The 72,089-nt window shown below is 43.9% G+C and overlaps 1 protein-coding gene across 1 annotated transcript; it reads left to right on the top strand.

Annotated features, from left to right (window-relative positions):
- Nucleotides 1-23,299: 23,299 nt before the first annotated feature.
- Nucleotides 23,300-65,850, top strand: LOC115332570 (venom metalloproteinase antarease-like TfasMP_A). Its single transcript, XM_040217993.2, has 9 exons — nt 23,300-23,345; nt 34,038-34,112; nt 36,397-36,518; nt 40,030-40,104; nt 40,170-40,315; nt 52,609-52,697; nt 52,808-52,919; nt 58,900-59,070; nt 65,781-65,850. The coding sequence occupies exons 1-9, from the start codon at nt 23,300-23,302 to the stop codon at nt 65,848-65,850; spliced, it is 906 nt and encodes a 301-aa protein (XP_040073927.2).
- Nucleotides 65,851-72,089: the final 6,239 nt, after the last annotated feature.

The raw sequence follows: 72,089 nt of genomic DNA, 5'->3' as shown, positions 1-72,089 counted from the left end.
GTGAACAAAGAAAAATATTTTTGTCGAACCAGCGTGACAAGTCAACCAGAGTGACCAGTTCAATTACCATGGCTAGTTCAACCATAAGGACTAGTCAACCAGTGTGGCCAGTTCGAACCTTCTTGACCAGTTCAACCATTGAAACTGGTCAAACTGGAACAATAACCAAGTTTGAAACTGCTACCAGTTTGAACTGGTCTTTCCAATTGGGTAGTTCGGCTTGACTTCATAAACGTCTAGCCTGTCTTGCGATAATTCTAACTTGGATATTATACTTGTAGTTATTTCAAACGAATTTCAGAAGTTTGGTTGTACCGCTATGCTTTTAGCGTCTTCATAAGCCACTTAAACCGAACGCCGTTTCCCTGTAATTCATACTTTTCGTATTGCAGCCATTTTGTTGAGTGCGCTTCTTTCCGGGCACCGGTGAACTGCAGAGGGAACACCCATGGAGTTGTAGCGCCTCCGCAATACACCGGTGCTCGGTGATGAGCGCACTCAATGGGGCATAAGCGGAAATTTCCACAGCAACTTACACAGACGCTGTGACGTGGCAGCATGGCATAGGCCCACGTCACAGCGTACGCAGAAGTTATAAAAACTGTGCACAGTGCCTGTTTTCATCGCTCATGTGTCCCCTGTTTGATAGTTCATACCAGACAACTTCTTGACTTGATGAACAAACTGAATTTCGTTTTGAGTTGTCATGTGCTGTTTCAACAGCCCACGACAATGAATATTTTTGAAGGATAAATAAACTTATCTCTTACATTTCACAAATGTTTCATGTGTAGCGTAGCTGGTTTGATCAGTAGGCCTATATAAAGAAAAGCATGAAATATCTTCTATGTATGTGAAGCCATCCATAAGGCGATTCATATTTTTTATCTCGCATCACTATTTAGATAAATTTCTGATAAATCAAGGGAAATGTGTGGCTTCCTGGGGTTTGAATCAGTGAGAGTTTAATGTACTTTGTAATATGGTACAGTAGAGCACAATCACCTTTGTCTTGTTTGCATTGCATGACACCTTTTTAAGATAAATCTTCTACCATTTCAGCAGTGTACCAGCCAAAGTCTGCTATCATTTCCTCTTTCCGAACCTTCAAGACTCGGAAAACGGTTCTTGCGATGTTCAGAAGACTGCGTCGTTCTCCCCTTCTACATGTGGGCTCATAGTCACCATAATTTTAATCTTGAATCTCACAAGAGTAGGTCGCGATCTTACATCATAACATAATAACCATCACTAGATGTGGCGCTGCGGGCGTACCTTGTACGAACTGTTGCCTTTCTGCAGTGCCGTGGCTCTCCTGGTCCAATTATTACTATTATCATTGTTATTTATATTATTTTCACTAAAATCATCGATGAGTGCAGTGGCCTTTCATTGAAATGCCTACCTTAACTTTAACTTCAAGTAGCATGACTCAATGTTTGAGAGTTCTTGGATGTATACGGTTCCATTTTGCCCTGAAGAGAACACACCAAAACGTTTGTTTGAGTGGCCCAGTATTTAGTACTTGGGAACCCCAGACATAATTATAAATACAATTTTAGCGTTTACTAGTAGAACCCCCAATCGTGTGAGCCTTAAAAAGCTCGACATGTCCGCATCAAATGACACACCATGCATTCTAGAATATTCTTAGAGACCGCAGTAACATGACAGCTCACTGGTCGGTGTCGATGCCTCCTTTTATACCCAGAAGATTGGGGCTGGTGGTACTGATGACCGCCAGCACAGCTTCAGCCAGTTGAGTAATTCGGTGGTCGTTGCGCCTTGCGCCTGTGGAAGACAATGTTCCTTTATCTTTTGTTTCGACATTAAGTTTTCTCTGATTGCAGCAGTGTGCATTAGTTGTTTGATTTGATTGTATTAATAGGTTTATATCTTAATTGCTTCTATAATTTAGCCAAGAAAATTAGAAAGTGAACAAAATTCCTTTAGCACACAGAACGTCTGCTTCATATTTTTGTGCAGTAAAGATATATGTATAGTAAACTCACCGGCCGTGGAGCCTTCCTTCTTGAAGAGGGTCAGTTCTGCGTGGCTGCGAGGTTTTAGGTTTTGACACTGCTTTTTAATCTGCGGCACAGAGCGCAGCGTCGATGTATGCCGCGAGTTCAGCACGGATGCGATCTCCTGTCGTGCTTTCTTTTTAGCAGCTTTTGTAATCTTGTTGTTAATTTTTTTCTTAATTACGCGTTTCCGTTTCTGGATTTTGTAAACTAATTAAAATTATCATCTTTGGACGAAATTGCATTCTTTACCTTGGGAGGCATCTGTGATAAACCGGCGACATCCATGTCTGCGTGCAACAAACTCAGACGGTCGTCTGCTATCCTAATGATCGAAAAATAATTATCAACTTTTATCGCAAACGCTTCCGAGAGGAAATAGGTCCAGTGCAATTTTTTTCTTGAAAATGGGACATCTAAGGATGTGCAGTAGTTTCTGTAAAAAACTTTATTCGGCGTACGTACTGGACGTGGACGACGGTGGTGACGGCCGATAGCGATACGAAGTAATATGACAGCCAACTGGTGCGCACTAAACACTACCCAGAAACCGCGGATCGCTGACTCTTTTATTTTCTTTGCATGGAGCAACGGTATGTACGACATGCGCCGCAGTTTTGCGACAGTCGCCGTTTCTCTTTGCCCAAACCCAATGCAGCGTAGCAGAAGTAGACAATTTCGCTCGCCGCCTTGCGTCACCGGTCGCTCCTCCTATTCGCTTTCTTATTGGACAGGAGGTCACAACTCGTCATTTCCACGTCCGGAATCTTCAGCCGTGTTAAAAAATTTACTCGGTCTCACTCTAGGGTAAAGGTTTTGTACCTTTGCATTCAAAAACCTACTCCCGACTAGCATTACTTTATTTGTGTTCTCACGTGACATTATCCGCCAGGGTAACTCGGATCCATTCGAGTAGATTTGAAACGCACCGTTTGTTTTCTCTGGTATTTCTTCAGTTTTCCCTGGATTCCCTCCCTGGGTACTGCTCACTGCGTTCTTGGCGCTGTTGGTGCCAGACTCAAGTCAGGACTTGGCTCAGACCGCGCCGGAAACCATGCTGGATACGTCTCGGTCTCAGTCATGGTCTCAGCCGAAACCGCCAGGCGCCTGAGTGAAGAATTTCTAGCAACCGGCCCCTGGTTTCTTAGCGAAGTTTTTACCTTTCCTGCGCCTTCTTTACCCTTACTTTTTGTTCCGCGTTGTTAGTTCGTGTTGTCCACGATAAGCGGAATTTTTTTTTTTGATCGCTCCAACGCTTCTGCACATGACGCAGCACGCGGCCGCAGGAGCAGACGGAAGGAGCAAGAAAGGGAGGAGGTCACCGGTGGACGATAGCAGGACGGTGAGGTGTGGGACGAGAAAGAAGGGAGAGACTGTGGTCGACGCGCCAAACTACATTTTGAAAATGCTTAGAAGTCGACGCGCCACGCGTCGCTAAAATCTTGACCTAAAGTGCGGTGTCCCCGAAAGTTGGACTTGCGTCATTGCACATGACTGAGAAAATGACAAGATGGGCAGCCGTGAGAAGTTGGTTCTCGACCAACTAAAAGAAGTCGAATTGAAGTCCTTAATTATTCTGACAGATGGGCCCTTATAAGGGTCCAGTGAGCCCGTAGCGCCATCTCTGGATAAGGCAAAGAAACATGGCCGTCGTTCGGTGTCTTCCCGACAGCTGCCGCTCCGCCGTTGAAAAAATCAGTTATCAATTTCATATTTTCTTTGTACTTGAAGTTCCCGCATGAAATTTCTGCACAACAATGTGACCTGTTAAAGACACTTTCAAGAAAAGTTGCTACAAGATCCTTCAAGTTTTTTTATTATTTTCGCGAAATATTTTAGCGTGCAATTTTTTTCTTTGCGAAACCCTGTACTTGTAAGTCCTGCTTTCTATGCCAAAATGACATCATATGCAAACCATGTTCACACATTTTTATACATGTTCAGTAGGATATGAGCTGATCAGTTTTTTTTTTTTTTTTTTTTTCAAATTCACGGAATTGAAGATACTCAGGTTCCTATGCACAGAAGTGTGAAACACTCAAAGGTTTCGTTTAAGTCATAGATTGAAATCGTCAATAATAATTTAGAGAACACATAAATTTCTACTAAATTCTTTTGAAATTAGTGATTTATAGAGACAGAAAAAAAGGAACGCTGTTCCTCCTGCCGTTCGCTCGCAAACGTAACGAGTTCGCGTTCCAGTGACACCGGTGCTACTTGGAACGGCCGCAATCCCCCGTTTCTCATAATAGGAACGTGTCCCAGGAACATCGTTCCTTGGAACAGCGCTTCGGAGAAAACTGAGTCAAGTATAATTCGGTTCTTGCTTCGCTCCGTAAATTCGAAGCATTATTTCTTATCTTTCAAATCACAGATCCCATGTCCATATATCATTTTGATATCATTTTACCCAGAAATCATTTTGATAACGACATCCATGACACCTCGTGCTACGTCCTTTGAGCGCGGCGGAGCTGTGCTACCTAGAAGACAAGAACTTCTTATTACGTCCTTGCTAGTGGGTTCCCGACACGTTCAAAGTAGCAAACACGCTGAAGCTCAATGAGAGTAAGCGGCAGACGCGTTAATCTTGGCGATGAAGCGTAGTAGCGTCGCTCTGGTGACGATGCTGACGCAGGGTAGGGAGGGAGGGGGGTGTGAATGCGTAGGCTTTGTATTTTTGACGGCATTGAACAAAGCCCCTTCTTTCGTAAAGATACGAAATATCTCACATCCTTTCCCGTATATCGGCTTCAGCACCAAACGTTCAATTTCTTGCAAGTTCAGGCTGTCTGGTATGAGTCAGATAGTTCATTACAAAGATGCTCCCGCTCCTTGAGAAAAGAGCACATCTGTTCAATAAAAAACCTGCGCTAAAAAAGAAAAAAAAAATTAACAGGCAGCTACGTTTACCTGTGTTGCAGAGTATACAATAATAATTGCTTAAGCAAGGCCATCTGCTTGTACTACGTGGTTCCACATTTTCAGAATTCATCTTTTGGTTTCGGCGGTCAGTTTTCGGCGTTCAATTTCATTATTTAATCGCACAGTTTTAATTTATTTAATTTTGACAAGGAGAGGATTTGAATATTTTTCGTAATCAGTGTGAATGGTGTTACGTTTATTAAAACAAAACAAAAATTGAAAAGTCGGTTGTTGAGGTTAACTCCATGGAACGAATATGCGGCAAATGACCGAAAAACTTCTCCCGGCGGCATTCGCTCTTGCCGCGGCGTTAAAATGCTGGCCGTTCGCCGCATATCTATAGTACGCGTCTCCAGTTGTGTGCAGTACAACCGAAGCCAACGCCAGGTGAGGTGAGAAAGGGCAAGTGCTAAGAAGGCTTGCCAGGAGGAGAGAAACCTCTCTCTTACGTTCCAAGTGCTTTCCTATTCTTCCCTTGCCCTCCATCGCCCTCCTTCCCCATCCCGCCTTCCTTGTGTTCACTCTTTTTCTCCTCGCCCGGCGTTGCCTTCGCCTGCACTGCACACAGCTGGTTACATGCATAATAGGTATTGTTTGCCCGGTGAACGCCACTCCTGGAAGCGGCCGACGTGCAGCGAAGGACACGGGCGAATCAGGACACAGCACGTGGTTTGGCTTCCGCTGCACTGTACTTCCGCTTGGCAACGATACAGTCTTACAGTCCAAGCGTGCTCTCCGCCTCCGTCTGCGTAATCTCTTTCCCAACAAGCACTTGAAGGCGAATAAAGACTCCAAAGTACATTATTATAGATTATGCTCGTTTCGTTGAACCTCCTTATGAGCCCCGAGAAGTTTGCGCGGCACCCCCTTACGGCGAACCGGGGTGACGTCACGGCGAGGACCGATTCTTTGCCTGACTCACTCCGCTCGCCCGTGGAGGCTGTGACGACGTTAGCTTTCGGCGCGCTCGTTTCTATTTAATAGGGAGTTTTAGAATATCGCACGCTAAAGCTTTGCGTACGCAAAGAATAGCGTCGTCGCCACTGCGCATGCTCCGAACGCAAACCAGGTTTCTCGCTTTGCGTGCGCAATTTTAGTGTGCGCTATTTCTCGGAAATAGCGTGCGTACGCAAAGAGTCTTTGCGCTTCTCCAAGGAGGATTCGTGATGAGAAGTTGGCTAAAGCCAAGAAGAGCACAGTTAAAAAAATGGCGGCTTCCAGGATTATGTCGGCGGCTGCTTTGGCGGCGTCGTGAGTGCGACGTCGGCTGCATCCTCGCGATTGCGATTTTCAATGCGGGACGACATTGTACGTGTTTTGGCAACGACCCCCGGCAACTTGATGCTTGCGACGCGCGAACATTTTTCGGCGAAGGTACGATGTTCGAAGGTCAGTACGCGATACCTGTCTTGCCGAGACGACGCAAGCGAGCGGCGGAAGGGCGAGCGGTAGACGACACGACTCGTCAACCGCTCGCGTCGCATTCTCATGTTTAATTAAACAATTCTAAAATTGTACGCTGAACCAAAAAACTTTTTTTTTCTCTAACGTTACAGCATTTCGTGTGTGAAATAAAAATTGTGAGTGTATCTTGGTGGCGTTCCAAGCGCGATCTGCTTGGGCTTTTGCGTCGCGGCGGAGAAACGCTATTCTAAAACTCTCTTGCGTCGCGTGCGCTAATACAAGCGCTAAATTTAGCGCTAGCGTGCGCTAAAATTGGGTACGTTATTCTAAAACACCCTAATATTTTTTGTGCGCGTTTCCGTAGGAAGTGTAAATTTTTATATTTACACTTCTAGCACTAAGTGCAAGGCCCTTCGTTGCCTTTGAGTGTCTTAGTCACGAAGTATTATTCAAAAGCTTGAAATTTACGGCATTCGTGGATGTGCCCTACAGCTTTTAAAATCGTACCTACGACATCGTCAGCAATATGTTAACATAAACGGTCATTTTTCCACTGTAAGATCTATTACGTCAGGCGTTCCACAGGGAAGCATATCGGGACCATTTTTTAATCTATATATTAATGATATGATCAACGTAAATACTAAGGCGTAATTTCTAATTTATGCCGATCACACAACCATTTTTTTCTGCCAGAACCTGTGGCGAATTAATTTATGTGGCGAACATTACTCTATTAAAAAATATAAGAGGCTGGGGGGAGAGCAACTCACTGAAAATTAATATTAATAAGACCAAAGCCGTCATATTTTGACCAAAAAACAAGTTTCTGGTTATATCGAAGGTTCTCCGCTTTGACTCGTCTTCCATCGAAATCATTAGTTGTTTCAAAACACTTGGAGTGTTTTTTAGTGAGACAATGAGCTGGGATAATCATATAAACTTTATTGTTCCAAAGCTTGCTCGGGTAGTTGGAATCGTAAATCTCTACCGATCTGTTTTACCAACGAACGTTAAATTGCTGCTCTATAAATCACTTTTCTATTCCCATTTAACGTATTGTCTTCTAGTTTGGGGCACATCCATAATGACGAATATAGAAAAACTGTTTTTTCTGCAGAAAAAAAAAATATTGGGAGGAATATGTAATGTGCCATATGACTTTCATTCTGCCGTTTCTTTAAGAGTTGTAAAATAATGAACATTTATATATTATATGAGTACAAACTGGCTACAAGATTTAAAAGTGAAAAGAAAAGGGGATTGTGTTTTCTGGAAAGACTTGCGTCGTTAAGGGGAATTTGCCCACATTATTCCGCCCGCAACGCAGAGAAATGGAGGATGGTCAGTCAAGAAACAAACTATGCTGTCAAATGTTAAATTTCACACTCCCACATTTACTAAATAGTCTTAGCACTGACAATATTGACTTTGATAGTTTAACTTTCAAGGACCTGGGCTTATATATTTGTACGTGATTTTTGTTTTCATTCTATGTTTTGTACTTAGGTGAACCTTTGTTTGTAGAAATGTGAACCGTAGATGGTGCAACGGTTTACTATATACTTTGTTTTTCTTCTGTATTTTTTTCCGCCTGCCTGCTGCTGATTAATGTAAGGGGCCCGAGGACCAGTCAAGCTACCTACTGCAGCTTTTTTTCCTTTGGGCCCCACAGCATTTGATGGAAATAAAGTTATTATTATTATTAATATTATACGGTGCTAATTAAAAACGAGGGTCGTGTCGACCCCGCGAGATTCGACACGATACGGCTATGCTAGGAACCGAACCCAGCCGCCTGGTCGCCGCTGGATGGCCGGCCTTGCCGGCTGGTGGGTCGTCGCGCAGCGAACTGAGTGCTTCCCCGTGAAGGCTCGGACCAGTTCGGCCAAGGCTCTGGTACGGCCATGTGAGGAGCCGAACCCAGCCGTCTGGTCGCCGCTGGTGGACTGGCTGCGCGCTAGCTGCGGTCTGGGTGGCCAATCATAACAGCGGCAACAAGAAGCCTCATAATATTGAGACCTGATATGCATGAAGCAACCAGCCATCGACGCCGCGTCTCATCTTATCTCCTAGTTACACGGGCCGTTTTATCTGTGGTTAGGCAAACGGCAGTTAGCGGACGCTAACCGTGGTTTGGCCAAACTGAACTGAGATGGTGCTACACGGCCATTTCACTTGCAGTTGAAGGGTTCAAGCCAAAACGAAAGGAACTGCAATTTCAAGTGTTCAGATCAAGTACACGGTTTTATATCCATTTTAACTAATTAGATCGAGTATTTAGACCCAAATTTTATTTATGGTGCGTAAGGAACTATTATCGAGACCCCTAAAATAAATACAAACATGGGCGGCATGAGGGAAGCCGTATTGCCATCGACCAAATCAATGGCAGCGACCGAGGAGCGCGGGCTTCGTCCCGTCCCGCGACATGGCGTACTTGCTTTTGCTGCGTATCTGTCTCCGAGACGTGTTTCTTTCCGCGGCATTTGTCTCCACGGTCCTTTCTTGGTGTGTCCACTAGCATTCTGGTGCTTCAATAGCCGGCAATGCTGCGGTCGTCGCCGGGGTGATGCGTGTTTTCGAGGTCGGCTTTGCGGTTATGCGTGTAAGACCGATCCAAAACACGTTTTCACAATCTTGCATGATTTTTGAACGAAATATTTATTACGCAACGTGAAAATTTATGCTGATTTGTGTAAATAACATGTTTTCACCCCCAATATTCACCAAATAATACACGGGACTTGCTAACAGTGTACATCTTAGATATTAGACGCCCATTGGGACGTCTAATTCCTTTAACACAATGATCTCTAATGCTTCGGCGCTGAAAGTAAATTAAAAAATTAACAAATTAAATATTTCTCAAAGATCGAGAGAGTGTCATCGTTGTGTACAATATTGTGTAAACAATAAAGCGCTTGAATCGTCCTTAAAGTTCATCCTGCATGAAATGTAGCATTCCCCAACCAACCATGTGCGTACGGAACAATGAACAGTTCGAGGATAGTGCAGCGTTCCTTGCTTGTCAACCAAGCTCATGTTCAATAACAAACATTTCGACTTTCTTTCAGAGAAACAACAACAAAACAATTGAACAAGGAATAAATGTCAGACGGAAGCGCTTTCCGTTATACAAAAGTGACAAGATGTTGGCGCTGAAAAGAGCAGAAGTTTCGAAGAGGCGCGTTAGTTTGTAACATCTATTTTATACATTCGATACATGAAACATGGCATCCTGACATTTGACAAACGCCTTTTCACAAACAACTTCTGCGCTGTACTATATCCTTTTTCTGCGGCTGCTTTTGTCATTTGAGCTCGAAACATCGCTGCAGTCTGCGCTAAGTGTTGAAAATATTAATTTGTACTTTTGTTCATTTGGACGCTTCCGACATTTTTCATTATGGAATTTTCCAGTGAAAACCGAGTTTTCCGAAACCTATTCAGTGGGCAATGTTCAGCATTATCTGGTCCGTACTGTATAATAAATACACGGATATATAAACAGTGAAACAATCTCGAACAAACAACATCAGTCCGGTCACCAGCCACGTTGAAGATGTATTAAAATTTAGAAGAATAGATACTTGGGCGAGTTGGTGGGAATTCATTGTAGAAAACAGCGTGCAATACAGACGAGAATGAAGAATATACACACGGGTGGAGCACTCGTCCGATGTGTTTCTTTTTCGTCCTCGTCTGTTTTGCGCGCTGTTTCTTCCGCAGAATATGTATTTTTGTGTGGTACGTCACAGCCGTCATGGCCGCCAAACATATCTTGCCATCTCGAAATGTAGATGCCTCTGCAGTTACTGACAATCTATAAAACGCATGGAGTAGCTGCGCTGCGCTTCGCACGAGACTGGGATATTTTGCGATAACGACACACAGTACGATTCGCAAAACAAGACGCGCAAAGATAATAAACCAAGCCCCGCCTTTCCTAAGCTGTCATTTACTAGAGTTTTGGAGCGCAGCCCTTAGACCCCCGTTTACGGCTTGAGTGGCGTCGCCGTCGTCATTGCCGTCGGCGTAACCGCGCGTTTGGGACGTTCACCATAATGACGTAACACGTGACCTCACGTGTGATGTCTTGAGTGACGTCAATCGTAATGTCACCGCGCGTTGCATTATGGGTGAATTGCCCGCTAAATTTAGTTGAAACAATTCACCGCTAAATTTAGCAAAAAAATTTTCCCGCTAAATTTAGCGAAAAAAATCCCCCTCTAGCAAAAAAGTTTCGAGGTAAATTTAACTGGGCATATAGCGAAAACTTCTCGCTAAATTGGAGGGGAGAGTACGGATGGAGGAAGGGGGACATACCCTCCTCTACGTACCTTCCCTTGCTCCTCCTCAAGAGCTGCGCTCTACCTCGGTGTTACAGGGGATTGTACACGCCATTTTAATTTTTTTTTATCATGACAGTAGAATCTATTTTAAGCGACAAGCGGTTTTTTCTTCCTCGTCATTTGCATAGGTGTCTTCCGTCGACTGCGCTGATTGACTCAGCGAATTTTATGCGAAAAAAAAGATTCAGAAAAGGTAGTTGTAGAGGTGGTCGCCTTTATTTATTACTTCGTTTTTTGACCGACAGGACGGCGTACCCCGCTCTGTTTTGTTTAGCGGCCTGACGGCGCTTCGGTAGGGAATGGGAGGCGCTTTGGGAGTCGAGTGTCGCGTTTCAAGCGGTCCCGTGCCCTTACAATTTGGAATTCTGCTTGTTTATGAGCATTTCCCGGTATCTGGAAAATGGCCGCGGGCATGTCGCCTCCTTCGTTGCATTTCATGCGGAACCCCGGTTTTCGAACGCACGTGAAAACACTTAACTTGTCGACGAGAGGCTGCTGTCTCAGCGCCGCGTGCGTCTACCCCTTGACCCTGAGACGCGGGGCCAGACGTAAAGGTTTGCCGGGGAACCCGCGGCCGAGGCGTTAACACGTCACCAGTCGCCAGGTCGTTTGCTGGGAGACAAAGTGCTTCAGAGCTCTCGGAGTCGTGTCTCGGAACTCTTCCGTGACGCCCGGGGACCTGGCGCTCCCAATATATTCTGCATATGCCTGGCGTGTCTTGCATTTTACTTTGTTGCCAACGGCCTTTAGCGAGGGCATTGACGTGCCCCAGCCGACATGTCTCGGTGGTTCTCACCGTTCGCGAATTTCTATCTTCTGTGGCAAATAGGAAAGCCATAAGTCGTATTTTATCCTCGGCTTCTGAGAACCATGCAGGGCTTGGCTTTTAGTTCACTCTCGGAGCAATGACCTCTCACCCGATTGGTCGGAAGTGCGTCCTGTGTAGGCGTCGTAGTTTGGTCCCTCTAGCCAATGGTACCAGGGTCGAACCGTGATTGGCCCGGACGGGCTCGAGCACGCTGTTTTAGACCCTGGCCGGACAGAGAAATCTTTGAGTTTTGGAACGGGCTCGTGAGCGACCTCACTTACGTTCAGCTTCCGCGGTGCGCCGCGTTACCTGTCGTGCGCGACAGCGTCTTCATCATCGCGGCTACAAGGTAGTCGCCGTCCTTACCGTGCGGGGTAGGACCATCTGACGCCGAGGCGTCTCAGTCAGTAATCCGTGCGCGGCAGTTGATTACAGCGCGGAATCTGTTCGTATACTTGTCTTTTACGTAACTGTTTGATTCTTTTTTTTTTTATCGAAGTAAAGTTTCGCCGTTTTCGTTGATCCTCCGAGTTGTCGGTCGCCTCTGCGTCACCACCGACGCATCCAGCCCTCCAGCAACTACCTTCGTCCACGATCCCCCGGTCCTCGACGGCAACTTAAAGGTGGTCCATCGAGGTCGGGGAAAACAACCTTCCTTAACATCTACTGTAGTGGTTTGCGATTATAACCGAGGGGGAGGTTGCGTTGCCTACTAAACGACAACATGCGTATGGGGGGAGGGGTGGGGGAGGAGAATGAAATATCGCAGACTAAATACGGGAGAAAAAAAAAACTAATGAGGAATGGGAATGGAAAATCGAGTTAGTTCTGAAGCACTTATTTACAATTGTTTTCTGCAAGAAACAAAGCCATATCTTGCTTAGGGCCGTCTACGTGCCTGTAACAGTGAATGCAAGGCTTCTTTTTGATTATTAACGCACAATGCATTTTAGGACTCGGTTCTAGTTCTCGAGCATTACGAGAGGCTGTGGCGGAAAACATGGCCAGGTTTCTTTGCGAAAATCACTGTGTCCCTTGGCGGGAATCGAGCCACCAAACTTTCGTCCAGTAGTCTGATGCTCTACCCCTGGGCTGTCTGTGCGGCTAGGAAATGTGTTCTTTTAGCTATTAAACAGGCTCTTGATCCTAAGATGGCAAATAATAATTAAAAAAAGGACACTGGAAATGGCGAACTGATTCTCTTGGGATCTTCTAGAGTGGACTAGAGTTTAAAGTAATACTAAGCAGATTGATGGCCTAAACTCCGATAATCAACGTTTTAAATATTATGCTTCACCTAGCACATGCTGCCTCGGTGGCTCCGAGGCAAAGCTCCGGCCTGCGAATCCCCAAATGACGGATTCACATTCTGGCTTAGGTGCCCGCAATCTGTTGGATGCCTCTTGTGGGGAAGGCAGCGCCCGGATATGGTCCATTTTTTGTATACTTCGTGCTACTCCTTTACCTACCAGTCAAACCACGTGGTTAAGTTTAGTAACCGATCATGATCAGTCCCTTGGAAGATATTCCAGGCGTTGGCAATGCCATACTTAGCTTCGATTTGTCAAAACCAATATTTGGGTAACTGGTTTACGGGGTCAGGTTTAGAGAGTACTACTGTACCTGTTTGAGCCAGTCCATCGGTTACCTGCGTCTTCTGTACAGGGTAGTCCTTTTTTTTTGTTAAAAAGACTTCGACTTTATGATTTTTCGTAATTTTCAACATTTTGTTTCAGACGTGCCCCGCAGTCTTCTCGTCGTAGTGTGTCCCGGGGTATCAACTGAGCGCTGCAGTGCACGCTCTTCGAAAATCAAGCCTATGAAGCAGAAGGCCCTTCACAATCTGTGCCACTTTGTTTCTGCCTGGCATGGGTTTTCGCCCTTCAGTACTTTGCTAAATATCGTCGCACATTTGTTTCGAGAGACTTGCAGGTGTCAAGCACACACAGCTGGGCTGTATGGGTACAGGGCCGCTCATCAACTTGAATTCAAAGAAGTCCAAAAAAGTATTGAAGCTCTTTGTTTTCCAAATGCTGCTAAAATGTGTTTCTCCTGTGCCTCTTTAATTATTGTGTTTTAGGAATACATTAGCATTTCACAGAACATTATTTTAATTTGAGCATTCTTTGAATGTGGAAAACCCATGCCAGGGTTCCTTTTTAATTTATAAATATACTAGCCATTTTACTGCCACATGTTTTATGAATGGAAGCTTTTTAACTAAAGTGTCATTTTTATTGCTCAAGAAAAAACAACATCAAAAAGAGCTGTCTCTTTGTAGGTTTGTCTCAAAGTTTTCTTATTCTTAACTTGATATGCCTACAATAAATTATAGTGCTCTGAAACGTGCCACAGATATCTGGCTCTGCATGTAAAAAGTTCAACGTTCCACCGATTGTGAATTTTTCCTGCAGAAATTTCACGGCGTAGCTCCCTTCACATGACAAGTAGGACCAACATTGTGGCCAGTGTCAATTGCAGTCATGTTTGCAGACGAGAGTTAGCGATGGTTCCAACTCCCGATAGGCACAACAAGCAGATGAAAAAGCGCCTTCTGCTAGCTGTGCTTTGGAGAAATAACATCACAGTTTACAACCATTGCCTACTCTGTTGTCTACAAAAAGATTAACCGCTGGTCCTGGCAAGTTGGTCTCACTTTTTACAGAAAGGAGGCGAAATCCTTACAATGTAAACAGGTAACATGCGCATTCAGTGAAAGCTTAAGATTTTAATGTGCAGGCACAAATTTGTTCGGCTTGTTCAGCAGCACTAAGACCAGCGGTGTCTCAAGGTCAGGTCAAAAAAGTGGTGTCGTTTTTAAAAGAACAATGGCTTTCGCTCCTTCCAGCTGACAAGGAGGGAGGATTCGTAGTTTTAACGGAAGCAGAATTCGGTAGCAAAGCCCTTGAGGTGATCTCATCAGTGTTTAATCGCCGAGATGATCTGTCTCTAAGATAGCTGAGATTAGAGGCAGTGAGACGATGCAAAATGTTGAACCTTCATCAGCTAGCTCAGAGCATCAATAAGAATAAAGATGGAAGCTTGCAAATAATGTTTAGCGCTAAGACCCACAAACATTAATGTCCCCTGAGGGTCATAGGATCAGAGAGGGGCTCATGGCAGAAGCCGGTCGCGCTTTTCCTCCAAGACAAATTGGAAGTTTTAGGCTTTAACAATCCATTTTTGGTAATAAATTCTGACGATATTTTAGATTTTTTAAAAGATAACTCCGACAAAGGACTTCAGCCTGTTCATTTGACATTAAAGATTATACTACTCTTTGCCGCACGACAAGTTACTAACATCCGTGGAACATAGTATCGATCGCTTTGGTACAGTGGCCTTCCAGAATCAAATCGGCATGACGGAAGAGAGTTTTATTGAAACACTCTCGTTTTATCTTAAATCGACGTTTGTGGAATGGATTGACGGGGTCTACATACAAAAACAAGGGATATGCATTGGCTCATGTTTGGCACCCATCCTCAGTAACATATTTTCAGCCCATCAGGACAAAGTTCTTTTTGAGCACTTTAATGAAGGCAACGATTTTAATGAAATCAAAGTTTTTAGATTTGTGGATGATTTTTTAGTTCTGCTAAAGCATGGGCCCGCAGAATTCCAGTCGAGAGTGGATGACCTCTTTACTGTTTTTAAAAACGTCTTACAACCCCTCATACTAACCCAGGAACTACCAGTAGATGGTGTGTTGCAGTTCCTTGATATCAGGCTAATCGTTTCTGAAAGACATGTGTGTTGGATGTACCACCCTAGAGCCCAGAAACCCCTGTTGCCGTACAATTCAGCTCATTTAAAACTAGGGATGTCGCGAACCACCCTAGGTTCGATTTCGAAAGGTTTCGATATTTGCGAAGCGAACTGAGGTTCGATTTCGAAAAATTTCGATATTTTCGTACCGACCGAGGTTCGAATTCGAAAAATTCGCAACTTTTGACCACAGCGGAGTTTCGAATTCGAAAATTTCGAAGCTTTCACGGTTTCTAAAATTTCGAATTCGAATATTTCGAATATTGTTTTCCTTCAGGTTCGATAAATTCGAAGATTTCGAAATTCTTTGGAAACAAAATTCGAAAACTTCGAACGCTTCGAATTTTTATAGACATGAAGTTCGAACAATTCGAAGATTTCGAATTTCTTTCTGCATAAAGTTCGAAAAGTTCGAAAGTTTCGATTCTCTTTTAACGCTAAATTAAAAAAAAAAGAAAAAAAAAACTTTGAAGATTTTGAATTTCTTTCTAATCCAAGTTTTCAAAGTTCGAAGTCCGATTTTCAAGTTTTTCCACAGTTTCAGTTTCAAATAACGTTTTCACGACTCACTGGTTTTCACAAAATCAAGTTTAGACAAGTTAGGGTGTGATATCTAGATTCTGCACAGTTGGTCAGGCAATTAAATGAGACGACGAGTGTCCCGGACGTGCTAGAATATTTGCCAGTGCAGAATTGTGACCGCCAGCCCCCCCCGGGGGGGGGGGGGGGGGGGTCTTTAACCTGCATCACGCAGTAGTGATTGCACGAACACACTGTTTTACGAGACTCATCCAGTTCGAAACGGCCAGGAGTGAGCAGGAGGTTGAGGCTCAGAAAAACCTTGAAGCGACCTGGCACACTAGCTCGCCACCCCTTGCACGCTGGTAGTAATCCGATCCGGTGAAGTTTGTAATTGTCCTAAAGGTCTATTTTCTGGGACGGAGGAATCGCCTCGCAAAAAGCACGAAAGCCGACACAACTCGAGGTCCAGAAGCGTTCTGCAAGTGGCGTCGGAAGAGGAAAAACGGGGGGAAAGAGGGTAGCGGGGGGCTTCAGCCTTTTTCTCCACCTTGCAGGTATTTCGGACTGTTAAAGAAAGCAATACGGGGAAAGAAGGCGTGGTCGACCTTATTTTAATCTGAAATTATTTATGCATCACCCTTCACTGCATAAAAGGTTGCGTAGATGGTCATTGTTAGAAATAGGTTGTCAGAAGGCACCACTCGTCACATGCTTAGTGGTTCGGAAGTTCAAAGCTGTCTTTTCGACTTAAATACCTGTGCCGATAGTAACAAAAAAAAAAAAAAAAAAAGAATAAATGCGGGAGTAAAAAGCAGGAGAAAAAAAAAAAACTATCAAGAATTCGTCGGAAGTGTTCTATTCTTGCATATTAAGAGGTTCAGAACTTCAAAACAAGTTTCTTTTACCAAAATGTGTACAGGCTAAAAGAAACACGACCCAAACACGTGAAGCGAAAAAAAAAAAGTTTTCTTTTAATGACGTGCTGAAGTTGAACACTATTAGAAATCTTCTCCCATGAGTTAATTTATTCCTTAACGTGAAAAAGCAATAAATATATTATTTTGTATTCTGCAGATGGCAATGATATGTACTGTCTGTGGTGTTCATTTAAATGCGATACCTCAAACAACTTAGACGAAAATAAATATCAAGTTTAGGTCAAAATTGCATGCAGATACATGTTTGGACATTTCTTCGAAACTCACGTTGAATAACAATACTCACATCTTAAGACGGCAGTTACCTAAGCTATTCATAGATCATTCTTAAAAAAGTATAACATGTCTACCATAAATAGCTCCGGCTGCAGCGTGCTTCAAATCTGGCACAAACGATAATCGTCAAAAACCCGTCGTCCTTCCTCGCCCCTTCGGGGATTCATTTCTTTAAACCTAAGCATGCCAGAACACTGAAATAAACGACATTGTCTTTCGTAAGGAACGCAGCACCGCGTGTAAAAGTTCGAGAAAAAAAATTACGAATGTACCCCACTACTTGAAATCAAATGAAACCGTCCGCCGGTCTTTCGAAGTTCGACGAACGTCGAACTTTTACCCTAAAAGTTCGAAGTTCGTCGAACTGCTTACTTTTCAGAATTCGAAAGTTCGAAACTTTTCGAATTCTCTTGATAAATAAGTTCGAAAGTTCGAAATTTATCGATTTTTTTGTCAGTCAAGTTCGAAAGTTCGAGAAGCATCGAACCTTGCAGCGCAATAAGTTCGAAAGTTCGAAAAATATCGAATTTTTTAGCGTGATAAGTTCGACGGTTCGAAAAGCGTCGAACTTCTTAGCTTAACAAGTTCGAAAATTCGACCTCCGTCGAATTTCACGATATAGACAATTCGAAAAATCGAAATCTTTCGAACCTTTCGAACTGCTTGATTCGATCATCGAAACTTCGATTCGAAAAAAGTTCGCGGCATCCCTATTTAAAACTGGTAAAAAGGAGTATTGCCAATATGTGCGTATTGAACGCCCTCGAAAAATCATGCCACCATGTGATGTCAGAAGGCCTGGGCACGCAGCATAGGCGGTTGTTGGCAGCTGGCTTCCCGAAGATTGTAGTGGTCTCAGTTGCAGAGATCGTATTAAAAAGATTGCGTAGTGAAGATCGCCCTGGCCCAATGGTTCTCAGAGATAAACAGAAGGTCGCGGTGATACCGCACATTCACAAAACGGCGCATGGCTTGAAAAAGGTGGCCAATAAATCAAACGTGAAAGTGGTGTTTTCCGCACCAAACAAACTTAGTAGATTGTGTAGGATGACAGATCTTTTTTGTAAGGCCCCTTCTTGCTGCGCGGTGAAACACGGGGATCCCTTCGTTGAATGTGCGGAGGGAGTAGTATATCAGATCTCCTTATCATGCGGAAACAAGTATATAGGTAAGACAGGTAGGTGTGTTAATGATAGGCTGAGGGAGCACAAACTTAAAGTAGGAAATTATCGGGACGGTCATCTGTCTGATCATTGTCAAAGTTGCAAGTGTATGCCGTTATTTTCCGAGAGCAAGATTCTGGCACGGCACAAGGAAAAAAGTGTGAGGGAGATAGTCGAGGCAGATAAGATTAAGAAGGGTGGTGCAGCATGCGCCAGCGTGGCCTCAATTGATTTACTGGACAAAGAGCGTGCGTTCCTCAATGACGCAGCCTGGCACCGGGTTGGCTAGTGGTGGAGCAAAATCAGAAACTGGGATGATATTAATGTGTGGTTTCACGTAATAAAATCAGTTGTTAGTAGCGCACTGTGCTGTCTGTTTCTCGCGTCTTTGTCCCTGTTTTTTGAGCGCTAAAATGTATTCCAAACACTAAGACCCATTGAACACACTTATATATGCAAGTCGTGTTAAATTTTGGCAAGCACTTTAGTGCCAGGGGGCCAGTATTTTCTTCTCTATACTTTCTTGTTATGTGAAATTGTTTTTATTTCCTCTGTTATGTGGTTCCACAATAAATATATTTCCATAATTAAAGTGCTAATTTTTGCATACAGATTGCTGGTGCAACTTTTTTCGTAAAAGAGTGATGTTGGCTGTTAAAACCTGCCTCTAAATTCTACGAGTGTTGTCCGAATACTTTCAGTCTCGCGGGCATCATTACCATTTAGATTGGGGTAGGACATGATGCTGCTTGTTTGAAAACACCGGGTTGTTGTTTGCAAATAAAGGCGTGCGACTTTTCAGATGTACTGCGATATTTCCACCTTTTAGCTATGAAGGGGAGTGAAAGGCCTGCGGTGTTGAATAACTTCCCGTTCTGAAAAGACGGTTTGCGCAACTTTTTAGAAGATATACCTTTTCAGACAAGTTGCAAAATCTGCCTTTTCAGAACAGGAAGCCATTCAATGCCGCAAACCTTTCACTTCCTATTCACGCCTTATGGGTCTCACCACTAGAAAATTCGTCTCTAAATGTGTACAATTCGTCCACAAGGGGTGAAAGTTACTGTCTTATTACTGTATTATTCATCTCTAAAAGTGTCAAAATTGATTGTCAAAGGGATAATATTTGCTACCTCAATACTGAAAATTCATCCACAAAGGGACGAAAGTTACTTCCTCGCTACTATAAAAATAGTATCTAAAGGTGTCAAAATTGATCCTTAAAGGGACGAAGGTTACTTCCCTAAATTCTATAAAATTTATCCCTATAAGTGTTAATAATTGGTCCTCAAAGGGACGGGAGTTTCTCCCCCGTCACTATAAATATCATCCCTTTAAGTGGCAAAATAAATCCCCATCATAGCACTGTTTATCCTTAAAGAGATCAAAATTACTCCCCCGATTGTTGACACGACGGCGCTAAGGGAACCGTAATTAATCAACTGAAGAGTCAAACTTAGTCCCTGATATCCTGCTGTAGAGATCAAAAACACTAATTTTAACGGTTCAAAACTTCGACCTAAATGGATCAATGCAAAGGAACTTAAAGAAAAGGGAGGGACTAAACCGGGGTTTTGCCGTTTTAGGGGGATCACTCTCAGCGACATCAATTTAGTCCAACAAAAGGACGAAGTACTACACCTTTTTTTCTAACAGTGAGAGGTTCTTCTTACTAAGCTGTAACGAGTCAAGCTACAAGTTACTGAAAAAAGTAACTACTTACCGCAATAAGATAAGCTGGCGGGCTATTGTATTGTATTGTACTGTATTGCACTTTATTTCACAGTGCCGCCCGGTGTACAGGTATTCAGGGAAAGGCATGGGCCCATACACATTTTGTGCCCCCGACACCGACCGCATGGCTCAGCCGCCCAGTCGGTGTCAGGGGCACAAAGCGTGTATGGGCGCAAAACAACAAGGAAGGAAGAACACGGCAGCACCCTTCCTGTCTACCTCGTCCTTCCTTCCTCGTTGTTTTGCGCTATTTTATTCATAAATAGTTACTGGTACCGCCTTTCTAGTAACTACTGTCCAAGAACGGCTAGCGCAACAGAGGTAGGTACCGCTTGGATCGCGTACTCGTTGCACGAGAACAAGGCATGGACGAGAACGGCCATCACGGCACGTCCGCCTAGCGGCTGATTTCCAGTGTTGATGTCGCCTCGAGTGGCTAGCTTCTGTTTTGTCGACCACGCCCAAACAAAATTTTGAGGCGTCTATACGCCTCGCAAGTGGGCTCATTTTCGTCTTCTGCGCATGACAAAGGAAGTAGTGGTGACGTCAGAACGCCGAGCCCTGATTGGCTGATCGCGACCCCCTATCTGAGCGTCGTCTGCTCCTTTGCAACGTCGTCTGCTCGCAACGTCGTCTGCGTCTGTCTTACCGTTCCTGCGACTTTACAAGCGAGCTCGACTTCACCTTTCAGAGAGGGCAGACGAAATAACTCGAGCGGTACGTTGTTTTTGTCGTCTGCTTTACGTCTGCTAGTCAAAGCGATGGCTGCTTTACCTTTCCTCCGTCTGTCGGAGATTCACCGCTTTTTCACCGGCGAGAGTCACCGTTGCCTTGGGAAACAAGGAGATAAAAAGAGGAAGAAAGTGACCTCTTAATCTAAAATTGAGGTCAGCGATCAAAGTATAATACGGGAAGGGTTCACAACGGTCGCGCGGGCATATTCCATTCAGCACGCCAGCCGGTCGTGGGCAGACGGTCGTCGAGTCGCGGAGTGCCTGCTAGGCCTAACTGCCGAAGCTCGCTTGGTCATGTTCGGTGGAATCGTGGCCATTGGAGCTTTTCCTGGGCGTTTGTGGATCCAGCGTTCTTGTTCGTCGTGGTCTGTTTCAAGTACTTTTTACTTTTTTCTTGCTGCTCGAAGTCGGGACGCGTGAGAAGCGCACGTAGAAAAATAAACGTCCGTGGGTCGTCGCGACCGCGACGCTGTCGGCCATGCGAGCTTCGGAGCTGTCGTAGGATTTCGTCGTAACCTGCGCAAAACTTACGAAAATTTCTTTTCGTGAATACGAATTCGTTCTTAAGTTCTGTCTTACGCACATTTTTGGCGTAAGATCGTTTCGTGAATCTGGCCTCGCGAAAGTCGCAGGAAAGGTAAGACAGACGCGGACGACGTTGCGAACAGACGAATTTGCAAAGGAGCAGACGATGCTCAGATAGGGGGTCGCGATCAGCCAATTAGGGCTCGGCGTTCTGACGTCACCGCTACCCCGTGCGCAAGAAGCAGGCGAACTTGCCCTCCGCATACCTTTAAAGGCGCGTTCACACCGGCGATGCTATGTAGTCGCACGATAACTTTCATCGCAAAAGCGACCATCGCGGGAAAAAAGCGACGCGATTCGAGCAGCCGCCAGTTGACCAGACTTTTTGCGACGCGGCCTAGTCGCGGAGCGGCTAATTCAAATCGAGGCTTTCGGAGCGAGAGTTTTAAAGAAGCAACGATGGACAACTCGCTCATCGCGAGATCCTATGCGACCATATAATTGTTTTGCGATGCGATTTAGTCGCATCGCGTGACTTCTCCATATCGCCGATGTGAACGCGTCCTAAAACTACGTGCAAAACCCAGAAAACAAAATTACACCTTGTAATTCATAGACGCTGACTGCGCTAAAAAGAGTCGTTATGCCAAAATCAAAACTATAAACGAGAAAAGTGCCCTTTAAAAAGTAGTCGCGTTAAAATATACCAAAAATACTCCAAGCTTGAAAAAAATAAAAAAAAATAAAAAACGACATTTCGAAACCTTAACTACACCGCATTCTGTGTGCAAGAGTTCTTTTCTCAGGGGGACAGAATGGGCTGTACAGTTATTTTATACATATCAAGCGCGGATATATAATACACGGGAGTTGCAAATAAGCTTTCAACGAAAACGTTTCTTGGATTTAGGTACGAGGGACGCCCTTCTTTTCAAATAAGTAATACTTGACTTGCACCGAGCTCACACTATCGGCCATTGTCGTGGCGTTGTTTCTGATAGCGTTCTTCCTGCAGCATGCAATTTGCACCGTCAAAATTGTTTTATTGAAAAAAACCAGTGTAAATGATTCCAGCAGGCACGTAGCCAGGATTATGTTTCGGGAGGGGGGGGGGGGGGGGGCAGACGGGAAGGGGTTTGAGTGCGCCCATGACAAAATGCTGTATGAGGGGAGGGGGGGGGGGGGGGGCGGGTGCCATGCCCCCCCGCCCCCCGCCCCCCTCTACGTGCCTGGGGACCAGCATGGGTTCGATGACGTCACTCCCAAGCCATATTAAGCGTGGTACAAGCGGCGCTTGATTCGTGTTTCGTGCAAGTTTGAGCTCTTAAGGCGCATTTGCAAATAAGCAACTGAGATTGCGCAAAATCTGAAACATGCCAAATATTTTCCACGCCATTGTCTTTCGAAGACAGAAGGAAAATATTTCACAAAACCATGAGCTGTATTTTTTTTTTTTCAAATAGTTTTTGCGTTTTTTGCGGGAAAAATGCCCCTCGCTTGATTTGTTTAGCGGCAGGGAACCATTTTTTTTGTGTTCCAAATGTCGCGCCATTTGAGTTTTTTTTTTAACTTAAATTTCAATCTTTACAGTTGACGTACCCTCGTGGCAGTTTTTTTTTTTTTTTTGAAGACTGGACTTTTTATTGCATTTATGTTATATATTTAAATGAAAAATAAACTACTGCACTTCGATAGTGACCTTATCAAGCCTAAACAAGTGAGGACAAAGTTGTCACACGTATAAGACATGCGGCGCCTACGGCTTTCAGATGTCTTGCTTCTATATTTTCTAGATGAAACGCCTGTCCTTTTCATTTTCGACCTTTATCAATATTTTTCTGCCGGATTTCGAAGATATGGCTGTTATTTGTACAACAATCGTGTGAACTTAGAGTCTCATGAAAACCTGCAACCTTATCGGGGAAAGGGCATACCAAACAAAGTGAATAAGAAACCTACGTAACAATGACCTTCAAGTGCGTGAGGCCTGGTCAATAATAAAGGTGACGAGTGAGAAACATTTTGTGTTTTGTTTTCTTTGAAAGATGCCAACTATTAAATACGTATATATACGGCCAGAAGAGTCTCTTGGTTAAAACGTTGAGCGAAAGAGAACAGTGATCATGGTTCCGCTGAAAGTATTCCTCGTGCTTTGCTTCGTGGCTTATGGTAAGTCTTTCGCCTGAGCTGCAATATTAACTTTTTTTTGTTCTATGTGTTTCTTACTCCGGTTTCTCAAGGAGGAAACTGAAACCTTGTGTGTCACTTGATGCGTACGCCGGTTTCACCAGTCAGTATTTAGAACTTATTTTCTCTTAAGGACCATAACCTCTGGTGTTTTCATCTCAATTCATTCAGGGTATTTGTGTCGAATATTTATTTTCACCCCAAAATATATTTTGGGGAGCATTCTTGATATGAAAAAGAGCGCGAACGGCGAGCTTGGCGGATTCATTTTTTTTCGAGTTATTAACTATTGATATGATCGGGCAGAAAACTCGCGTTTTCCCCACCAGTCGTGGATCGCATGTTAGACCACTCGCTATTTTCTCACTTCTCGTTTTCACTTTCATTATTCTTAAGAAATTACAAAAAAAAAACTATTTTCTAGGTTTCAATGACTTTTTAATAACGTTCAACTATGTCCCCTTGACGATTTTCGGGAAATTAATTTAAATATAATATTTTATAGTCAATATTGTATGTTAATATAAAATGTTACACACATTTGAAGTAAGAAATTGATTGAAAATCTAGCAAATTCCGGATCGAATTTGTCGATAAATGAATTTCTTAGTTCCCTTATTTATTATTAGTAGCAAGGTACATTTGTGATTGATGAGCAAATATTAAAAAAAATATGTGGAGTATTTGTATATATTTTCGCAATTAAAACATTATTCCTCTTGGATGTGCGTTATCGCATGGGAAGTTTTTTTATTGCGCAGTAAATAACTTTTCAGTTTGCATTCCACACAATTTCACTTGTTTTTAATGTTACGCGCTCATTAAAGTATTAGTATTAGGTAATAAATATACCACGCCCCAATGCCTGGCCTATGCCAGAACGCTCTCACGTCGACCAGATGTATTTCTTGATTCAAGCTTAACTCTTCTAGGCCTGATTGGGGACAGGGCTCTGCGCCGTTTTCTTTGCGTGATATTTTTCTATCGGGCTAAAAATGTGAGAATTTATCGATTAATATATACATTCTACATTACTTGTTTTCCGCAAATTTTTTCAATTGGTTTTTCATCTAATATAATTGCCGTGAATACTGCAATTGCAACCTGACCAATTTAACTAAGAATTAAAGTTAATGAACGTATCTTAGTTCATTATCCAACTTATCATGGCGATTATTCCATCATCTAATCGCCGCCGAGTTTCTACATGGTGAAAACCGAGGCTCTTCTAACTCTCACCCATATAAAAAGAAATCGGTTCGCATAAAAATCTGGCACCCTGTATAGTTGATTGTAAAACAGAAACCAGACGTTAGCGAATTTGTTCTCCCGCAGGCGACGCTACGGCCCAACCACTGCATTCCATGGCGTTCAGCGGGTTAACGCATGACGACGGGTTGAGGCGGGGCGAAGGGACCGGGGGCGAGACGTGTGATCAGCGGCCCACTGAACAATCGCAGCAGGCGGTGATTTCCCGGTCCCTTCGTCCCGCCTAGTGCCGACGTCTTGCATAGCCCCCCTGGGGTATGGCCTGGTACCAGTATAGGTCACAGGCGACTAAGCGTGCTAAACGTTATATTCATTTTCCCAGTCAGAAACCATATCAGTGCTAAACTTCTTTTTTACTTCGTTAAAAAATGAAACCTTCGTACTTTGGGGGGCAAAAGTGTGCTCCGGAGCGCCGACCGAATTCCACCGCCGCCTGCTGTTTGTGTGTGTAGGCGTTGTGAGGGTAGAAGAAGGGGAGAGGAGATGGCCAATAGTGTCGCCGCCTGCTGTCGAGGCCTGCGCAGTGCACAAGAGCGTTGTTTTTTCATTTGCTGGCCTGCTCGTTTGCTTAGTGTGCCTACATGACTGTCTGTCTCAGGGTGAGCCCATCCATTTTTTGCCCTGAATGTGCCAGCACGTGACGCTCTTGGCGCACTCGGTGCGTGACTTGGGCGGTAAAATGGCGTCTATGCATTAGCCAAAGCTACGCGCTCGAGCTGAGTGACACCGGGTTGCGCGCACTTCGAGATGCATAAAAGAAGAAACGATTAGACGGAAAAATGGCTGAGATATCACCACTCAAACGAAAGCGCGCACGTGTATGAAGCGTTTGCTCTCTTCAAACCGACGAGCTACGGTCTGATTGCAGCGAGGATAGACACTGCTCCGGCAGCCGTGATTCGACAATCTTCACTCACCGATCTGAACAGCGGCCGAGCGGCCGAGCTCGAATCCTCTGCCGCACGGGCAGTTCACACGACTCGTCGACGCGTTAGAAACAAACGTTTTATTTTTTGTGCTATTTTTCAAGGAGTAGGGAAACGAAATGAAGTGACCGCGATAATGGACCTTTTCAAGTAAGGAGTGCCTCATGACGGTTTCGCCGCCTACTACAAATGGAGGGCAACCGGACTCGCCTTCTCCCATAGGAACAGATTAGTGTCGCAAAAAAACAGTGCCCCCCAAGAATGGCGAAAGGGCGGTCAAGGTCAAGGGAAAATGCTGTGCGCGTGCGCAGACCCTTACTGGAAAAATGTCCATTGTACCTCTCACTTCAAAATCAGCCAGCAAGAAGCGCTATGCGTAACGCGCTTGAGAGTTCAAGGGCCTCTTCACGGCCAAAGGTACTGTAGCTGCAAGCATTACTCCTTCGTGGTGTCAGTGCATGACAATCTCGCCTTGTAGAAATAGACCAGTGTCCGCGCCCATTCCAGGGCGCCGCCATGTTTATCCACGTTCGCGCCACCACGCTGAGAGAAGTGGCAGGCAGGAGGGGGGGAGGGCTGCGTTTGCGGCGTTGCTTTGGGGAGCTGGATGCGGCAGGCTGTCCGAATGCACCGGCACATCGTGAAAGATGTCTTCACCAGAAGCCTCCGCGGCCCGTTCTCCAACTGATAAGATGGGGTGAACATTCGAGAACCCATCTCGATCAAGAAAACAAGAGAAAACCTTTCTTGTCTTAAATGTTCTCGGTGTCTGCTGACCCTTGACATCCGCGTTTCAGTCCGGGTTCATTGCGTAGAAAATATTTCGCTACCGCTTTCTTGTAGCTTTCAAATGCTTGATTGTTGGCTTCTTGCATACGACATTACATTCGTGGCACGTTTGAGACCGATTTTCGCGATCTGCTTGCCTTTCTGCGGCAGCGCGGCTCTGACGAGCCGAAATAAGTGGGAGGCGTTCACTTGATCGAACGCCGTTTTAGCGAATGAAAACGATACCGCGACGTTTCATCGAATGACTAGCGAAAGGGTCAAGCTACATAGACAGGATTAGCTTTCTTTTGTAATGTGCCGCCTTGTCTGCCGCCGCGAAGCGGCGTAAACGGGGACTCCGAGTATGTTAGCACGCGTCCCCCCCCCCCCCCCCCCCACATGCACACGAACACACACACGCTGCGAGCGTCTGGGTTCGAAACTAATTATTGCCAGTTCTAAAGGATTGTACTTACTTGAAGTGGGAGCTGGAATTCTACGAGGTACCAGGAGACCCTTAATATCGGACAACGAAGCAGGGTGCCTGTGGGGGCGGAGTCTAGGAACGTTACTGATTAATATTGTGACAGGCGATCAGTTATGATAACAGACGAAACTTAGACTCGTTTGTTCAGAAGTTCGCGGTGATATTTTATTAGCCCTCGTTACAGCACACCAAGGATCTTAGGCAGTGAAATTCACATCACGCAGACTCGTCCGTTGAAGTCAAATGAGCGCAGTCGACGACGAGGTGTAATGAGCTACTAAGCTTCACAAGGAAAATGCGTGTGAGAAAGAGTTTTGAGGCAGTCCAAAACACCGATCCAGCAGACGCACGTACGTACGTTTACTCCGGACTCCATGAACCCGACGTTGCAAGATCAAAGCGATCAAAGAGCACCTCCGCCATCGCCACCCGGTTTTCTCCGCACTTTGCGCGACAACGGCACTGCAACGGAGGGCACTCGCCTCGGCGTTAACAATCCGCGAAATAGAATAATTTCCCACTCTTGGAGCCATTCCAGATGATAAATGAAAATACCTCGGCGTTGTAAAACATCTGACGACACCACTGTGCCGAGCGCCTGCTCGGCATCGCTGTTGCTCGTGAAGGCCAGCTTATTTGTAGTTCAGACGATGATTCCACATCTTCCGTACCACTCATGGTGCTTGCAATAACATCGAAGGGGGAGGGGAATCTTCTTACGAGGACGTTGAAGACACTTAACACCGGAGCCACCAAAGCAATCGCACAAACCGTCGCCATGTTCGCTTCTTCTTCGTCACTCGCGGCGCTATCAACTCGTCGCGAGATGTTTTCTGGCTCGGCTAGATGGAAATCAACAGCGGCAAAGTGGCGTATGGACAAACGGCTCTCACATTACGGGCACTATACTCACATGCCGTGGTAAACAGGACTGATGCCAGCGAAACAGCAGTCAGCACACCAACGAAGAAGCCCTCAGCGGGAAGCGGCGGCGCAGGCCGACGCAGCCCCCCCCCCCCCCCCCCCCCCGCGCCCCCCTTCCCCGTGAGCGTCTGGGTTCGAGATTATTGTTCGCTTTTGCTCCTTGCGATCGAGGCTAAAAAGAGCGCTTCTGGACGGATCCGAGGAGCGTACACCCTGTGGCCTATACCTGGCTTGCATGTAACATCATTCATGGCCATGCCGGTACTATATGTGCCTTGAGCGTTTAGTTCACCGTGTTCGTTTTACACTGCAGAAGTATAAGCTCGAGGGAACCAATAAGCAGAAATAAGCATCAGTACCCAGAAATCGCGATACCTGCAAGTTATAGGCAGTATTCGCTGGCGGCCATAGCTGTGTGCACGACTGCTGAGCGCGTGCTGATAGTGACCTTTCACAGTTCTTTTGCAACGTGTATTCCGCACCATCGAGATTGCTGGTCTTCTTTATGTGGGCTTGTTCTGAGCATGCGCTCTAAATAGTGCCCTCAAATATGGCGTCCAGTGAATACCCCCTAAGTATATTTTGACTGTGGCTAAATTTAGTGGGAAAACTGTGGGAGGAACAGACGGTATGAAGGAGAAAAAGGGGAGGGTAGGGAGGAAGAAGATGGGAGGGTACGTAGGGGGAGGAGAGAAAGACGGGAGGAGGGGAGACGAGGTGGAGGGGAGGCGAGGAAAAGGAGGGGAGAGGAGGACAGGAGAAGGGGCATGCCCTCTCCTCCTCCTCCTGAAGAGCTGCGCTCTAATTTCGCACTACAGAGATTTGTAAACATCTTTAAATTTTCCTGTACTATACCCACTCTCCCTGTTAATGCAGACGGCCCAAGGGTATTTAATATATAAATATATAAATATTAATTATTAATTATTCTTATATAATTGTATTATTAATTATTTAAGTACTGATAAATACATTATTTGCGTAACAAGGAGTCAATTTACTGTACTAACGATAACTGCATTGTTTTATGTATACTTATACATTGTACCCATTGCCTCTCTAATGCCTTTGGCTTTGAGGGTATACGAAATAAATAAATAAATAAATGGGTGCAACAAATGCAAAAAAAAAACTTGCGCACAGGCAACTTTTTCTAAAAAAAAATGAACCACACGCAAAGTGGAGAGCACTTACCTTTAAGATCGCTCATAGAGGCTTACAATTACGCCTACCGTATTTTAGGTTCGCAAACGGCCTGGTGCCCTTACGTTGGCGATACGCGATCACGTGACGCATTCAGAGCTTAAGGTATGTCTAGTTAGTGATTCATCACATATAATAGAAGCGCAAAAAGGATGCACCGACGGACAGGTTAAAGGAACACGAACATCGCGTAGCGTTGGACGCGTTGTTTCCTCTTCCTCGCTTTGGCGACGAGAGCACAGTGGCGCAGTCAAGTGCGAAGAGGAGGAGGATAAAAACGGAGCAATGACGACACAGTAGCGGAGCACCCGTAACCTTTCCAAGCGTCACCAAAGGATGCTTAGAAATACAAACGTCTAGAGGCAATATTTGTGATTTAGGAGCATAAAGCTGACGCATATTTCCGAGATACATGTTGGTGCTGACCCAATCGTGAGTGCTTATTCACAAAGAGAACAAGGCTCACAAGACTGGAGTAGCCGTTTCATTTTCCAAATACTCCGCTCCAGTAGCCGCACTATGAGAGGTAAATTGATATCCAAAATGTGGCATAAAATATCCCAGAAATTTAGTTTTTAGTCTGACAATTTCGAAATATAAGTGAGCAGGTTATGCTTCCTTATGTACAAAAAACAAAAGTCCCTAATATATTGTGTCATACGATCTAGCGGGTGTTGTGGAAAGTTTTGATGAAAAGCGTTTCCAGTGCCCATCGCTTCATTGAAGACATCCGTTCACATTACTGGTGTAGCGCCAATTTGTCTCTGTAAATTGCTACAATCGTATAAATCAGTGTGTCGAACCGAAAAAAATACGGGTTCGGTTACGGTTCAGGTTCAGGTAAATTTATTTTGTTCCGGTTCAGTTCCGGTTCGATTAATTCGATCCGCGAACCGGTTCGCGAACCGGTTCGGGGCGCTGAACCGGTTCGCGAACCGGTTCGGAAATTATAAATGGCAAATTGCAACATCAAAATAAATTACAAATAAAACATCTGAAATCAGCACATACGAAACGGGATACATCGTAGTGTAAGGCTCAGGGATTTCTACCAGGAATGGTTTCTTTATGCGCACTCAAAGGTTACCTCACCGACGTTTACGCATTCGGACTTCATCTAATTGGGTCCGACGCAGTAGCTGTAAAATCCGCGATCTCCTTACAAACCCACTTACAAGTAGAACTCGCTAACTATCTCGCCACCTCGGCGTGTAAGCAATTGAAGGTACAGTGGGGAGAAAATACAGCTTTCTTTATTTGAACTAGCCTGCGGTAACTCTCAAATTAGACCCTTAAAGAAGTTTTCATTAGGACGTAATAGGATACATATTAAAATAGAAGAGTTCGCTGTCTCACAAATATGTTAGCTTCTAAGTGCCTATACGAAACTGGATGCATTATTATCAAACTCCACAGCCTTTTCTTTTCTCATTTCGATGGAAGCAAGCTTTAAGAACTCGCGCGTTCTAGAAACGTGTTATGTAATGAGCACACATCAGGATTTAGGATTTACGAGATTGTAGGAAAATGAAATCCCCTTGACGCGATTTTTTTTTTGGCACAGACTTCCGATTCTGATTTTTCCGTGCAAGCCGCGACCAGCGCAATACTGGTTCCTATGTCAAGATTCATGGATGCAGCGTTTGTCAAGATTCATGGATGCAGCGTTTATATTCCTAAGACTGAGTGGAGAAGAAAAATATGTAAGCGAGGTGTGTGTCAGTTGACGGCACTTAAAAAACAAATGGCATTGATAGCACATTCATTGTCAACAGCGCGTGCCCGAACCGTTTTGACATGAGTCGGTAACCGTTATTTTTTTTTTCCGGTTCAGTTCCGGTTCGGGTTCATCGCGATAACAATATAACGGTTCGGGTTCGGGTTCAGTTCCGGAAAAAATACCGGTTTGGTTCCGGTTTTCGGTTCGGTTCGGTTCCGGTTCGACACCCTGGTATAAATAAAGCTACATTAAGTTTTCTTCAAATCACGATTTAGTTCTACGATGTTGAAGGATGTGCTGGTACTTTATTCCTTTAACGTGAGTTTTACGTGCAAACGGAGAGCTATGCTGAGTGCCGTAGCTCGGAAGCATCCTTCTGGAAGAGCCAGTAGCATCGGCCGACGAAAAGTCCAACGAGCATTAGGATACGGAGGGCAAGAGCAGGTCGCTCGTCGAAGAGGAACCAGACGCTCTTGGCGATCCGTCCGCGTTAGATGTTGGGCTTGCTTTCCTCAGTGGTAGGAATAATGAGTCAATTCTAGAACACTTGCTTCTTTGGCCAGGCGAATCGGCCGGCTGAAAATATACATTGTATAGCTCTTAAATGTAGATTACCACTTAGAATAATCCAAATATAAAAGTGAATAAACTGTACTGATCGAATGAAATGAGGAATAAATAAGTGCAGAATAGCAAATAAAAAAATGCACTCACTTGGAAAGCACGCTGTAGGTATTTTTGGAAAACAAAGAAAATATTACTTACCATTAGTATTCACTGCCACTTCAGATGGAAGAGCCGCCGTCCGCCTGTTTTGTGGTCTTTCTTGAACTACCGTTGTTTTCGAACCGAGCGGGTGTCCCTGCTCCTAAAGGGGCGACTTGGGCCAGGCAAAGGACCGGAATGCGGCAGGCCGTTCGGAGCCAAGGGCCAAGGGCCTCTTTATACTCTCTTCACTTTGGCGAAGTTACATTTTAGGGAGCACACAGGTCCCAGTAAGTCTGCTCTTTTAAACGTTCACATTTCTCTATGTCCCTATGTGAAAACATCGTCAGCCAAAGTCGGCGACCAATGCTTGCAGATTTGCAGTTGCAAAAACATTCAGGCTCCACATCAGTAGCTTTTCACAGCTGCACACACGCACGCACAGAGAGACACAAAACCTCTGAAAGGCACGTCGTCAGCTTCCCCGCTGTAGCGTTGGGCGGTTCGTGGACGGCTTTCAGAGCACGACCATCGCGGGCAGAGTCTCGTGAGGAACTGATTTATTCGGACCGAACACAGAAGAGGAAAATAAAGAAGATGTATTGAAGAATAACGCGATAGATTGGACAACACAAAGAAGAAGAGGTGAAAGATACACACAGTAGGACACAACACCCGCCTATGTCGATTGGAGACGAGGTATTTTAGTAATCCCCGACCGCAAGTACTTACTGTTTTGTGAACCTTCTTTCGACGGTGAAACGAGCCACCGCACTCGAGATCTCATAACTGGACAGCCAGTTGCACTGGTAGACAATATAAGCTCCTGCGCTTGCCCTCCCTTTCTTGCAGCGGTTCATTTCTGGATTATCCCCGCAGACTACCGTTCTCAGGGAAAAGTCGGGACGGTCCGTTGCCTACCCCCGAATTCCTGTCATTTGTGTCGACACGACGCCGCGATACTGAACGAACATAAGTGCCGTGAGATGGCTGCATCTGCAGCACTCCGACTGTCAAGCGGGCTGAGCTTTTTTCTCAGAGCTCCAGGTTTCAGCTAGTTGTCGCCCGAACACAAGACGATAGCCAGCAAGTCCGCACTTTTCCTTCGCTTCCTAACCCCCGAGGCTTGAAGAGAATGGCACTCCGCCAATTATGTTCACATGCTTGTCTATAAATAAGTGGGGTTGTCGCGATATCTAGAGAGCGTGTAGTCAATCAGAATATAATACTGATATATTTTATCCTCTCGAGTGAGCCTACCAAGAATGGCAAATGGTCGTCTTAAAGGAGTACTTCAACAAAAGTTTAAATATACCCGTCGTGTTCAGAAATAGGCTGAATTTGATCCACGATATCTGTAACTGACAATGGCAAGTTTGTATGCTGAGGCTGATGGCTGTATTTTTCGTTATTAACGGCCCAGTCTTTCAAGCGCTGGGAGAACAGCCAGCAGAGAGCACGTCACATATCCGGCACAATAGTGACGTAGTTGTTCTCGGGATGAGCAAACCCGAGACGGGGCTGATGTCGTTAGGATTCCCTAGCCCAGTGGTTCTCAGCCACTGATGCTTCGCGGACCCCTTGCGGATCGGTGGAGATGACGGAGGACCACGTTTGTGGTGAGAGGAAGAGAAAGTATAGGTTAATTATGGTAGTGACTTAATAAATGGATATAACTAAGTGGTAGTGTGAAGTAGACATCTCTTAATGACATATACACGAGAAAACTCACTCGAAAATTGCAACGTTTCTTCTCAATCTAAGAAAAGACAACTTTAATTGCCGGACTTGACTGATGAGGCTGGGCTTCGTGGACCCCTAGAATGCCTTCGCGGACCCCAAAGGGTCCGTGGACCCCCGTTCGAGAACCACTGCCCTAGCTGAAGCGGTCGAAGCACGCCAGCGATCGGGCCACCGCAACTAACCGCAAAGCTGCTGTTAGGTGAATATTGAGTGAAGGGTTAATCTTCTACAATATTGTATAAAGAAAATAGAGACATCTGGTACACACAAGAAAGAGTAACGTTTAGTGGGGAAGTCCTCCCTCCTCTCTTCTCTTCTGCTGGCCGAAGAGATGTCAGGAGGACATCAGGTTCAAAGCATGTATAGTTCTAGACGAGACAGTTTTTCTCACTACCTGTCAAGGTTCCTAGACTGGCATTTCAAACGAGGCTTTAGCGACATCCACCAGGGGCTGTTTGCTAACCGGTTAATTTGTAGTAACATTTCTGTTCGTGCCTTTTTTAACAACATTTAGGTGTGTCCATGGATCCTGCTCCTTTGAACACTCATAAACCAAAAACTAAGCGCCGAAATTTTATTGTAGTATTCGTTTAAGCTGTCACAGTCTACAAACGGTGTACTCTTCCAAAGCACGCCGTCCCCAACATGTTGTGTTGTATATCGCGCATTGTCTTAATAAAAAAGATAGATGCGATATTAAATTAAAATATTTTCTCACGTTTCGCTAAAACTGGCCCATAAAAACTATCTGTTGAATTTACTTTCCCCGTAAATAATGACAAAGAAATAAAAAAAATACACAGCTTTCTCTTGTGCATTAAGATGTTTCGCTGTTCAAGTTTGTGTTTTATATGTAATATTATTTGTTTCTTGCTTATAATGATTGGCACCAAGGGAACGGTTACTGAGATACCCCGATATTTTTTCAGCTACGTCGCTGAATGGACGTTTCGAAGTAGACTCAAAAAAGCCGGATGGAAGCGCAGTTATGGCGCGTGACTCAGGTATGCATTTATTTGAAACCTCAATTGGTCTATTGGTTACTGATGATTAATGACGTGGGTAATAATTGTTTAACTAATGTTAAGGTGACTTTTTACGAAATATATGAACATAGAGGTATGCGGGTAATAAAAAACCTAAGAAGGATGTGTTTCTCAAGTCTTCTTGTCTTACAACATGAATTTGGGCAATAAATTCCGAGGACATTTAAGCACTTCTTATCAGTTGTAAATGCGAATGCATGAATGTCGGTCTTCGCTCCCATAGTTCGTTTGCGGTATGCATACTGGCGTAGACGGCAACGTTTCACTACTGCCGAGGTTGCGGCCGACGACCGATCACGTGCTCTCGTGAAGTGGCCGCTCCGCGCTGAGGTCGGCCGTGCAGCCTCTCCGTAGTCTGCCCGGCTGAGCTCTGCTGGCTCTGCGACCAGCCGCCCCCTCTTACCGGCGGCCGGGCCGCTGCGCCGCCCTGGAGAGGGTTTCTCTGTGGGGTGGCGTTCCTTGGAACGACGCCGCGCGGCCGCATATGGGAGCCTCGTTCCTTGAAACTATGACGCGCGCCAGCCAATGGAGGCCTATCCATCAAATCGCTGCTACAGATGATAGGCTTCGCTGCATTGGGACAGGGCAGTTTAGGCGCCGTTTGGTGCGGCTTGAAAAGCTGATAACGCCGCTTGGCTACATGGGACAGTTAAAGCTTTCGCAATAAAAGCACATAGTGGACGGCAAAACGCTCACCGGGAAAAAGTCAAGGTACGCGATGACCATATTTAATTTTTTTTCTACGAGCGGGGGCAGGAGCGGTGGCATAACCACCCGGAACAACATATCAACAGCATGCGGCTATTCTGCAGTTTCGGTCGTATAGAAGGAGATTGATACGCAGAACAAAAAACGGTATATCTACCTTCTGCAGAAATATGCTCCTTAGTTAGTTCAACCTCACAACCATCATACTTTAAGGTGGTTGACGCCTATTAAACCAGACATGACTTTCCCAATAAAAAAGGGTATTTTCATGGTCGCGTTTTCTACCGTGCACTTCGCATGACTTAAATAATTTCGCACGTTCTCTTCATTTTATGAGCAAATCGGAGCGTTGAACCCTCTACCTACTACTTCGTTGGTCAGATAAAGATAATTATGCGTACATGAGCACTCACTTAGACCTACATAGAGAGTTAGAGGCCAACAGATAGAGATGAACATGTAGAGATTTCTTCCGTTTTGTCTTTAAAACTTTCCGTCTTTATAGTGAGACCATACCGAAGCTTTGAGCGCTTATAAAATTCTAGATAGGACAATCGCAAACTGTGCTTGAGCTCAAAGGGCACAATTAAAAATTATTTTGGACATTTTTTTTTCTTGGCGCTTAAAATTCAAAGCAGATATGAATGGCCTCGATACCCCTTATATTCCATATGCAGCTGGCCGCAGAGGTGTTGGAAACAGTCGCACCGTTTCAACGAAGTTGAGAAAAAAGAAATCGGCTGGGACCTTTAGGAGAGCAGAATAAAAAATGTGCGAATACTGTTTTCATGAGGTTTCCATGTTTGTAAATTACAAGGCGACTGACGTCTTGATTTTAGGGAGCATTGCAGCGAATGAAATTTTCTTACTAACTAAAAAAGTAAATTGGCTTTTTTTTACAACAATAATATACGGCTTTAGATAAGGAATGAAATTATCTTGATTAAACTGTGCTTTCTGATATATTTAAATTTACGGTGGAGGCTTTTTCCACACTGTTTTTAGAGATCAAGCAGGTTGATGAATCAACGTGCCATGTTTAAAGCGGCCTTCAGTAGCGACAAAGCACCATCCTTGGGATGATGTGATGTAAATGCAATACATTTTTATTTAGTCTTTTAAAACATGTGTATATTTTTCTCAACCCTGTGTTAGGGTGTGCAACGGGAGCTTGTATCTTAGGGCTATCTATATAATACAATGGACATAAAAATATTTATTCACGCCGAAGGTATATATAATTGTTTCTATCTCTTCCCTGGACTAGTGGCCGCGAAACTCTTTGAGTGTATTCAAAATACAGAGATATTTTAAAATTTCATTTTAATTAAATGTATGTTATTATTTTCGCGTTTATGTTTGCATATTTATTGTTTAGTCGTGTGTATCTGAAGAGGACATTAGGGACTCTTAGTAATGAAGTTTAAACAAAATTTGGCGCCCTTACCGGTTCTTCACGTATTTATTAAATGTAAACGTGCACGAGCCCTGGTTGCTGCCGTTAAGCCAATTTCAAACTTATATTCGTTTTCAGGTACACTTTCTGCTGGAGGTTCAGCCTATCTGGAACTTTACATATATTATAGTAGACACATAAAAAAACGTCTTGGTGATAAAAAAGTGGTGTTGGAATATTTGAAACAGTTTTTAAAAAGGGTGAGTAAATTTACGCGCCCTTGCACAAGGTTAAAGAGTAACTTTCAAGATATTGTTGTGGGATGGCTAGCTGAACAAGGCCGCACCTAGAGCAGTAATACAAGTTAATTAGTTCTGGGGAATTGTTATATTTTCGGCTGCAGGCATCCAATACCTTGCTACATTCAGTTTTTTTCTGGCATCAGATTTCAGTCGACCTTTCCTGCAAGGTTAAACCAAAAATGTAATTATTGTTACGGTTCATACGTAAAGTATTTCCGTACTTTTTTCAAAGCTTCGCTTCTGAGCTTATTCAGTATTCCACGCTGGCCTTGAGCTATGCTGCACATATTTCTTGTGAGTAACACTCGCTCACCAGAGTAGCTACGTGTGCCAAATACCTATTTCAATGATCAATTAAGCATTGCGAATTTCATAATTAGCGAAGAATCTGGAAAAACTGAACTTGCAAATAAATCAATCATCAATAGACTTTATTCAAGGATAAACCTCGTTACTTTGGGTAAAAACGGAAGTTTAATCGAAATATTGCTGGAAACAGGTCATAAAATTTTAAGTGTACATTTAGGATATGAATTAATAACAAAAACATATCCCAAAACGAACTTTATGGCGAGGTCTTTTTATTTGAGAAACGTTAGCTATCCATCTTTAAGAAGTGAACGAAACTGCTTTTAGTTACATTAATGAAGTCTTACTATTTTCTCCTCTGAAAGCCGAAATTAAAGCAATATTATTGTGTAAGGCCTAGTATTGCAACAATGATAGTGCTCAAGAAATAAGCAACGCGAAAAATAATTATTTAATACTAAGGGCAAAAAAAGAAATTATGTTCGCCACGCGTGAAATGCATAGTTGCATATTTTTTTTGCAGGTTATATGAATTTTGGCGGTGCTTGAACTGACAATATATTTTTGATTTTCGGGTACCGGAATGATTGGCTCTGGAACCGCTTTATTTTTGCTCTCCACTAACCAAACTATTCCCGAAGTTTCTGCAAAAACAAGGCTGTATGCCGATGACTGCATATTCTATTGAATCGCGAAGGAGTTTAGCAATTAGCACCAGTGTAATGTAGATCTGACTTTTTGAATTAATGTAGGCCTTGTGGCAGTGTGGCACACGTGCATTACATATAAAAAAGTGTTTATGTGTCTCTAACTCACAAAATGAAGCTGCTTTATATTAAATATATTCTTAAAACTCAGATCCTTTCAGAAATGTTAGAGTGCGGGTATGTAGAGCTACGTATAACCAACCGCAGGAGCTGGAATAAGCAGTTGACTGCCTGCTAAAAGCTCCTCGTAAGATTGGCGGCATTTATAAATAAACAGGTAATTAACTAAGTAACTTGTGTTTTAAGTGTAATTTGTTGAAGAAAATATAGCCACGAATGCTTCGTTTTGTTTGTCTTTCGTGAGTGTGTTTACTTTCACATTCACTTATATTCAGGGTGTTCGCGCCACCTTCGGCCGCCATGACAAGAGAAGAGAGATACTTCTCGTTTTCCTATGTTTGTCTTGTGCTTGGGTTGGTGCGGGACGACTCTTGGTTCATTAGTTATGGCTCATTAGTTATTTAATTATCTCGAGACAAGGGACGCCGCCGACGCCTCTGAGCCTCGGTGATCGCAGCTAAGCAGACGGTGCTAGTCTACTTCGATGTACTGCCGACAGATGGCTCAACGAGATAAACTCAAGCATGTAGCACCAGGGGCGCGGCGGCGCCTCGACCAACCATCACCGTACAACGATAGGTGCCAACCGGGCAATTACAGCAAGTATAAATAGAAGCCGACACGGCGCTCTGGGAAAGAAACCTTGAACATCGAAGCAAGCTGGACAAAACACGAGACAATCGGGCCTTACAGAGACTCGCGTCGTGCCGAAGGCAGCGTGATGCAAACTTTCGGAAGAATATCTTCTAAAACCAAGACAAAAGTCGGCGACCAGTGCGGGGAAGCTCGGGACGTATCTTCGGCCCCTGGTGGACATAGGCGCCCACGCCGATGCCTTTCCGTTCAAGAATTAGTTGAAAGCGTTTAAGAACTTGTAGGTTTTAAGTCGTTCTCAGATATATAGACCAGATGGCTCGAATATGTAGTCATGAAGACGCGCCTACGAAACCTTTGGCAGGTTTGTAATTTTCTTAAAAAACAAGGGCTATTTCTTTTCACCCAAGAGGTCGGGAAGGCATGTCGGTCCCGTAAAAACAAATTTCAGGAGGTACTGCAGTTAGTGCTCGGAGGCGAGACTTTTGAAGTTTGCTCTACTGAGTGCGGGTCGTCAAAAACAAGCAAACATCATAGCCGACCGGAAGCAACATATTCCTCCCGGAAGGACTGTCAGTTTTGTTTTTGTTTACCTCCGCACGCCCTGTAAAATGTTACAGAAACTTTTTGCAAGGGTTGTCCTTTCCTTGTCTATTCAGAGCTTGTATAAAATATACACCAAATATGTCTTGCCGAGGAAGCAGTGCACATTGTTTGTTTTTTTTCGCTTGTTTTTTAACTTCCAGTTAAGCATTGCCACCGCCACCCTCCACGCCCCCAACAGGGTGGCTAACATTTCGACCTGTTTTATATTTTTTTTCTTATTACCAAATAAGCATGGCCACAGCATCATCCTATTTTGGCGTGCCATTTTATTTACTAAGAACTACGATGAAAACACTTTATGCCTCATATAGGCTGGTTATTGTACTTTTGTCGTAGTTTTAGCTTGTACCGTTCACACCCTCGCAGTGTTACACTGTTCTTAAGCACGAAATTATAGCGGGTGTATTAGGGAATATTTAAAAACAACTTCCTACCAATTGAGTGGTTGAGAAAATAATTTTCGAAAACAAACTGCCTGCCACGGTAGACATCAAGGTTGCAACAAACCAGCTAATTAGTGTAATATTTTTCTGAAATTTATTCATTACCTTTAATTAGCCAAAGTTACAATATGGTTTCAGTTTGAAACTTTCTTAGCGTCATCAAAAACTCCTAAGTCAATCAATTTAGGAAGATTTAAGTACGTATGAAAAGGGGGGGGGGGGTTTGGTGTAAACTACAGTTTTTAATGGTGCAGCAGGCACGAAGCTGGGGTTGCGAAAATCTGGTTGATATTCTTATCATCCTGGTTCTCGCGTCCCTAGCCTTGTGCCTGCAGCATGAATGGAATATTTAGCGCACTCCCACGCTTCAGACGTGGTTTAACCATTTCTAAAATGGACTTATTTAGCCATTTTCAACAACGCTTAACACGTCTTTATTGGAACATATTGCATATTTCCACTAACTAAAAGCAAATTTGTAATGTCTTTTTATAATTTGTTGCCTAATTAGTACGTTTTGTGCAATCCCGGATGTGCGCCGTGGCTGATAGTTTCTTCCCGAAATAAAGATAATACATTAATCAATAAGTGAAGATTCTGAAATTTTTAATTATTCATTCATGTATTCTTTTGACTCGAACAAAATGCTTCAGTCATGTCATCAACGTAGGTTGGATTGTTTGTTTCTAGGTAAACAAGATTCTGAAAACTGCGGAAGCAATTGTAACTGTGCAGTTCAGTCTTCTGGGAGCCAGTCAATGGAATGTAAGTTACATTTTCTCTAATTGTTTTTTAATGCAGAAACTGTTCTTAATATCTTGCTTTTGCAGGAGGATCACAGAGCTCTCACTGAAGACAGAAAAGCCCTAGATGCCGAACTTTTGATTGCGATACTTAAGGTGTACGGGAAGAGGCTTGCGACACGGCTGCACAAGGAAAAGCACAGAAATATAGATGCTGTCTTGTTTCTTACCACGTAAGTTGTGATTTTGTTTCAACTGGCAGCAAAATAAGGCGATGCAGTAATACTACAACACAGTAAAATAATCACTTCTACTTTTACGTTATGCACTGCACTAGATGTTATTCTCTGTAAAAGCCAAAATTCTGCCCAGATTCTTTCTTGCTATCATGGCCAAAACATTTTGGGAGTTAAATGGGCTCCTCAAATTCCTCCATAGGAAGGTGTGGCAAGTTTAACGTGTATTTCTTAAGTCAATGAAAATTAAATCAGTAGTGTATATCAGTCGCGATTATAATGCAATTAAATGCAAAGGTGCAAGCGAACTGGACAAGAATGACGAAAATAATCCCCGGAGAAGGGGAACATGAGGAACAAAAGACAAACACAAACCACCAAACACAGCGTTGACTCCTTTTTGGCAAACCACCCCAGACTATCATCGTCTATTTTGGCTTGAGCAAAATGCTCGACAGTGTGCTCGACCACTCTGTAAATTGCGAGTATATTAGATATGCGTGTCATCACTTTATTGGTTTTACGTTATAAGATTTATTAACAAAGTATATATTAGCAGATGTTCTTTAGGCACTTCTAAACTGATAGTTGCAACAAGAATCTCGTGGGAGAGTTAATAATTTCGATCTACGGCGAATGTTCGACGGATTGCAATTCAGAAAAAAGCGTTTCATATAAAAAATTACTTTTGCTCTGCATGACTAAACCATGTGATACGTCATGCAGTACCACAGAGCAGACTACATTTATTACGACTAAATATATTTTCAGCTCTGGTAATTGACAAGCTCTATTTATATATTGTAGTGATTGGCTCTCTTGAAAGTACAGTGGGAGGGTAGATACAAGCAGAGATGGCAAAATTACTTTCAAGAATAATTAAATTACATTACTAATTACTTTTTGAAAACTGCAAAAATGTAATAAATTACATTATAAATTACCGCGAACTGAAGGTAATGACATTACATTACAATTACTTCCCGAAAGTAATGAAATTACTTTGAAATTACTTTGACACTACTTTTGAATACCTTGAGGCAGTAATTCGCGCTCATTTTATTTACCATATACAGAAACACAGTGTTTACAACACAAGTCCTCGCACCAAAACTCAGATCTTCCTGTTTAGACCGCAACAACTTTATGTGCCTCAAAGTGAACCATACTGAACAATGGTTTTGCTGGCGCACCCGACATAGGTGTTAAACATGATTAATAGCTTCTTTAGATGTTACTCAGAAAGACAGACGACTCACCGGTTCCGGTGTTCATTCAACGGTGTAGGTTCTTACTGAAAGAGTGATATGTTTCTGTCTTCCTGATTTAAAGTTGTAGTCCGTGTCAGTTTGTTAAGTCGGGGGACGACAACTCGTTCTTACAAGAAGCCGTCACGTGAAACGTTTCACTTCCGCCTCGGACGCAATCTGATTCTATTCTCCCGAGAGCACTATATCCGGCGATAAATTTTCTTGGCAATGCAGTGGAGAGAAGGAGAGCTCGCCCACAGCTTTATTCAGCGCTCAAAATGGGAGAGGGTACGCGTGCCTGTACCCTCTACTGCGTTGCCAAGAACAGGTTGACACCGATTATAGTTGACCTATTCTGGGTCATTCCTTTAAAGGAGCATTTATCCGAAACACCCGAAGAGTCCAAGCTTTTGAGCATTGTCTTGTAAAGCAAAAGCGTCGCCAATTGGGGAATGACGCGAACTTCCTAAATTGTGTACTTTCCCAACAAAGGGCGGCGATATCTGCGTGTAGGCTTATTCCCGAACGGACTTCCCAAGGGAAGCCCGCGAGGGATACCGCGAGCGGCACTGCTTTGCTCGAGGACGCACGAAACGTTCTGGGGCTTTGACAAGGCATTTGGAATTAACAATTTATTCCGGTCGTTTGTTGTTCACAATGGTCGAAGCTTACGGTTTGACCTCGCTTCACGAAAGTACAAGGCTGGGGATCTGTTTGTCTTGTCCTCTCAGGTTGCAAATTATCTTTAACTCACTGGTGATGCGCCCGTCGCCTTGTAGCCTATGAGCCGTTCATCCCTGAGCTGACGGACTGTCAGCTTAGGAATGAACGGTGGAAGCTACGTGTTTCTTGGAGCAGTCACACGTCTATCGTTCGCCACGTAACCACGCTCTCGTTCATGCCCACGCGCAGAGAAAGGAACGGGACACGTAATTAAAAAAGTTGTTTCGTTGGTTCTGGTTAGCTTGCATCTCCCCAGCACTGTCAGCTTAGGGAGGAAGGAAGTATAGCATCCCTTACAGAAATGTCATATCTGGACTTATATTAAAAAATACAGATATGGATATATAAGGAATTGGGCAGATATGGCCAGATATGCGTAGTGAGGCCATATCTGGACTGATAAAGCCATATCTGCCCAATTCCTTATATGCCCATATCTGCCCAATTCCTTATATACCCATATCTGCCCAATTCCTTATATACAATATATGGACTGCTTTATATGATCCCGTGTTTGGGCCTGGCAAATAGGGTATCCACCCCATATATAGCAATTTTCATGCGATGCTCCTTCTAGAATCACATGAAAATTATTTTCAAGGGGTAGGTACCCTATTTTCCAGGTCCAGACATGGGATCATATAATGCATTTCTATGAATATCCACATAATATACATTTTACTGCTATCCCACACTGCCAAACGTGTGTTTACGTATAGATATAGCTACAGAATAGGCCACTGACCAATCTCTATCGGTCTGGTTTGGAATCTGTCATTCCGACAAATATGTATGCTACAAATATAGAATGCCGGCGATCGCTAGCTCGGAAACATTGTAACATATCATTCGACGTCGGAAAGTAAACAGCCCTTTGGCGGGATTGGTTGTCGAGGGAGCAGACCGAGAATATTGTTTGCAAAAAGGTTTATTTTTAAAAGTGCCAAAACTCTAAACAAGTACTTCCCCCATTCAAGAAAAAATGATAAGAAACAAAACTGTAACATAGCACGGACAAACATTAAAATAGACTAAAAATGTAATAGCACAAAGACACCTATTAAAATAAAACAAACGGAAGGCAACAATTAAGCTGTAAACTATACGAAAGTTTCAAAGTCCTTGATTCCTACCCACAGAGTCACAGTCCTCATTCAACTCTCCGGTCGAGCACAGCAGTTTTGACAAGGGCTAGCATGCTAGCCTCGTCGTTGTAGTCCTTCCTTGCACCGTGTAATGTTCAAAGGCCCCAGTCGTCGTGATGACGCGACGCCGCGAATCTGTCGTGCCTGGAGTTTGTAAGCCGTTGCCTTCCAGCGATGTCTACATGCAAGCTTTTCTCTTTCGCCTTTCCAGCCCTCCTTTTTGCGGCTGTCCAGCTCTTCGTACAAGGCTTTGCGCTCAGGTGGCCGTCGATTATTTTCTCTGGTGCTCTTTCACAACATTTCACCATGCAAAATAATTTTTCTCGTCTTTTTTAAAGCTTGCGAACTAATTTTCAGATTTAGGACAAAAGCAATTTCAAAAGTAATGAGAATTTTTTTTTAATTACTGCCTGAAAGTAAATCATTACATTACTAAATTACTAGCGTAAAACAGTAATTCATTACATTACTAATTACTCCAAAAAGTAATTTAATTGCTGTAATTCCATTACTGTAATCTCATTACTGCCATCTCTGGATACAAGGAATGTTTCAGAATGCATTCCTTACAAATATTTGCTATATGTTCCTTAGGATTAGGTCATATAAGAGCTCCGATTGTATAGTACCGTGAAAGTCGTGTATTTGCTCATATGAAGTTTCTATTTTCTTCGGCTAGTTGCCGACATCATTATACCTATAGTATAAGCCTGAACGGTTTTATAGTTTGTTTTATTAATTAATATAACATGTATGAAATATTTATTATTCTGCCTCCCAGAAAAATATACTCTCTTCTCTGGAATGGAGGGGTGGGCGAATATTCGAAACTTCGAATACGGATCGAATATTATACATTTAATATTCGTATTCGATTCGTGAACTAAGTCTTCGGTATTTTTGGAATATTCGTCGTAACACGAACATTCGAAATTAATCGAATATTCGAGAACGTATTCGCAAGCGTAAGTTTTGCTTTCGGCTTCTGTTTCGGTAAGTAAGGCCCATTAACAGCGACATAGTGCATGGTGGCTTAAACCTAAACTGGTGGCGCCGGTGTCGGTAGCGGTAATCTGTGAGTTTCTGTACCCTTGGGACTCCTGACTTTTTAAACTGCTCACTTTCGCTTTCGCCCACCCGTGTTATGACGGATGGAAGTGTTTGAGGAGAACCATCTGCGAAGCGGAGAAAAGAACGGGAAACGGCTCCAAAACGATGAGAGAGGAGCGATATTTCTAATTATTTTGCGAGGATGACGACTTCGATGGCGCAATGTACGGCATGTGACTCAACGCTTAAAGCGCCCACAGGGACGACAAGGCATCTTGCCAACCGTCCCAGAGTACATCCTGCGTTGTTGAAAGAATGTCTTAAGATTACCACTGGTACGCCAGGAAAAGATCAACCAATGCTGACGGACTTCCTGCACCGCATGGAGCCCCTGCCAGAACAGAGGGTTCGAGCGCTAAATAACAAGGTGGCCGCCATGGTGGCCGCCATGGTGGCGCTTGATTTACAGCCTTACAGCACTGTGGAAGACCGCGGCTTCAAAAAACTTCTGACAAAAGCCGTTCCCAACCATCGTCTTACCATCCCGATCTACACTCTCGCGCGTGCTGGTGTTACGGATGAATGACGACACCCGAAACAAGGCGAAAGCAGAGCTCAACAGCGCCTTTGAAGGCGGCGCTGCCGCTGTTGCCTTCACAAGCGACATGCCGACATCGCGCGCTAACGAAACCTACGTGAGCTTCACCTTCCACCTTCTGCACTCCAAAATTCATGATGAAGCGGGTCACATTGAACACTCTAGACATGGCTGCAAGTCGCAGTTCAGTGAACATTGTCACCATGCTGTACAAAATGTGCCGTGACTGGGAGATACCCGATGAATTTGCGGCGTTCATCGTAACGTATAACGGGCGCGACATCCGTGCTGCAGTAAGGAGACCTCCGTGGACTGAAAGAGCGTGCTTTGCGCATACGCTCCAACTGGCGATTAATAACGCGAGATCCCGTTCGTCGGCCATTGATCGCCTGTGCAAAAAAGTGAAGCATATTGTGGGGCATTACAATCACCGTTAATCAGCTCAGAAAAGGCTTGAGGAGTGCCAAATAAGTTGAGAAAGGACGCACTGCGTCTGGTGCAAGACGTGGAGACGAGATGGAATAGCCAGTATCTAATGTTGTCGCGCCTTCTGGAACTCAAAGAAGCAGTCACTGTGGAACTTGCTACCTCGGACTGTGACATCGATGGACTTGGTTCATCAGAGTGGAAAGATGTTTCTGAATATGTGCAAGCATTGAAGCCATTGTTTAATGCCACTCTTATTGCCAGTGCTGAGAAGTATCCGTCTTTGTCCTCCCAAGTTCCTATGATTTTGGTATGCCCCTCCGTCTAGGTAAGTGTGCTGGGGCATCAGAATTTCTCGCAGGACTGATAAGAGTCATCGAAGCAAGGTTCACTTCGTATAAGGAGGACAAGAAAGCATATGACTTGCTAAGTTCTTGGACCCACGCTTCAAGGCCACCATTTGTAAAGCTGAACAGAAAAAAAAGTGATATAGCTAAATGCTGTGGTGCTGTAAAAGCTAGCCTCATGTGATGCTACTGAAGAAACCCAGCCGAAAACTTCAACACAGCAAAAGAGCAGGGCGCAAAACCTTCAGCAATGTTTGGCAAACATTTAACCACTTAGCCAAAAGTGCAATGGAAACCAGAGTGGTTTCAGCTTCAGAATAAGAAGTTGTAACTTAAGCGGTGGAGGCACTGCTAAAAAGAAGAAGTGATCTGTGTGAGGTGTGGCGAACTGTCGGGTGCTTAAAGGGGTACTCCACAGGTTTTTTCATTGTCTCCGATTTGGTTGAAATTTTGATAAACTAACCAATAAACATTGCGAAAATAGTATCCCAAATATTAGGCCGAAATATTGTTTTTTCGCGAACTTATTGAATTTACAGTTTTGATCCTCACCGTGTTTTTCAAGCTCGAGGTCTCTACTGGCAACAATGAAAAAGTTACGTCAGTGGAAGGCAGGGGTTCACTCTTTGGGCTGTAGATTTTGTTTTAAACTGATTCGAAGCAGTTTCATGGTGTCAAATGAATGCTTGGAAAGCTCGCTCTCGTATCCGCGCTCCAGCACGGAACAAATGACTGGCATATTCTATTTTTAGACTACTTGCTCGACTGGCAAGCTTGCCTTCCACTGACGTCACGGCACTGAAAAGTGCGGGTATATTTGAATGTTGGTTATTGCACCATTTTCATTTGCCGATTTCACAATACCTATTAAGAATTTCGCGATTCTAAATAGCATACCGGAGAGGGTAAAGGTCTGGGATTCAGAAAATATAGTTAGTCGAGGTAGCTGAAAGGATCGGCGGAGTACCCCTTTAAAGGGGCCCTGCAATGACTTTTTTTACTAATTTTTAATTTGCAACGAACCTAAGCGCACTGAACGTAGGAACTTAGTGAAACTTTTCTCGAAATTTCCTTTATTTTAAAAGTTATAGGCAAATTAAAATGAGAAAAACAAGCAAAAACTAACCTCCCTCATGACGTCCTTGGTTGCTTGAGAGTGGCCGTGAACTAGAGGAGAAGTAGTGAGCTCATCGAACGCTCACGGCTGCCGCACTCCGTGTCGACGGCGCGAGAGGGCGCCATTAAAGCGTGTTCTGGATATGCTGTATGCAGCCGGCAGCCAGAGCGGCTCTGATTTCATTTGGTGCGCGATTAAATACTAATTCGGCATGACACTTCATTGGCCACAGACGACAGCAAACACGGGATAAAGATCAATTCAGAATGGGAGCAACTTTGCGCTGTTATACCGCGAAATGGCCAAACCGCAAGACAAAGCTTGTTGCCGAAGGCCTTCCGAACGCTCTGAGCCGGTCGGATCCTCCCTGCCATACGACCGCACCGCCGCCGCGTTCATCCGGGACCTTTCCGTGTCGGCGCCTAATCCCACCACTACTTTCTAGTATGCACCGCCTTTTCGTCGCTTGGTGGCGGGTATGTCGACGGGTCATTTGTTGTTTCCGTACTTTATGAACTGTATTCGTTTCTTTTTCTATCTAAAATACTGGAGAAAAACTGCTTTTATAAATATTTGAAACGGTTCGCGCCACTTATATTTTGTATTTCGACTAAAAAGAAACTTCTAGCTGTTCTGACCAGTATTAAGCCCAGGACCAAAGACGTCAGATAATGCGTGCTTTCGGTACCACGGGTCGCCCTCGTCGGTGGAGGAGGTTTCCGCGTCGTCCGGTTAAAATATGACGCACAGATATTACGTTACTCTCTCCGTGCCCGCTGGCTTGCCCGAACCACGAGAGATGTGGAAACCGCAAAAAATGTAGACGCTAGAATATGATTGCAGGGCCTTTTTGAGATAGCCGAGTCTGGCGAAGCTTTGCATCAAATACCTGGCAATGCCTGCTACTTCAGTGCTGAGTGAGAGATTGTTTTCTGTGCCTGGAGGTGTAGATCCGCTCGAAGGTAGCGCCTCCTACCTGACCATGTGCAGCAGTTGACTTTTCTGCATGACAGCTTGTGATCTTCCCTACAACTAGAATTTTCGTTTTCGTGTTTTTATATTCGTTAACGCCAGTGTTTCACTGGTGTTAACGAGAATAAAAACACAAAAACAAAAATTCTACTTGTAGTGAAGATAACAAGTTGTCATGCAGAAAAATCAACTGCAGTTCTGCAATTCAGAAATTAAGAAATCAAAAGAAAAATCAACTGCAGTTCCGACATGTGAAAATAAAAATTCTGTAAATAAATGCAGCTGTTTTCGACTATTCGATATTCGATTCGATATGCGAAGCTAATTATTTGTATTCGATTCGTATTCAAAAATATTAATATTCGCACACCCCTACTGGAACGATTTATTGAAAAAGTAGAAAAAAAGACGTTTACAACTTTCTGTAGTGCCGAATTACAGCGCAGATCTTGATAAGAGGGGGAGAGTACGGAGAGGAAGGTACGCGCCTTCTGCTGAATACCCTCTCCTCCTCTCCGCCTACTGCCCTCTCCCCCACCTCTTCTGCTCCTCCTCCCGTCGTCCTCTGGCCCCTCTCCTCTTCCTCCTCTCCTTCTCCCTTCCCCTGCTCTAATTCTCCACCCCTCTTCCTCCGCCTCCCTCACTGTCCCCTCGTAACGTCACTTGTAAAGACATCACGAACTTCATGAGCTTCACGAGTGCAGGTCACGTGAAGGTTGTGACCAATGATCTCTATTACAATTGCTGGACCGCGTTTGCCCGCTCCGCGAATGCGGCACTGGCGGCCATCTTTTTGGTACAGTTATATTACCTCTAGCCAAGGTACAGCGCTGCAGCCACAATCATCCATCCATGGCACACAGCGTTGTGGGAGTTGTGGTGACAGGCTGCCATCAAAATTCCGTGGGTGATATTTCGTGCTTAATTGAAATTGTTTGACGAAACATTTTTGAAACCCAGCGTGAACGGTAGCCTGATCTTTGAGGACCCGGTAGAAGTTTCACGAAATAGCAGCACCGGGCAAAAGCAGCACAGCACGCATCGAAAGTCGCATCGAAAGAAGCATCGAAAGTAGACGTCGATACGGAGCCTGCTTTCGATGCGAGCTGCGCTGCTTTCCCCCGTTGCTGTGCTTTCGTAGAGCTTTTGCCGGGTCCTCAAAGATGAGGCTACCGTTCACGCCGGGTTTCAACAATCTGCTTCGTCGAACAACCTCAATCAAGCAAGAAATATCACCCACGGTACAGTGTACTATATCCACGACTATTTTATGGCAGCCTGCTGCCATTGCGCTGTCTGCCATTTTACTATGATGGCTAGAGATAATATAAATCCACCAAAAAGATGACTGACCGTGGCCGCATTCCCGTCCATAGGCGGAGCTGGTCAAACGTGATCCTGCAAATAGACATAGAGATCAGTGGTCGTGACCTTCGTCGTGACCTTCACGAGTGTCCCTGGTGACGCCACTGGTGACGACACTGTTGACGTGACTCGTAACCCTCGTGACCGTTGTGACCTCACTTGTGACCCTCGTTTTGTTACTCATGACCCTCGTGGTCATGAGTAACACGTCACGTGTGACATCAATATAGGAAACGTCCCATGATGCAACGCACAGGATCCTCGTGACACTTGTGACGTCACGCGTGACGTAATTATCGGTAACGTCCCGTGATGCAACACTCGGGTCACTAGTGAGTGCAGCGCGTTGCATTATTGGAAACGTACTATGATGCAACGCGCGAGTCTCACTCGTGACCCGCGCGTTGCATCATGGGACGTTCGCCATAATGCAACGCGTGGGACCCTCGTGACGTCACTCGTGACCCTTGTAATGTCACACATGATATCACAACTGACGTCATTATCGGAAACGTCCTAGAATGCAACGCGCGGTTCACGAATCAGACCCGTGCGTTGGAATATGGGACGTTTCCCATAACGCAACGAGCGGTTACGCCGACGGAGACGGCGACGGCGACGCCACTCAAGCCGGAAACGGCGCCTAAGAGAGGCGCTCTAAAGGAAATATAAGAATAAAAACGTGTTAGGTCGTGACCTTTATTTTAATACTAAAATGATAAGTGCCCATTTTATACAGAAATATACAATTTTAGCTTGATACAACTAATTTTGTTTATTTTAGCAAATATTTATTCTTTTTTTTTTATTTATACCTATACTTTCGAACCATTTAGGGATTATGCAGGAAGACCCATCAGTGCATAACTCAGACATACATGTGCATAACAAGCAACAAAAACTTCGGCAGAGGCACTTAAGACTGCTCACGTGTAGGAATGCGAAAGCATTCCTACAGGCAGCGTATTCATACAAGCAGCTCGCTACGTCTTCCTCTAGCACACGGCGCTCCAGCAGTGACATCACGTTCCCCCACTGCGAAGGCGCTGCGAAGCCTGTCTGCTTCACGACTTCTTCCGTGACGAAGCATTCGTTGCTGTGCTTTTCTTTGGGTTTTATTTTTGAAGAACGTGCCGTTTTGCTGCTACAGACGGTTACAGACAACGCCGGCTTCGCTACATGGGACTGTTAATACATTCACATTATATATATAGTTTTCAGAAATCAAAGAAATGACCTCAACGCATATTTGTGCCAACCATGTCAACAATTTCCTAACGAAGCCAGGAAGACTTCGATTCAAGGCTAGAGAAGAACACAAAAAACAAAAAAACTGTGAGGCAGTGACAGGTGCCTACTATGTAAGCCCCGAGTTGATTAGTTAATTTCATTTGAACTGTTTATCAAAGATTGGTAATAATAAACGTAACTAACTTAGTTTATTTTATATTCACCATCCAATATACATGTTTTTTATTTGCGTGAAAATATGATCATCTGTTTGTTAGCAGTATTACGGAATGGACATCCCCCATCCATTCCAATTTCATTCACTTCTGGGGAATTAGAGTTTTCGGCAATTCCATTCCATTCAACTCCTCGGAGTGGAGACACTGGGCCCATTCCCACTCCTGGAATGGTTGAACTTCACTACTCCATTCCTCTAGTTCCTAAAGGTAAATAAACGGCCAGTGAGAGTAACGTTGTGTTCATGCAAAAAGCAGTATAGAGCTGCTAACGTCATCAAACGAAGATGTATACACAAGCATCCTCAGAGCATTCATTCTGTTAAGCCATATGCTGGTCGCACAATTCGCTCCGTAACGACTTCTTGTCACGGCAGACAGCGATCGCGCGATCAAGCGTAAAAGGCTTCCGAGTCCTAACAGACGCCAAAAAATTAAACTACTAATTTTCTTCGGAAACGGACCATGTATACCCTTCACAGATACATGGTTAGCGTGTTGTTTGTTTGATAAGGCCTTAAAAATGTCTAGTTCGTGCTTGGTGCAAGAAGAAGCTATCTTGCTTTTGCGTCGGATAGTTCGCTAAAACACCGCGCTAGTGCGCTATTAGAAGCGACGCCGCTTAAACCTGCCTCAAATCTCCATGCACTGCGGCAGGAACAAAAGACCACTGACTATGTTTAATCGGTTGACGGCGCCAGCACAAGGGACTGTACCACCATATTATAAAACCTGCCTTGAAACGTAAAATTTTACGTTTGCTGTGTATTCAGTTTATTTTTTCTTATTTGCGATCCACACAAATACTAGAAGATCGGCTGGGTTAAAAGCAGGGAGTCGATCTGGTCATTATTTGGGTTAGGTTCGAAATTGGTTCGGGTTCTGTTCGGTTCGGGTTCGGTTCGACACCCTGGTTAAACGCTGCATGCCAATCGCGCATACGTACAACAACCGCTTTGTCGCGTCTCGCGGCACCAGAAACGACACCTTGTCTCTCTACAGTTTGGTTGCAAGCTCCACCGAAGGTGCTCCAATTTCATCATCGAAAGAGCATAAGCCAGTGAAACAAAGAATCCTTCAATACCTCAAGTGCAATGATGCTGTTTCAAGAGCTACTTACCACGCGATTGCGAATTGCGGCATTGGACCGTAGACCGTAATTGAAAATCGACACAGCTCGCATAAAAACCAAGCCCATTCCCTTCCCCCTAGTGCTGCCACCATTCCATTCCCATTCCATTCCGGGGTCGCGCAAGTGCGGAATTAATCCGGATCCACTCCAACTTCAGAGTGGAAACTACGCAACACTCTTTGGTAGATGTCTTGTCTAATGACCTTAAATCTTTTTTTTTTTTTTTTTTTTTTTAACATAAAGAAGTCGTAAGAAATAACGTCTTTTCATATATTTATATTTTTCATAAAACACTCGCATGATCATTTTTATATTTTATATATATTCCTTTATAAAAAGCAATGAAACGTTTTGAAAATATCATATTCTTCCACGAGCCGTGAGTGACTGGAGTGATCTACCGCCCTCCCCGGTCGCCATTTTGAACTCAGCTGAATTTGACGCATGTTAGGGGATTCATGTTTCTTTAATATACTATTCGCTTGATATTAAAGTTGGATTAATTGTATCAGAGTATTTCGTTTTTACTTGTGCTTATATAGCCTCATTTTTGTGTGTACACTGAATATCATTCTTTTATTTGTGTAATATCATTGATGGGCATCTAATAAGTTCTAATAAAACAACACTGGGTAAATTGTTAAAAACGTTTGGCATAGTTTGAAACGTATTAGTCTTTCGTCTTTTTATGTCTGGCAGGTCACACATTAGAAATATGTCTATGAGTGAGACCGAAAACACCAACAGCAACAATATTGGAACCAGTAAACAGAACGACGTTCTGACAGGTATGCGGATACATTTTACGTTCTACAACTGATGTTAATTATCTCATTGATTTAATTTGTGACATATATGTGTCTCCCGAATATCTTACGTTTTTATTTACAATTTTCAGGCATTGTAGGACGAATCGGAGGTATTTGTCTGAAGGAACATTTTGTCGCAGCAGCGACGGATGATGGAAAATACCGTGGTGTTAAAAGCGCCGCTCGCCAGCTGTCTATTCTGTAAGTCAGCATACTGCGTACATAAACTGCACGTTTAAGAAGCCCTTCAATGCAGAACAGGCGAATGTCTCGGCATTCCAGTTTATGGCATGAGACGAACGCTCAAGGCAAACGTCTTCTCTTCCCGTCTAGCACTAGGGCATTTAAGTTGTAATGTCTCGTAATTGATTTTCCAGAAAAGTGAGCAAATCGGAGCATGACAAGCACTTCAAAATTTGCGATATTTTGAGGGGAACGAGTGTGAGGCGGAGAAACACTGTGAATGTCATCAAAAGATCTTTGCGATACCTGATCCGACCAAAGGTTTCAAACACTAAAATAGGTGACCGGTCATATTCAGAAAACATAATGCAATGATTTGATTTCTACATCGATCCGGCGTTTTTATTACATGATGACGCATGAGTGATGGTTCTCTTTCATTGATTGTTACAATATACGAGATAGGGATGCTGGTACGTACCCTGAACCCAAACGCCTGTCGCAGTAATCTAAACACTGGGACTCCCCGCCACCAAAGGCATTTCGCGTTACCGCCGGTGCAAAGAAGATGATGATGTCCTTACCATGGAACGATGAAAGCATCCTCCTAGCCCACTGAATTTGGAAGGGTACGAAGGTGACGAATAGCTCCTATAGAGAAGTCAATGGATACGCATTGTCAGTAATATTTACCTCCAAAGTACCGTAATGCATGAAATGCACCATTTAAGGAGCAATCGTTTAAATTTGTTTAAAAGGCATTACACAACCGCTTCGAGAAGCGATGAACCCATATAAAAATGTACTATGGTCGGCTACAGAAAATTCTTTCTATGGTCAGCTTTAGCTATTTAGCCCATTTAGCTAAAAAAAAAATCTATGACTGTTCTTAGTATTTTTAGAGTCGTCTTTATAGACCTCTTTAGCTTTGTCTATGGCCCTGTCACTGTCCGGCTATAGCGCTCGTTAGCTTTTTCAACCGACCGTGTTGACTATGAGAACACAGCCCCCTGGCCCATCTGGCTCAACCTTCTCGTGGAATATTCCTACGCTTCGGGTCTTCGCCAAGCGCCACGTGATTTACAGGTGCGGACTCTACAGCATGGGAACGTAGGCTCGATACCCAACTCAGCAGTCTCGGCCTGGAGGACGCGGCGCTGACAGGCTACGACCTTGTCGTAACGCCTTTTTCGGTGCTCTTTGTGTGCCCCGACACTGAGGTTTACGAATCCTCAAGAATTAACAAGAAGGTTCAATAGCCAGGATCGAGTATATGCCGCCACTGCGCTGAGCTGTGTCGGCTTGTCAAACGATGAAACCATCCGTCGCCGGACGTCGCAGAGCGTCTTCTAATCGACATATTGGTTGCTGGCCTTCAAGATGCGCGCCTCTCTGACCAGCTCTGCCGAAACGTTAAACTCAGCCTAAAAGAAGCGTGGCTGCAGGCATAACAGGCCTATGATGCCGAGAAAAAAAAAAAACTCACTAAAGTCAAGCACACGTTGCAGACAAAAACGATGCCGCAGCAAAGACTCGCCGTGGCCCACCGCGCCAGTGCAGGGAACGAAGCTTTCGGAAGATGCGCCAGCGTCTGCAATCCGTGCAGATGACCAAGCGGATTCTGCGATTTACTGCGACCGAGCTGTTTACGCGCGTTCGAGCTGTCCCGCTGGACAGTTGCTGTGCAACTACTGCAAGAATAAAGGCCGCTTCGCGTGACGTCTGTCACGGTCGGAAGCAGTAGCAGAGCAAGGTGATGGGCGACCCTACAGCTTCACGCAATCCTCAAGCATGGGAAGTCCAAGTACGTTGAGGTGACAGTCGACAATAGACCCTCTTCACAAGAGCGCCGCCATCTTAAAATATCGTCGTTTCCAGTATGGGCGAAAACATTGCTTTGCCGTCTCCACACCAATATAATGCATTTCGGATATAAGCGTAACCATCACACATTCTGATTTTGTGTCCGCTCTATTTTTTGACCATTTGCAGGTTGAAATGTTGTATAATTTTTTCGTCGCCCATACCGGATCTGCCTACTTGGTGGCGGGGGGCGAGAGTAAGCAAGAAAAGATTTATAGCGAGTTTTAGTAGACCGTGCTTCCCCCTCCGCTACCCGGAACTCTACAGCCGAGGCCATCGGCGCGTAGGTGCAGTGGCGGTTTCTTCGTAGCGGAGAGTTAGCTGAAGGGGAAACACGGTATACTTAAACTCCCTAATAAGACTGAAATATTCAAGGTAAACTCCGGCTCTGAGGTGTGTGCCGTATCGGAAGGATTTCCGAACTTTCCCCTCCAACTGGGCGCGGTCGACGTCTTGCTGACAAGACCGGGAGACCAGTCGCTGCAAATCTTGTGCTCCTTCATGACCACATTTGTTCGGCGGGGCCAGTGCAGGCGTCAGCGTCTTTATGTTTCAAGAATCTCTCGGTGCCACTGCTGAGAATTCCAGTCATCCAAGCCATGGCTGTCGTAAAATGTTTGGACGACGTAGAGATACCGGCACCGCAACGTTTCTTCGAAGGCCTTAGTACGCTCATGGAAGAGTACACGACTAACCTACATCCTGATGCGGAGCCTTTTTCCCTCAGCGTTCCACGCCGAATACCCATGCCCCTGCGATAGGTTGTGCGAACGGAGCTCAGCGAGATGAAACACGACGGGTTCATACAGCGAGTCTCCAATCCAGCTCCATATTGTGCTGTACTGGTCGTGGCTCTGACACCCTCTGGTGGCTCTCGGCTTTGTGTCGAAGTGACGAAGCTAAATCAATTTGGTTGACACACCTGTATTCTCGAAGTTGGACCGTCCAGTTTTTACCAGGTGAAGCTGCCCGAAGACTCGCAGGAGCTTACCACGTTTCTAACAACGTTTGGCCGGTTTTGATTTGGCCGGCGCCCGTTCGGCATCATGTCAGCCCCCGAGTTCTTCCCAAGACAGATAGCTCGAATCTTGGAAGGCCTCGAAGAAACAATCAACATGATTGACAACATCCTTGTGTTTGGCAGAACGATGAAAGAGCAGGACCAGCGCCAGCAGATTGTTCTGTCGCGTCTCTTAAGGCGGGCGTCACTGTCAATAAGGACAATTGCCGCTTCGGCGTCTCCCTTGTGTCCTTTCTTAGCGTCGTCGTCTCTGCTGACGGGACAATAGCCGACCCCGGCAAGTTCTGTGAGCTGAAGAACACGAACCCACCGACGGGTGTCGCGGGGGTGCGATGCCTTCTCGGCAAGGTCAACCTCTTTGCCCGCTTTCTTCCCCACGTGGTCCAAGTTATCGAGGTAATCAGGGCACTCCTCAGCAAGAACGCACAGTGGACCTGGACACCCGAGCAAGACGCCGCCTTTATTGCCCTGAAGGAGATTCCCACGTCGGAACACTGCATCTCGGAATACTACACGTTCTACCAAACATTCATCTACGCGCATGCAAGTTCATTCGGGCTGGGTGCAGTATTACTCTAGACTTAGCCGACCTGGTATCGACGACCTGTTGCCTTCGCCGCATAGAAAGATCTGGCAGTAACGAGGCAGCGTTACAGCCAAACAGAAAAGGGGGCGCTGTCGGCCACGTGGGCGGTACAGAGGTTCGACGAGAACACGAGGAGAAATTTCGTTTGAAGTGGAGACGGACCACCGGCCTCTTCTCTTTCTTTTCGGCGACGTTGAGCTCAAGATCGAGCCACCCCGGGTTCTGCGGTTGCTTCTGAAGCTCATGCGGTACCAGTTCAGGATGCTTCACGTCCCTGGGAAGCTTATGGCAACGGCTGTCACGCTCTCTCGGATTCCATGGAAGACATCTCGTGCAATTGGAGGGTTGGATTCCCTTAAGCTGTTTGCTGCTGAAACCGTGAAGGGCTTCTCTTACGTGCTTCCTGTCCCGCTGGAAGATTTAAAAATGCCTCAAGTGTCGAATGGCGTGAGCAGTACTTTCATTTTCCTTTGTCAACGTGGTACGCCCTCGAAAGCGAAGTTATCGTTCCATGTGACCTAGCATGCACTAGTCTTACAAGAACATTCCGTCTGCAACGGTCTTCTGCTAAAGGAAACCAGGGTCGTATCCAAGCTTCGCTTCGCCCGATGATATTCGCCTTAGTTTACGATGATCATCAAGGGATCAATCGCTACGTTGGTCTGGTCGCCCCTAATAAATGCCAGTATCAACTCACTCGTGGGCAAACTGGGAGAGGTCTGTGTCGTGCCGAGTCAATTTGGCGGAATCCCTTTTTAGCATAAGTTTCCTAGGAAATCCATAGGAAGTCCTCTGCGTTGACCTAGCTTCCACTTAAACTGCCAAACCTTCGTCCTGCTGGTAGACTACTACTCCCACTACCAAAAGGACGTGACGTTTGGAAACATTCCTGCAGGCAAAGTAATCGAGGTTCTGAAAATTACGTCGGCTGGCCACGAAATTCCCAAGACCGCGCGATCCGACAACGGCCCTCTGTTTTTGTCGCAGGAGTTTGTTGTGTTCGCGAAGTAGTACTGCTTCGCTCACGTAATCAACAGCGCAAAGTTCCCCCAGTCAAATGGAAAGGTAGAAAAGATGCTTCGTACAATCAAAAACCTCTTCCATAAGGAGAAAGACCCTTACTTGGCGCTCCTAAGCTGTCGGGACATGCCAGGCGCCACAAGCTTCAGCGATATGCAACTGGTGATCGACGCCAAATCAGATGGCGGCTATCGAAGACGGAGGAGCAGCTGCAGCCGCTTTGTTTGAGGAGAGACTTCGTGGCTGCAAGGAATGCCAGCTACTGCAAGAAGCAGAGTGCCGACTTCAGTAACCGTCACCGCGCCCGAGAACTTCCAGAGCTTCAGGGGGACACCCGTCTGGGCGCAGCCGGATCGACAGCATGCAACCGTTCTAAGTCCGGCACAGTATAAAAGGTCATACGTGGTTGAGATGGGCACTGGAGCGGTTCTTTAGTGCAACCGGCGAAGTTTGGTGCCCTATCGCCAAAGTGAAAGTTCACCACTACCGACCACGCCGGCTCCAGGCTCCCCCATCGGTCGAGGTTCAACATCCCGTGGTAGTTCGGACACCGTCGGTTCTGCTGCCTCACCATGTCGTGCAGTGTCTTCGCCGTCCGTGCCGTCGCTGCCATTAATTGCATGCTTTTCGTTTACGATCACGTTCATAAGTTTAACACACCGAGTTTCAAAGCTAACGCATTCAGTGTGTCATTCATACCTCGCACGTCAACAGATTGGAACCGCCTTCCCGCTTCAATCGCAACCATCACTGACGTTTTCTTGTTTTTTTTTTTTTTTTTTAAAGAAACACTTAGTAGCAGCCACCTTCGTAGATTGATTTCGTTGCCATTATTTTTGTGTGTGTCCAATCCCCTCTGAAATGTGCTTTGAACTTTGAGGATAAATAAATAAATTAAGGAGCTAGTTGAGCCGGCGCGGGACCGAGGTACACCTCTCGTTCCGGGAGACAAGTGAATCCTCCCAAAAGACAACTTGGGATATTTAGTTCAGATTCATGATGTTTTTTTTTTACTCAGTTCAAAGCGTAGCTCTCTCTTTCTAACAGTAGTAGGGTCTCAGGGGGAAGATATAGTGGGCGCTAGTGCCGTACGCAGGTTGCTAACACTATTTCGGAAACTGTGCATATATTGAATCCTTTTGAAAAAAAGCTCTCTTCTGTTCCTGTCCTTCCAACTGGTCGCTTCGCCCCTGCCATTGGTCTGGAAGTCGTTACGCCTTATCTCTGGACGGAGTGCGTCCCGACACTCACAACCTGCTCCTTTCATGTTATTTCTGCCTGGCTGCTACATAGTTTTTCAGGGTTCCATAAGTCAAACGGATACACATAGAATTTATTTTAAGCTATCATCCGGCGCATAAGTGCAATTCAACAAGATAACTTAGCAAAAAATGTAAAATAAACATTGTGGTTGTTGTGTTTGGAAGTCGGCATCGTTCATAATCTGTTTCTTTGTTTGCATCAGTGCGCGAACTTCATCAGAGATATTTCTATTTTTGTCCTTCTAGTATGGGCGCCGTGGAAGACGGTCAAGGCCCTCCTGGTAGGGAGTATGTTCGGGGAAGTGATGGGGCATTAGGGTGCCCGTACAGTGACGGCTATCTTATGGGGAAGCCGAATGGCAAGAACAGCGAAAGGCTGTCCAGGTGCTCTGGGTCCTCGTACATAATGGGTATAAGGTACGTGAACCTGCGCATATTAATTTGCATCCTCCACAATCCTTTGCACATCTTTGGGGTTTGTAGAACGCTAAGGGGTTGCTATTAGTTGAACGAAAACAACTCAGTGCTAATAGAGATATTAAGTTTTAAATGCATTTCGGTGTTTCAAAATAACAATAAGCAATAATGTTCACACTCGACCAGTATTCTTAACAGACCACTGATAATTTGACAACTATTGAAATACTAATATATCTCAATAAACGAACATGCGCACGCGCATAACAACACCAGCGATGTTGGTTTCTCACTCTATCTCTCTCTTCTTCCACTGAAAACATCACAACATTAAACAATACTGTGGAAATGAGGGGGGGGGGGGCGATAGATGTAGTAATATTCTAAGCGGGCCTATGCCTTGAGTCCCGAAATGGATTTGCCAAAGGTGTCTCAGAAAATCCAAGCCGGCAAAAAAGCCCCCCCCCCCCTTTTTGTCAAAATTCAAAACTACAATGACCGAACTTGTATGGAACTTATTAAAGGTAATAAAATGATACCAGTTAAAGGAATTTGGTAATTATTAGTTTGCATTTTTAAGGCAGTAATCGTATGTGTCATCATCGCTTATTAAGTCTTTTCTATAATGTTTTCTGTGTACACTCTTTTTGGTAGCACTTGTATATTTCTTCTCTATTACTTTTAATCACTTAGGGATTATTACATTCCGGTGAGCGTGACCATGCATCATGTAACGCGTTATTCAGCTGTGTTAGCGTGGTTATCTTTCCTTTTATATGTTCATACAATTACATAATTGTACGACTATGACGACATTCTTTGTGCCCCCTCTGTATGTAATGCCCCTGTGGTCCTTTAGAGGTAATTAAATAAATTACTTATGGAAGTACTAAACTTGCTCGTAACTGTAGCTATTTTCCCCTTACCTTTTTTAATGGCGCGCTTTGATTGTACACGTTTCCGACCAATGAATCCTGAGACCATTTCTCCGACAGGAGAACGGTTTACCAAAGTTGGAGGATTAGGAAAATAAGTAGTTTACTATTCGATGATTCTTATCAAAGAATATAAGGTACGAGACACATCATTTTGAAGCAACAGAAAAATGCTTCCCTTTGAAAATATGATGTAATCGGAAAAGTAACGGTTACATTTTCAAGCAACGTTCAATTACGCTTCTTATTGGGTAACAGGTGACCTAATTGAATATTTTCAACAAAAAGTAATTGTTATAGTAAGCGATCACTTTTTTTTCAGTAACGTGTAGAAGACCGAAAATGACAGACGTCGTACTTTTCAGGTTTTAGTGACATATTTGGACTTTTGTATCTTAGGATTAATCACACATGTCGCTTACTAAATACGGTAAACCTGCAGTCTTTTACATGTGCTATATACCGGTACTAATTTATATAAACTCATTTTTCACGGATACAAATACATATTTATTCATATAAAATATAATTTGGCTATTTTTGAGTCTGTGTTTTATAAGCATTTTTATATATTTAGTATATTTTTAATATTCCGAATTATGTTATCTTTCTATTGCCTTATTCAAAGTTTTTTTTTTTGTAGAAGTGGATAATACGATACGATACGATACGATACGAACTTTATTTTTGATCACAAATACAAGTGGTGAATGGGAGGCCGAAGAAAAAGCTGCATAAATGCAGCTTGACGAGGCTCCGGGCCCCCCATTCAGCAGCTACGACGGAGTACATACAGTACACTGGTCAAGAAAGAAAAAAATCAAATGAACAAATTGAATATTTGGTTATTGGACAATTGCACAATATCTTATGTTTTTAACAAAATATTCGTTCAGAATAGACGGTAAAGCATAACTTATTTTTTGTTTTCCATAGTTCGTTCTACGTTTCGGAATTTGCCAGGGTTGGCGATTTCTCGATGAATAATAATCACTTTTTTCTTTTAAATCAGACAGTTGAAGAATTACATTTGAGCGTCCTAATGCCGCATATTTATACGCCATCGTTAAACGACAGTTATAGATTTGGTGAATATTAATCATCTCGTATGACTTGAACAGTGAATCCGTATGATGTATGTAGGGAACGTTACCTATTATTCTTAGCACTTCTTTTTGCAATAAGTGTATTATATGCAAGTTTGAGTAAGACGTGTTACCCCAGATAAGGGTGCAGTAACATAAATGAGAATAAAATAAGGAATTGTACAAAACCTTTTTTACGCTGGATGGAAGAACGTGCCTATGCTTGTTCATAATTCCTGCGACTTTGCCTAATTTAGAGCAGAGATGTTTTACGTGATTTGTCCAGAGCATGTCTTCGGAAAAAATGACTCCGAGAGTTTGTATGCTATTTACAAATTCAATGTATGAAGACCCGAAATGAAGAGGAGTGTAAACTCTGTTACTTGAGCCGCGTGGGCGAAACATCATTGCTTTTGTTTTCGAAGTATTTATAGTCAAGCAATCGGACTGAGACCATACTTTTAACTTTGAAAGAAATGCGTTAGCTTTATTTATGAGGGCCTCTTCGGATATATCAGAAAAAAAGATACTCGTGTCATCCGCATAGATTATATATTTACAGTTTGAATCAATGTTCACAATATCATTAATATACAACAAAAAAAAGAAGTGGTCCTAGAATACTTTCTTGGGGCACTCCAGCTGATATGGTTAATGGAATTGATTTCTCATTATTAATTTGCACAAACTGGGTACGATATTCTAAATAAGATTTGATTAGAGCATGAGGAAGATCACGAATGCCGTAAGCATATAGTTTATCTCACAAAATGGAATGATTTATAGAGTCAAACGCTTTGCTGAAATCTAAAAATATCCCAAGCGTTAAGGTTTTTTCTTCGAAATTCTTAAGTATTTCTTCTTTTTGAACCACTAACGCTGTTTCGGTTGACCTATTCTTTCTAAATCCAAATTGACAATCAGTAATTATAGAGTGCTTATCACAAACGTTAACAACACGAGAGTGAATTATTTTTTTTAGACTTTTTGAGAACACAGGAAGTATAGATATAGGACGGTAGTTCCCTAGTTCATTTTTGTTACCTGCTTTAAACAAGGCTAAAACTTTTGCAGTTTGCATTTTTTGGGGAAAATTGCCAGATGATATTGCGAGGTTGAATATGTATGTTAGACAAGGAGCAATAATATCTATCACATACTTGATAGGTTTAATTTGCAAGTCATCGGCATCGCGACTGTGATTATTATTAAGAGACGAAATAGAAGAACAAACCTCAATTTCATCAGTACGGTAGATAAATAGTGAATCCGAAATTGACGAAATGTGATCTGACGCTTTAGGATTGTAAAAGCTATTTGCTATATTCACGAAATAGCTGTTAAAGGCATTTGCCAAATTCAAACGACCCAATGTTTTGCCGTTACGGTTTATGTTTTCAATTTTGCTTGATTTATAGGACATATTAAAAACACTGTTTATACATTTCCACAATAAATCTGCTTTCTTTAGGCACTCCACATCAAATAGATTAGAGTAATAGAGTTTTTTCGACTTTCTAATTTCCCTAGTTAATTGATTTCTATATTTCTTGAATTGTTCAAGTGCCGTTTTTTCACGGGTAGCAAGAAATATTTGATAAAGTTGATATTTTCTACGTGTCTTTTTAAAAAGTGTAGGGGTCATCCATGGCTTTCGTCCCTTTCTGGCAAGTTTAATGGTTTTATCTGGGAAACAGTCAAAATAAAGCTTTAAAAAAATAAATAAATAGATCCGAATCGACGAAACGGTAGTTTCGCTGGTTGGATTTACTTCATGCAAGGTTCTTTTAAGCTTCCAAATCCGAGGGCAGTGGCGTTGCAGGCGTTTGGGAGGTGAAGGGGTGGCGGGAGCTGACTTTGGAGGGGCTAGGGAGGGGAAAGGAATTTGTGAACGTACCAGTATCAGAATTGAATGACTGCCTCCAGCCATCCGCTAGTCCGGCTACGTGCACTGGCAATCGCGTGTTTTTTTTTTCTCCCTTTCATTTGAATCGGCAGGCTTGAGTCCCGTGAATTGTGTGCTTTATTTCGCTTTAGTATATATCATTTTGGCGAATCACTTATTTTGTATGTTTTCAGTGTGTCATGTTTTCTCTCTATCGAAGAGTTTACAACTAGGATTGGTTAATAGACCCTTTAAAAAATTCTGAGGCGTGCGCGTGCGGCGCGTCCGGCGGTGCGAACGTAGGGTTTTTAGTCACTGCACACGAAAACTCTACGGAACTCTAGCCATAAACAGCTTCACTGTAAAATGTCCGTGCCATCGTCTGTCCGCCATTGCTTGACCACGCACTATGAAGATGTCCCGGACACGAGGGCTGCGTGGGTGTTTCGCGACAACCCGGATCCAATCACGCGCTTTATGCCCAAGATATCGCGACCATCAGTGTGTTCCTTGATGGAGTTTTGAAAGGAGCCTATTAACTTTTTTTTGGTTAATGAAAATAAAAGTAGGCTTTGAAATAGAAACTTGCTGAGCGTCATCACAAACAACGCTATAAGTAGATCTTTCAAAGACTTGGGATCCTTTGGAAGCGCTGTGGTCCACTAAAGTTACCATTTTTGCAATGAGCGCAATGCTGGTGGTGAGAAAATGTGGATGATAAAAGATGGACACACCACGCATGAGTGCATTCCCACCACTAGCATTGCGCAGTTTCACGAGCGGCAACTTCAGCGTACCACCGCCCTTCTCACCCGCCCCAGATCTTTCTCAAATTTACTTACCTAGTTATTTCCGATCACGCTTGGAAAGGGTTCGACTGGAAACATATCTTTATGTTCAGTAATTAAAAGCAGTGATTAAACAAGTTTCGGTATATTTATCCCAGTTATCGTGACGATTATCCTCTTCTATTGTGTCCCCGTTCTCGTATAACTCATCCGGAAAACACTTATTGGTGAACCTCTCACGGCTTGTACAGAGAGAGGAGCTGTTCAGCGCTAGTTTCCCCAGCAACGTGTCCCCCACAAAAAAAAAAAAAAATGTTGCAACAAAACTCTGGCTGCCGCCGTCGCTCATAGATGGCGGTAGCTGTCCAGAGTGTTCTGTTTGCCGGTCGTCCGCTTGCCGCCGTCACTCATAGATGGCGCAACCTTTCGAGCCTTTCCACTCTGGCTTGCCGACTTGCGGCCGGGCATTACTTAATTCCCACCATTGTGCAGTTTCGCTGGTCTTCCTTCTTCATCAAAGTGGAAAGGCTAAACGTTTATTTAAAACAATTATGTAAAGCCTTAAAAGTGCTGTAGACACTAAACTGAGATAAACGACAATATGCACCCTGACTTAAAGGCCTGCATTGAAATTAAAGGAAAACAAAAGTACGCATAGCCATGGTGTAAAAACAAGGGAAGGGTGGGGCAGACATTTTTCTAACGTCGCCCCGTTCGCAACACCCACTCCCCTTCTCGCCTCCCGTCAAAGCCAGCTCCCACCGCCTCTTCCCTTCCCAAGCCGAACACTTGCAACGACACTGCCCGTAGCATTTCAAGCCTAAAACGCCTTACAGTAAAGCCAACTTGCGCGAAAACCTTTTTTTTGTCTTCTATTATGTGGGTTTAATGTTTGATCAAGCGGCCAAACAATGCACCTGAATCAACAAAACGGTAGTATGTCGATACGAAAAACAACATAAATCTACAGAAAATATAACGGTTAATAGAAAGTTAACATCATTGAAATAAGAAACAAATAGGAAGAAATAAAAATGCTATTTTTTAATGAATCTTGCTCAAAAACTGGCTAAATTTGATTTTTTAATGAACATGAGAAAAAAATATTTTGTAAATGTATCGTGAAAATAACTCAAATTAAACGGAAGTGGTACCAGTTGATATCACATCCATAGGAGTGTAGATGTGAAGGATTTAGTAAGCAATATATTTTATTATTCCAAAGATACAAACTTCTAAATATGTCACCAAAGCGTCAAAGGTACGATGCTTGTTATTTCTTATTTCTGGCATTAAAAATTCCAAAATGTTTAGTTCAGACAAGAACAAAGAGACCGTGCATTTTAAGTTTATTAGAAAAAAAAAGGATTCTGATCTTTCTTTTTATATTACCAATCTATAACTCGGAGATTTCTTTTGCAATTTTACCCAAATACACCATTCCATGACTCGCCAATGTCCAGGATCCAGCACCTTTGTAACGAGCTTTCTTCTCCTGTTCTTGACATCTATCCAGATACGTTCTTAAAAATGGTGAAGCATTTAAAGAGTGTGAAAGTTTGTTTGCGTTTCTAGCATTGCGTTTTGGTTTTAGCTCTTTGTGTTATCTGTAGTGTCTTGGTATATGCGTGTATTACGTTTGATAATTTCGTAGTTAGTATTGATTTATTTGTGGCTGAACAGAGAAATGCATCTTTAATGTGATTGTGATTTTGTTTATAGTGTACCAATAGGTAGGCATTCGTGGCCGTTTTTGGACACTACCAGAAAATAAAGTATATTATTATATTATAACAAGAACTCCAACAACTAGGTTCCAAAGCAAGCAGCAAAAAATTTGCATTTCACCTTACCCCATTTAAAAAGTTTAGCGGAAGGAAATAAATTTAAATAAACTTGTAAACAGCTGTTTTCTTTATTACTAAAGTGTGGCCATTACATATATTCTTGAAGAAACTCAAAATACCTATCCCCACACGCGTGTTCAATTTCAAATAAAACCATCCCTTTACTACAGGCAACATGGACCCGGATGTTACGACCAAACCCCACCCAAAGAATCGTTGGGCAACGAAATCCTGGAATAATATTTGCAAGAAAGCTCACTAAAAAAGACATTATGAAAAAAAAAAATAACTAGCAGAAAGTTTACAGTTTGTATGGTGAAGGCGAGCGGGTAACATGAGTACATAAAATTGAAACAATAAAACGCAGAGGGCAAAATGGTTGTCCTGTGATTGTCCTCTGTGTTTTATTCTTTCAAGTATTGCATTTTGTAGCCCCAAAAGGTTAACAGTGAAACAGGTGTTCTTACATTTTCGAATTAATCTGATTAATTTTTAAACTGAAATATTAATAAAATCTGGCGCTATTTTAAATGTAAACTCACTCTCAATTATGTCACGAAATAAAATACAAGTTCGATCGCATGTTGGTTATTTTTAATAGAATGTCAAAATTAATGTTGCAAGGATTTGAACACCTGCCGATTGTTGTAATAAGCGTCAACGTGTTGCAAATATAGAATAAAAAAAAAATCAATATGTTCTGTCAATAATAGGATCACGTTTGCGCACATGTTGAAAGCGCCGGTCATAGCTGTGAAGTGGTTAGTAAATTTTTGTGTACAGACAGTCGTCGTCCAGGAGTTAGAGAGCGCATTTTTCTTTCTAATACTGTGCATAAATTCGCAAGAAGTTTTTTTTTTTTTTTTTTTTCTATATCCAACAAGACAAAAACAAGGCGCTCGGGAACGGCGAGCTTATCGTTTCTGTTTAGACCGCACTCTCGAGCCGCTGTCAGCTGAGTGCAGCTGTAGTCTCCACCATGGGAAGGAAAAACTAGCGCCACGAGGCGCTAGTGGTAGCAAGGCGAACATACGAACGGTCGGAGACTAAAATTGGTCTCGAAAGACTGCCAGATGGCGCCACCACTGCCGTTGGCGTGCGCCGTGCGCCCTCTGTGCTCCTCCTCGAGTTTCGAACACTGACAAAAAAAAAATCAAGTTTCGAACGCTGACAAAAAAAAATGATATGGAGGTTCACCTGTTGTCTGTTTGAAAGCGGAAGAATGAGCACTCCGAGTTACTTCGCCGCGCTGTAGACTCCGTAACACGCCGTCATGAGGCACGCAAAACACTCGGCAGAATCTCTGTCAAATTAGAGACGTACATCTCTAATAATTATAAGCGCGCAGCGTACTGCTAATACTGCCGTAAAATCCGCACTTTCGAATATAGCAGCCGCGGAACGGTTTGAAAGCTTGGAGTGACGAGCGAGCGCAAACAAAACAAAAAAGACAAAAACGGTCGTTTCCCTTCGCTCTTACTGATTGGTCGAAAGAGCCCAGAGTGCTTCGCTTTCGGTAGCGAAGATCATATACACGTCGCCTGCGCTGAAAATCATAGCGGCGAATATGAGCATAACAATTTGGTCGGAGTCGGCTGGGTAGACCTACGAATCTGCTCTTTGGATGGACATACGAGAGAGAAGCCAGCGACGCGGCGCCCCTATGGGCCCAACCGGGAACTCCGGAGCTCCGGAGCTTCGTAAACATTTTCAAAATGCAATTCACTCACATTTCTTTCTCGTTAAAACATGACCCAGTCAGTTTTCTAGGTTTTTGTGTACAGACAGTCGTCGTCCAGAAGTTAGAGAGCGTATTTTTCTTTCTGATACTGTGCATGAATTCGCAACAAAATATTTTTTTTTTTCTATTTCCAGCTAGACGAAAACTATACTTCGTTTCAGCTTCGGTCCGAGCGCGGCCGATGTTATGAGCCGAAGGGCCAATTAAAGAGCGCAAAAAGCGCAGCGTCATGGCGTGCTCTCTGCGCTTGATAGGACTAGCCGGCGGAGGAGCGCGCACAGAGAGACTGCGAATACCGGCTGGTCCTATCAACTGCAGAGAGCACCCCATAACGTTGTGCCTCTTTTGCGGTTTGATTGGCCCTTCGGCTCCTAACATCGGCCGCGCTCGGACCGAAGCTGAAACGAAGTATAGGGGCTCGGGAACGGCGATAGCCGCCCCCGAGCTTACCGTTTCGGTTTAGACCCCACTCTCGAGCCGCTGTTGCACGGCCACTTATATTCGCACACATAAAGGATTCGAATTTCTCAAATCCGACTTCACTAAGCGAGAGGTGCAGGCTGCGCGAAAATGACGACGTTTCGCCCCGAATGGTTTTAGCAGAAGTTGCACACTTAGCGCGCGGTAAAGAACTAATCACAGCCACTTGAATGGCTTGTTCAATGGAGATTCAGGATAGTATTGTAACAAATTTCATGGGATAGAGGACGTCCATGAATGTATTGGAACAGATTAGAAGTTCCAATGGCGTGCCGCCTTCGCGCGCATCTTCGTCGTCCCCTGTAAATTCGTGGGCATCTGCTTGAATCGCATCGTTACAATACCCGCGATATATTTAGGTTATTATAAATACACCTTGTAGCACATCCTCAAGTGTCACCGAGGAAACAAGTCCCGAATTTAACTGTCGACAACCACAACCTAGGTATTTGGCGACTAGACTAGTATTACGGAATGCGTCGTGTTTACGAAACTTACCCCGGAAGAAAAGAGGACACTTAAGGCCTGAAAACGTTCTCCAACAACGCGGGTGCCAAGTGGGTGCATTCAACGAGTCATAAATTATTATTTTACTGTTTGCCCCTTCAATGAAGCCAGGCGATGTACAGTACCTTGCTTTCTTGAGAAAAAAGAACCATATTTTAGGCCCGCGTAAATTAACTTCGAGAAAATGCGACGAGAGCAGCTGGGATAGAACGGTAAAGATCGAAATTTTAATGTTAGCGGTATCCAAAAAAAAAAATACTTGAGAAAGACGAAATTTTTCTACTATCCGACTTCCACCCAAACTTAGAAGTAATCCGTTACAAGTATCGGGTTACTTGTAATCCGTTACTTTTTTAAGTAATTGTGTAATTACCACCTTACTTTTTTTCGGAAGTAATTTGCAGTGGGATTCCATTGCAAAATATTGGTAACGGATTACTTTAGGAACTCGTTACTTTTTAAAAATATGAGCATATTACCATAATTAGAGCAATACGAGCAGAAAATTCAGCATCATAAAGAGATCAAGTTCAACAGAATAGAAAACGTCAGGAAGGGGATAATAGCAGAAACGAAACCACGATTTTTTTGTATGACCGGACGGTAGAACCACTAAAAAAACAGGCAAGGCATGTACAAATATACGAAAGCCAGAGATCAAGTAAGGCAACACCGAGTAGGCTCTCCGTCGCCTTCGATCGTGTATTTCTTCGTCTCCCGGGCAGGGAGAAGCTCTTCGCGGTTATTAGTTTTTTGTCTTTTACACCGTTTCACCCTTTCCAACGTCTTTGATGTCTCCCGCCACCTGCACTGACATGAAACGCGGGTCTGTAACCATTCGATTCGCTGGTTCACAACTCGCGTAACAGACGATGTGGCCTCGCGCAGTGCGTCGAATTCTCTTTGTGTTTGATGTGCGCTACTGTATTGTAGCACGCTCTTGAGGCACGGATGGGAAGCTCCCGGCACAAGGCTAAGAGCATCGTCTTTGAGGGCACGGACGATACTTCTTTTGGTTTACCTGTCTCGGCATGGCGGTCGAGTCCACTGCTCACTTTACAGCCAACTGTAAACATGAAAGGGAGGAGGGGGTGGGGTTACACCATCTAAGGAGTGCTGACAGAGAGAGAGAGAGAGAACGCGTAAAAGTTTTGTGATCCTCTATTGTTTTCTGAGACCGATGGCCACCGCTCCTCCCCTCTCCGGGCCTCCACGAATATTAATATGAAAGTGAGAACCGATGAACGATCGATAATCCGTAACCACCACTTTTTCTCTGACTGGTCGAGTTTTTGGTCTTGGAGTGTCCGTCATCTCCCTGGCCATCTCTTAGTTCGATGTTCGAAATTCATGGCATTAAGGACAACGGAAACCTAGAGTTTCAGTGCACACTTTGCTCGCCGAAAAACACACATTGTCATCAGCAAGAACAACAGAGTCTAATCTACGGAAACACATCAAGGTAAGTTGGGAAACCTGCGTTCTGGAGCTCTAATCTCGCCAAACACAAAGTTGGGGCCGAACTTAACAAAGCGCACCAATTGGACTATCACGACCATGACTTCACGCTTTGTTCACCGCCGTCCAATCGGCGCGCTCCGCGAACTTTCGGCTCCAACTTTGCGTTAGATGAGTTTAGGGCCCCTGCATTGTAATTGGTAACGTTAGAACTAACTTTTCATTTCCTTGCGAATAACAGGCGAAACACCCGAGTCAAACGACAGATTTCGTAGATCGCTTCTTTAGCTCCAAATCCTGTAGCCGAGGCAGACGCTGCTACTGAGCGTGCGCACCGCTTTCTCTGCCTGCACAATTCCAGGGATCATTTCCGGATGCCGTAAGCTAGCGGGATGGCCGGTGTGGGTACAGCTTTTGGTGCCTTGTCGGCTTACAGGCGAATGGAGTCCACCTAGACTCTTTCTCTTAAATACAATATTTTATTTTTACAAGCACTGCCTTTACGGGCGTATGAAAATTAATAAAAAAAATGGTGCTGCAAAACACAAAAAAAACAATCAAAATTGTTTCTTTGTTTTCTGGATAAGTGTAAGGAAAAAGTAACGTGAAAGTAATTTATAACGTAACGAGTAAAGTTTAGCGTAAGTGATTTGTAAAGGTAATCCATTACATTTGAGGCTCGGTAATTTGTAATTGTAATCCATTTCATTGTTCAAGTAACGAGCACAAGTCTGCTTCCACCTAAGCCTAATAGAGTAAAAAATAACACTTTGAACGCATGCGAAATTTACATCAGTGAACAGCGCTTGTCAGCAAGAAAGAAAATTTTTTATTTCTTACTGAAATGTTTCTTTATCACTATAATACATGTTACATTTGCCCATATTGTCATTTCTTGTTTTGACGAGATTAGACATAGGTGGACGTCGGCTCGACAAAAATTTCGTTTTTCGCAATTACCTTTTTATCCATGTAACGTCATGTTCTCAAACTTCCGCGTTCTATCAAAACGGCTAGCATCACAATCTCACAAAGTTCGAGCGTTCTGCGACGCGTAGTTTATCTACCCGATCAATAACACGGTTTTATTTCGCCGGGAACACCCTCCAATAAGTGAATTAAAGGTTAAAAGCGGAAACAAAACGGACACAGTAAAGATACACACACGACAGGACAGGTGATTTACTTTCAATTAGTTTTTTAATTGAAGAATCGTCACCTATATATACACGCATTATTTCCAAATCCGCTTCACACCCAATCGCCTACTCGAAGACAGCCATCCAAAAGCGCCTTTCAATTTGAAGAAGATAGACAGACGGGGCGCGGACGGAATCGCTTTCTCATTTTTTTTTTTTTTTTTTGATATCGACGCCAAGACACGCGCCAAATTGGGGCTTCATAGCCGGCCTGCTCTTGTCTTACCTAGATGCCGAGCCACTGAAGCGGTCGTTGCCGAGCCTCCCCAAAGGCCTACGCTGGGGAGAAGGACACAGTAGCATCTAAAGTGGCGATAAGCTGTCCTGCTGTGGCAATGATGAAGTCCAGGGAACAGAATTAGAGGAATCAAGAACTGAAGGTCGGGGAAGTAGATAGACAAGTTGTGATGATTATTTAATTTTAGATATTCATCTGGACATGGTGGTGGCTAGCGCTACAAGCGCGCCTTTTGATATATTTGACTGCAATCTCTAGCGCATATAAAATCCCAGAAAAAAAAGTGGCTCCGGACATAAGGAATGCAAATTTCCCTATCTAAAAAAGAAAAAAAAAAGAAAATCATGATGCACTTTTTTTTTTTTGATCACGCGTTGTTTGACGTAGCTTTTTGAGCCTTTGCACGAGGTTTGATACTATATATTGCAGTCCATGTTGTCCTTCTTTTAATATTTTTTTATTATTTATTACACAACTTTTGCGGGTAATATTGCTGTGTTTGATTCTACTAGAAGTAACTTTAAGCCGGGGTGACACTGCTAATGCATTATACACAAGACAGTCTGCAGATATCAGTCACCACCATATCCGCGGTTCAAATGCCGCGTGCCTAGTGCCTCCTTGAACTCGCTGCCGTGCGGCATTCGAAGCTCTGATTTCGTGGTGACTCGCGTTTCAATCTGTTTGCAGATTGTCTTTTGTGTGATGTCTAAGCAGTGTGACCCCGGCTTTAGCGACAAAATTATGGTGGTGAGATACGACCACCTCGCAATGATTTCGCCATTTTTTTGTTTTATAAATTTTGTGATAATAGTAGGTACTGATTCAAAACATGGGGCGTTATCTTGTAAACGTC

The sequence above is a fragment of the Ixodes scapularis genome, unplaced genomic scaffold, assembly GCF_016920785.2.
Source record: "Ixodes scapularis isolate PalLabHiFi unplaced genomic scaffold, ASM1692078v2 PGA_scaffold4__175_contigs__length_147842914, whole genome shotgun sequence".
In the NCBI taxonomy this organism is placed as follows: Eukaryota; Metazoa; Arthropoda; class Arachnida; order Ixodida; family Ixodidae; genus Ixodes; species Ixodes scapularis.
The sequence above is the reverse complement of the archived record's forward strand: the minus strand, read 5'-3'. Positions and strand labels throughout refer to the sequence as shown.

Bases quoted from the DNA above. Each gene is read 5' to 3' on its own strand.
- LOC115332570 (XM_040217993.2), top strand. From the start codon at position 23,300: ATGGTTCCGCTGAAAGTATTCCTCGTGCTTTGCTTCGTGGCTTATG. The intron at 52,698-52,807 runs GTATGCGGATAC...TACAATTTTCAG, and splicing joins ACAGAACGACGTTCTGACAG to GCATTGTAGGACGAATCGGA. The intron at 59,071-65,780 runs GTACGTGAACCT...CCTTTACTACAG, and splicing joins TCGTACATAATGGGTATAAG to GCAACATGGACCCGGATGTT.